This window comes from Aristolochia californica, unplaced genomic scaffold, assembly GCF_029961685.1.
Source record: "Aristolochia californica isolate CCGP_79_NKW_82.1479 unplaced genomic scaffold, dmAriCali1.0.hap1 SCAF_9, whole genome shotgun sequence".
Lineage (NCBI taxonomy): Eukaryota > Viridiplantae > Streptophyta > Magnoliopsida > Piperales > Aristolochiaceae > Aristolochia > Aristolochia californica.
In genome coordinates, this window is record NW_027182290.1 from 5,913,914 (window position 1) to 5,967,169 (window position 53,256).

The window sequence follows — 53,256 nt, forward strand, 5'->3', positions numbered from 1 at the left end:
ATATTTAATTAAAACTATTAAGTACAGGGCAAAGTCTTTTTTTCATAATATTTGTTGATTTTTCTCTATAATTTGTCTATCATAAAAAAACGTTTCCCTTTGATCTTCTCTATCAGATATTTTGTAATACCAAAGTAACAAATCTTACAATTGCGAATGAAATCTAGGAAATAATCGAATTGATTTTGCAAAGAAATCTTCTAATGTTGGAAGAACATTTCATTCATCCGGTTTTCAAATTGGGGTGCATGGAAGTTGTGTTTGGATGGGGTTTTTAGAAAAACCATACCAACCCTTTGGGGCAGACTTGAGACTCGTTCTTACGAAAATTTATCATGGGTTTGACAATCTAATCCCATCCCCGTTCCATGACATATCTTGGTGGAGATTGATTTTAGATCAAGTTTGGAAGGTAGGGATAGAAAATAATATAATGTAAAATACCATAGAACCTATATAAATATATTGCCATAATCCACGAATATCTATTAAATTTACCCCTAATTACCTAATAGTAAATATCTTTCAATTTATTAAATATACCATTTAAGTAGACCCAATAAGTGAAGTTCAAGGTAGGGATGTGGAAACTCGTCTCCATGCAATATTTGCACAAGTTTTTTTTTTTTTTGACCCCTCCCCACCAAAATCAGGTTGGGGTAGGACAAGTTCCCCATATAACCTAACTCATTCCCACCCCTTCATTCAAATACTCGAAAAACATCTTCATGAATCCGCACATGGAGAATAGCAAAGCTACAAAATTATTTCAAGTCAGTTGACCTCAGATCTTCAACATGTTTAAATAAGCATCTTTAATAACCTACAAGCAGACAAAGTACAAACATGGTTTTGGGCCCTCATCCAATCATTTTCAAGAAAGAAGTACCATAGATTCAACATGATTGGTCAAAACTACATAGATGAAACTTAGATGTCCAAGAAACTAAGTCACTAGAAGATGCTCCATCAAACACAAACAAAGAAGATCAATATCTTGCTTTGGTAGCTAGCGAGTGTAAGTTTGTTACCAAATCTGAAGAACCTTGCGATGCACATGCTTTCAGTAATGTGGAAAGATGAATCTTTCAAATTTTTACTCCAAGTTCCCTTTTACAAAATAAAGGGAAAGCTTGATCATGTGTATACTCATTCTCACAATACCATTGATCATGGAAGTCCACAAAAAAATTTAAACTTGTTTTAGGATATTTATCAAACAATTTATAAGATTCCATAGTATTACAACAAATCACATAGAATTTTGAATGTTGGGCAGCAAGTCCTAGTTTCTCTCATATCCTACTTCTACAATATGGTTATATGTTAAGACAATCCTTAGTAGCTCACAAACTATACTATGGAATAAGGCCAAATTAGAAAAGATACATTTTTTTGGGAAGATAGAGTACTTCAATTGCAAGGTGGCACATGTTGTGTATGAAAACATATTGTAGGCAATTGAAGGGAAGAACATCGAGCAAACATTATTAGGAATCAAGTTATTTTGAGGGGATTTTAGTTATTTAAAAAAGAATGGGTCATGTAGAGGGTAACTTTGTCTTTTTCTTCAACCTAGAAGAACTCTCTACTTCTATTTGTATTTACTAAATGTTAGGGTTTTAGTTCAAAATTATATATCAATTAGAGAGTCAAATCTAGAAATATGCCATCTAGATGGATGAATTTTATAATATGACATCTAAGAAGACCATATTTAGAAATTATCCTTTTATGAAAATTTATGAGCATTTATAATAACCTATTCTTTCAGTCTTCATCTAGTTTCTCTAGATTTTGTTACCAAACTGAGTATTGTCAAACTCGACCAAGCTAGAGCATAATTTGATGTTAACGTGAAACTCAATAGGACTATAGAGAAAATAATTAAAGTTAAGTGGATTACACTGGACATTTTTATTATCTTAAATATTTGTTTAACTTAGTTAAATCTTATATAATGTTTCCTTAACTTCAATTGCAAAAATTAGGTTTTTATCCACTTCTTCAACCGGGCCTGTGTTTAGTAAGCTCATTTATTATCATCAATCATCATTGCTTATATTTCAATGATTGTGATGAAATACCATGTGATCCAAGTAGGCTATGAAAAAAAGATATTTCAAATGATCAAACGAATAGTTTCATTCACTTTAGTTTCTTGCTCTAAATTAAGAAGTTTTTTGTCTTAAGGCGATATGATTAAATAATCATTTGTCTTTGCATTACAAGTATGATCGATCAATATATTTTCCTGTGATTGATCATGCTTTATGTCCCTTAATATCAAGTTTCTGTTTGATTGATCAATCATACGGGATGATTGATCATTCCTTGTGAAATTCACTTGCCTTGATAATAGTGATTGATCAATCCAAGTGGGATGATTAATCATGTGGTATACCATGAAATGGCCATGTTTTGGATGATCGATCATTCCAATGCCAATTCAAAAGAGTACACTTTTTAAAGCATGTGAATGTTTACCTCTAAGTTCTCTAGCTTGCTCTAAATGATGTTTAAAATGATTCAAAACTTTTCTAAGTGCAAATTATAACCTAAAGCTCTGATTTCATATATGTGCTAAACGAAAGTGAGTTTAGAATGCATTCTTAAAAAAGTGACTGACTATAGACATTTATATATTACACTTGAACTTTAGTCTTCTCGTTGTGTTCTTCCTTATGGGTGTTTCTTCAAGAGATGTTCTTCAATTGTGATTGAGGTCTTGAGTTTTGTCTTGAAGCTTTAGACCTTGAGAGGCATTTACTATTGAAGGTGAAGTATTTGAAATACTTATATTTTCAAGTTGTTGGATCAATTAAGTTTTGTTATGATCAAAAGAAATATGGGAGTCAACCTATGATGAACTCTAGATGTTGAAATTTTATAGTTGTTGCATGAGTTTCATTATATAGACGTAAATTATATATGATTTTTGACCCATTTCTTTCCTTCTTAGGGTAAAGGGTATTGATGTAATCATTTTTCTGCTCCTTATTATGAGTACAAAATGATGGGGAGGATTAGACACGTCAATTAACCTTAATTTTCCGTCCCTTCCTCTCTCCTTCTTCTTGTTCTTCTCTCGTTTATGTTCGTTCTTGTTCTCTCTTTGTCTTTCTCCTCGGTTTCCTCTTCTCTTGTGGTGCTCGTTTACTTTATTATCATGGAATCCTAAATCCAACATGCTGCAATAGTGGAATAGAGAACTGCATAAGTTAGCCAGGATAGTCAATTGAGTAGTGTAAGTCCTTACATGGCCAACATTGGAAGTTAACCTTTATGACAAATTAATGTCATTTGGTAGGCAAAAATATTTAATTAATTATGAGGTGCAAACATCTTAGGAGTGGATTAGCAACCTGAGTTTGGGTTGTGAACCACTAGAAATATTTAAGTGGTTCATTGAAAGATTTATTACTTTTGCTTGGACACTAAATGTAAAGTCCTAGGAGTGAAAATCCCTCTTATGCAACTTGGATATAACCATCAAAAAGGTATTGATCCTCTTGCTTGTTCCAAATTCAAAATCCATATGCCTAGCCTTTTAACCTACAAATTGCTGAAGAATCAATTTGTTGTAATGTTAATTTCTATAGATATATAAGTGCACTCCATTGAAAAAATCATGTATTATCTAGACAAGATAGTTTTTTTTTAAATAAATTAGTAAAGTACCCCTAGTTGTACCTTAAGTTTTAAAATCAAATGAATACAATAGATTAAGACACATGTTAAAGATACATTACCAAAAGACCCTTATTTGCACTTGAAGTTTAGTAATAAAATATAATGGATTGCAAAAACTATGTAAATGCTTGATTACAAATCTATTAATGTTTTGGAACAGTGAATCCCATGCGATTTGTATAAATCAATATTTGGTAGCCCATTTTGGCCCCCACATATGAAATATTTGCTTACATTATAAGTAGAATTTTGTTATGTCAACCATTTATATGAGCCATGTGTGCAAAATTTTGTAATATCAATAGGATATGAGATAAGAAACGAGCTTAGATGGATATATGCTATGCATAATTTTCTCTAGAATTTTACAGCAATTTGTGTACTCCCACAAAATACAATGGCAACAAGACCAACATGGGACAAGAGTTCTGAAAGCACCTACTCTTACAACTTCTCCTCCCATTCTATCTGGTTCTGGAATAATCAATATTTTTTCCATTCTCATGAAAGTTGAATGAGAATAGCTTATTAGAAAAAGGTTTAACCATTCAATTGGATCACTCCTAGTACTAAAGAATTTATATAAAAAACCTGAGATAGAATGAAAGGATAGAATTTGAATGCTGCAATAGAAATCATTACCTTGTTAATGGAGAGAGAGAAGTAACATCTAAGAAAACTGAGAATTTACATGCTATAGCCTTTCCAATTCCACCCATTCTAAAGAATCATATCCACAATAATCCAATCCACACATCATTGTCCATGATTTGTGAACCTACCATTGCATGCGTAAATATTTAGGAATGAAAACAATTTCTTGAACCATGGAAGTTCAAACAAAAGCACAACTTTAGTGTAGTATGGTTGATAGATATGAGCAATTCAAGAAGAAGTAGCATCGAAACAAACCTGAAGATGACTAGCGATGGTTTCTCCTGTAAACCCATGAACATTCATTACACCTGTATGGATAAAAAATACAACAAAAATGATATCGATCTTATCCCAGAGAGGGGGAAGATATAAATATACTAAAAATAAAACATCCAAAACTAGGAATATAAATAAAGTATATAAATCTTGTTGATCAATATTTGATTAAAGCAAATAATAAATGAAGTTTGACACACCTTTGATGATGGATGGAGTGAGAGCTCCAACTGTTGCTACCCAACTAAGAAATACGCTTCAAGAAGTACGATGAGTGGCCTGCTGGAACTTCCTGAGCTTCACTTCACACTGCCCTTGCTTTTAATCACTTCTAGGGTGAGCATCGGGGCAGGTTAAGCAAGGAAGGGGATAGTATTCCATGTACTTTCCACCTCATTCTTAACTTCAGCCGAAGGCGAGCATGGAGATACTGCAGGGAGTGTACACTTACCAACAGGCTACATAGAAATACTGGAGGGAGTGTACACATACCAACCAACCAGAAGTCAAGACAGATATTCATTTGAAACTTCTATTTCTTATCGTAAACAATGGATGAGGATTAATATTTAAACTCGCTTACTTGTAGGTTGGGAAATATTCAAGGAACCACTCGTCAACACTCTAAGAGGAATTGTGCTTGGCGCAGTGATCAACTTCTCTATAATAGGTTGAAGATATACTTCTTTAACACTTACAATAGGTTGAAAACTGGCTCTCAAGTAGAGACCAACATATGGACCTTAAATTTTTCTATAATAAGTTGAAGATCATCTTCTTTAACACTTACAATAGGTTGAAGATGCCTTCAGTTTGCAGTGTGCACAAAACATTGAATTCCTACATAGTAGAGTAAAAGAACTGTAACATGAGAACACATACACTAAGTTTGCCTCTTATTCCAAGACAAGAAAGAATAAAACTTCAATAAATTTATAATAATGGGGGCATTTTATTAAAAGGATTTTGATATCTCTTGTGACCTTTAGTTCTTAGTGGACTGGGCACTAAATTACCTACGAAACTATCAACTCAAATACCTGAAATATGGGACAAGAGTTCCATGCAATGAAGCTCCACATAAAAGAAGTTGATCCAATCACGCAATTACCTCTATTGTGGCTTAAGTAACACATAATTTTCTGCAACACTATTAACCCTAATTTAGTTGTCAAATGCAGCAACATATATTTGTCGCCAATGAATCAGATAGCTAGTGGAAGAAAGAGACTACATCTCCCACCTGCTTATGGGGAACCCCACCCCGATATCTTCTAATTTTTGTTTAAGTCATTGGGCATGACCCTCAAGCTCTCATTGTCAATAGCAGGAACAACAAGGGCATGCCACTGTCTGTGTTCAAATTAGTACATGAACAGTTAAACCACATACCTTACCAGATTTGTCATCTAGTAAGACAAAGTCCAGTTTGAGTTCTGTAGCACTCGGATTAAGATTTTTTCAAAGAGTAATACTTAAAAAAAACTACAAAGACAAGAAGAATGCTAATGAGTTTTAGAAAAAAACAATCACGCATGACCAATAAGTTCAGAAAATATTTTGGTAAGTTATACATATTTTAAAGAAATCGAGAACTTACCTATATAATTTAGCCTTTCCAATTCCACCCATTCCGTATGTTGGTTATCCGGTAATCCAATCCACACATCACCATCCATGATCTATAAATCTTACAAAAAGATGACTTAGAAAAGTATAAATGTTGATTGTTATATGTTTTGGGTAAATATTTGAAGCAATAAAACTAGAAGGGCAAGGCAATAACCAACAAAATCAAAATTGTACGAGCGTTAAAAAAACAATTAGAAGGAATCGCTAATGCATAAAAAAGGAATAGTTATAGAAAATTTCTTTTTGAAAGAATTAAAGTCAAATGAGAGGACTTTATGCTTCCAAAAGTAATTTTAGAGGAATGGTCCTCGTTCCAGTAAAGTAGACAAGAGTTATTTCACAAAAAAAAAAAAAAAATTTAAGTGAAAGATGGTAAAAAAGCCAAATATTCAATAAGCACGGTAAACAGATTCAATTGCAAGATTTACCTAAGTTTAAAAAAATGAATGAGAGAGGGAAAACCACAATACCTTTTTCCTAAAGTATCAAAGATGAAGAACTAACAAAATGATTATAAAACTTTGCGAAGAGAGCATAAAAGGTCAGGGAGAATATCCAAACAAAACTATGAAGAAGATGGATAGCAAGCAAATGCGATGCTCCTTCTCCAACTTTCAACTTTGAGAAGGCATGTGAAATGTATCAAATTATAGGAAGGAATATTTTTAATGGGTTGGTTTGAAAATTTATGACTGATTCGGGTCGCCATCAATGAGCATTCTTGAAAAGTTGTGAGCATTTGGGAAAGGAAAAGATATTTTCCAGATATGACCCTCTTAAGATATCATATTTTCTTCATTTGGAGTATTTCCATATATGACCAAATTTTAAATCTAATTCTAAAATATTTAATAAAAACTATTAAGTAGTGGGCAAAGTCTTTTTTCCACAATATTTTTTGATTTTTCTCTATAATTTGTCTATCATAAAAAAACGATTCCCTTTGATCTTCTCTATCAGATATTTTGTAATACCAAAGTAAAAAATCTTACAAAATCAAATGAAATCTAGGAAATAATCGAATTGATTTTGCAAAGAAATTTTCTAATGTTGGAAGAACATTTCGTTCTTCCAGTTTTCGATTTGGGGTGAGTGGAAGTTGTGTTTGGGTTGGGTTTTTAAAAAACCATACCAACCGTTTGAGGTAGACTTGAGACTCGTTCTTACGAAAATTTATCATGGGTTTGAAAATCTAATCCCATCCCCATTCCGTGACATATCTTGGTGGAGTTTGATTTTAGATCAAGTTTGGAAGGTGGGTTTAGAAAATAATATAATGTAAAATAACATAAAACCTATATAAATATATTGCCTATTCCACAAATATCTATTAAATGTACCCCTAATTACCTAAAAGTAAATATCTTTCAAATTATTAAACATTTAAATTTAAAATATACCATTTAAGTAGACCCAATAAGTGAAGTTCAAGGTAGGGATGTGGAAACTCGTCTCCCAGCAATATTTGCACAAGTTTTTTTTTTTTTCTGACCCCTCCCTTCCAAAATCAGGTTGGGGTTGGACAAGTTCCTCATATAACCAAACTCATTCCCACCTCTTCATTCAAATACTCGAAAAACACCTTCATGGATCCGCACATTGAGAATAGCAAAGCAACAAAATTATTTCGTGTTGACCTCAGATCTTCAACATGTTTAAATAAGCATCTTCAATAACCTACAAGCAGACAAAATACAAACAAGGTTTTGGGCCCTCATCCAATCATTTTCAAGAAAGAAGTACCATAGATTCAACATGATTGGTTAAAACTACACAGATGAAACTTAGATGTCCAAGAAACTAAGTCACTAGAAGATGCTCCATCAAACACAAACAAAGAAGATGAATATCTAGCTTTGGTAGCTAGCGAGTGTAAGTTTGTTACCAAATCTGAACAACCTTGCGACGCACATGCTTTCAGTAATGTGGAAAGATGAATCTATCAAATTTTACTCCTAGTTCCCTTTTACAAAATAAAGGGAAAGCTTGATCATGTGTATACTCATTCTCACTATTCCATTGATCATGGAAGTCCCCAAAAATATTTAAACTTGTTTTAGGATATTTATCAAACAATTTATAAGATTCCTTAGTATTACAACAAATCACATAGAATTTTGAATGTTGGGCAGCAAATCCTAGTTTCTCTCATATCCTACTCCTACAATATGGTTATATGTTAAGACAATCCTTAGTAGCTCACAAACTATACTATTGGATATGGCCAAATTCGAAAAGATACATTTTTGTGGGAAGATAGAGTACTCCAATTGCAAGGTGGCACATGTTGTGTATCGAAACATATTGTAGACATTTGAAGGGAAGTACATCGAGAAAACATTATTAGGAATCAAGTTATTTTGAGGGGATTTTAGTTATATAAAAAAGAATGGGTCAAGTAGAGGGTAACTCTGTCTTTTTCTTCAACCTAGAACAACTCTCTACTTCTATTTGTATTTACTAAATGTTAGGGTTTTAGTTCAAAATTGTATATCAATTAGAGGGTCAAATCTATAAATACGCCATCTAGATGGATGAATTTTATAATATGACATCTAAGAGGATGATATTTAGAAATTATCTTTTTATGAAAATTTATGAGCATTTATAATAACCTATTTTTTCAGCCTTCATCTAGTTTCTCTAGATTTTGTTACCAAGCTGAGTATTGTCAAACTCGACCAAGCTAGAGCATAATATGATGTTAACATGAAACTCAATAAGACTATAAAGAAAAGAATTAAAGTAAAGTGGATTACACTGGACATTTTTATTATCATAAATAATTGTTTAACTTGGTTAAATCTTATATAATGTTTCCTTAACTTCAATTGCAAAAATTAGATTTTTATCCACTTCTTCAGCCAGACCTGTGTTTAGTAAGCTCATTTATAATCATCAATCATCATTGCTTATATTTCAATGATTGTGATGAAATACCATGTGATCCAAGTAGGCTATGAAAAAATGATATTTCAAATGATCAAACGAATAGTTTCATTCACTTTAGTTTCTTGCTCTAAATTAAGAAGTTTGCTGTCTTAAGGCGATATGATTAAATAATCATTTGTCTTTGCATTACAAGTATGATCGATCAAATTATTTTCCTTTGATTGACCATGCTTTATGTCCCTTAATATCAAGTTTCTGTTTGATTGATCATTGCTAGTGAAATTCACTTGCCTGGATAATAATGAATGATCAATCCAAGTGGGATGATTAATCATGTGTTATAACATGAAATTCCCATGTTTTGGATGATCAATCAATCGACTATGGTTGATCGATCATTCCAATGCCAATTCAAAAGAGTAGACTTTTTAAAGCATGTGAACGTTTACCTCTAAGTTATCTAGCTTGTTCTAAATGATGTTTAAAATGATTCTAAACTTTTCTAAGTGCAAATTATAACCTAAAGCTCTAATTTCACTTATATGCTAAAGGAAAGTGAGTTTCGAATACATTCTTAAAAAAGTGATTGAGTTTAGACATTTATATATTACACTTGAACTTTAGTCTTCTCTTTGTGTTCTTCCTGGTGGGTGTTTCTTCAAGATATGTTCTTCAATTGTGATTGAGGTCTTGAATTTTGTCTTGAAGCTTTATACCTTGAGAGGCATTTACTCTTGAAGGTGAAGTATTTGAAATACTTATATTTTCAATTTTTTGTGTCAATTAAGTTTTATTATGATAAAAAGAAATATGGGAGTCAACCAACGATGAACACTAGATTTGAAAATTGATAAGTTTGTTGCATGAGTTTCATAATATAGAGGAGTTTTGTTATATAGACGTAAATTATCTTTGATTTTTGACCCATTTCTTCCCTTCTTAGGGTAAAGGGAATTGATGTAATCATTTTTCTTCTCATTATTATGAGTACACAATGATGGGGAGGATTAGACATGTCAATTAACCTTAATTCTCCGTCCCTCCCTCTCTTATTCTTCTTGTTCTTCTCTCCTTTACGTTAGTTCTTCTTCTCTCTTTGTCTTTCTTCTCGGTTTCCTCTTCTCTTGTGGTACTTGTTTACTTTATTATCATGGGATCCTAAATCCAACATGCTACAATAGTGAAATATAGAACTGCATAAGTTAGCCAGGATAGTCAATTGAGTAGTGTAAGTCCTTACATGGCCAACATTGGAAGTTAACCTTTACGACAAATTAATGTAAAGTCATTTGGTAGGCAGAAATATTTAATTAATTATGAGATGCAAACATCTTAGGAGTGGATTAGCAACCTGAGTTTGGGTTGTAAATCACTAGAAATATTTAAGTGGTTCATTGAATGATTTATTACTTTTGCTTGGATACTGAATGTAAAGTCCTAGGAGTGAAAATCCCTCTTATGCAACTTGGATATAACCATCAACAAGGTATTGATCCTCTTGCTTGTTCCAAATTCACAAACCATAAGCCTAGCCCTTTAACCTAGAAATTGCTGAAGAATCAATTTGTTGTAATGTTAATTTCTATAGATATATAATTGCACTCCATTGAAAAAGTCATGTATTATGTAGACAAGACATATTTTTTTTTAAAATAAATTAGTAAAGTACCCCTAGTTGTACCTTATGTTTTAAAATCAAATGAATATAATATTTTAAGACACATGTTAAAGATACATTACCAAAAGACCCTTATTTTCACCTTAAGTTTTGCAATAAAATATAATGGATTGCAAAACCTATGGAAGTGCTTGATTACAAATCCCTTATTGTTTTGGAACAGTGAATTCCGTGCGACTTGTGTAAATCAATATTAGGTAGCCCATTTTATGATTTGTTTGGAGGCCCCCACAGAATAAATATTAGCTTACATTATAAGTAGGATTTTGTTATGTCAACCATTTATAGGAGGCATGTGTATGAAATTTTGTAATATCAATAGGATAAGAGATTAGAAAAGAGCTTAGATGGATATATGCTATGCATAATTTTCTCTTGAATTTTACAGCCATTTGTATACTCCCGCAAAATACAATGGCAACGTGCCCAACATTGGACAAGAGTTTTGGAAGCACCTACTATTACAACTTCTTCTCCTCACATTCTATCTGGTTCTGCAATAATCAATATTTTTTCCATTCCCATGAAAGTTGAATGGGAATAGCTTATTAGCAAAAGGTTTAACCATTCAATTGGATCACTCCTAGTACTAAAGAATTTCTATAAAAAATTTGAGACAGAATGAAAGGATAGAATTTGAAGGCTGCAATAGAAATCATTACCTTGTTAATGGAGAGAGAGAAGTAACATCAGAGAACACTGAGAATTTACATGCTATAGCCTTTCCAATTCCACCCATTCTAAAGAATCGTTTCCACAATAATCCAATCCACACATCATTGTCCTGGATTTGTGAACCCACCATTGCATGCGTAAATATTTAGGAATGAAAACAATTTCTTGAACCATGGAAATTTAAGCAGAAACACAGCTTTAGAGTAGTATGGTTGATAGATTTGAGCAATTCAGGAAGAAGTAGCATCGAAACAAACTTGAAGATGACTAGCGATGGTTTCTCCAATAAACCCATGAACATTCATTACACCTGTATGGATAAAAAATACAACAAAAATGATATCGATCTTATTCCGAAGAGGGGGAATATTTAAATATACTAAAAATAAAACATTCAAAACTAGGAATATAAATAAAATATATAAATCTTGTTGATCAGTATTTGATTAAAGAAAATAATAAATGATGTTTGACACACTTTTGATGCTTGATGGAGTGAGAGCTCCAACTGCTGCTACCCAACTCAGAAATACGCTTCAAGAAGTACGATGAGTGGCTTACTGGAACTTCTTGAGCTTCACTTCACACTGCCCTTGCTTTTAATCACTTCCAGGGTGAGCATCTGGGCAGGTTAAGCAAGGAAGAGGATAGTATTCCATGACCTTTCACCTCCTTCTTGACTTCAGTCGAAGGCGAGCATGGAGATACTGCAAGGAGTGTATACTTACCAACCAGCAGCATAGAGATACTGGAGGGAGTGTACACATACCAACCAACCAGAAGTCAAGACAGATATTCATTTGAAACTTCTATTTCTTATCGTAAACAAAGGATGAGGATTAATATTTAAACTCGCTCACTTGTAGGCTGGGAAATATTCAAGGAACCACTTGTCAACACTCTAGGAGGGATTGTGATTGGAGCTGTGATCAACTTCTCAATAATAGGTTGAAGATATACTTCTTTAACACTTACAATAGGTAAAAAACTAGCAGTCAAGTAGAGACCAACATATGGACCTTAAATTTTTCTATAATAGGTTGAAGATCATCTTCTTTAACACTTACAATAGGTTGAAGATGCCTTCAGTTTGCATTGTGCACAAAACATTGAATTCCTACATAGTAGAGTAAATGAACTGTAACATGAGAACACATACACTAAGTTTGCCTCTAACTCCAAGACCAGAAAGAAAAAACACTTCATTGAATTTATAATAATGGGGGCATTTGATTAAAAGGATTATGATATGTCTTGTAATCTTTAGTTCTTAGTGGACTGGGCATTGAATTACCTAGAAAACTATCAACTCAAATACTTGAAATATGGGTCAAAAGTTCCATACAATGAAGTTGCACATAAAAGAAGTTGATCCTTTCATGCAATTACCTCTATTGTGGCTTAAGTTACACATAATTTTTCTGCAATACTGTTAACCCTAATTTAGTTGTCAAATGCAACAACATATATTTGTCGCCAATGAATCAGATAGCTAGTGGAAGAAGGAGACTTCATCTCCCACTTATGGGGAACCCCATCCAGATCTCTTCTAATTTTTGTTTAAGTCATTGGGAATGACCCTCATGCTCTCATTGTCAATAGCAGGAACAACAAGGGCATGCCACTGTCTGGGTTCAAATTAGTACAGGAAAAGTTAAACCACATCCCCTACCAGATTTGTGATCCGGTAACACAAAGTCCAATTTGAGTTATGTAGCACTCGGATTAAGATTGTTTTAAAGTGTAATACTTAAAAAAAAACTACAAAGACAAGAAAAATGCTAATGATTTTTAGAAAAAAAACAATCATGCTTGACCAATATTTTCAAAAAATATTTTGGTATGTTATACATATTTTAAGGAATCGAGAACTAACCTATATAATTTAGCCTTTCCAATTCCACCCATTCCGTATGATGGTTATCCGGTAATCCAATCCACACATCACCATCCATGATCTATAAATCTTATAAAAAGATGACTTAGAAAAGTATAAATGTTGATTGTTATATGTTTTGGGTAAATATTTGAAGCAATAAAACTAGAAGGACAAGGCATTAACCAACAAAATCAAAACTGTATGAGCGTTAAAAAAAACAATTAAAACGAATCGCTAATGCAAGAAAAAGGAATAGTAACAAAAAATTTCTGTTTGAAAGAATTACAGTAAAATGAGAGGACTTTATGCTTCCAGAAGTAATTTTAGAGGAATGGTCCTCGTTCCAGTAAAGTAGACAAGCTTTATTTCACTAAAAAAATTAAAATTTAAGTATTATGATAAAAAAAAAGCCAAAGATTTAATAAACACGGTAAATAGATTCAATTGCAAGATTTATCCGAGTTTAAAAAAATGAAAGAGAGAAGGAAAGCCACTATACCTTTTTCCAAGAGTATCTAAGATGAACAACCGACAAAATGATTATAAAACTTTGCTAAGAGAGCAAAAAAGGTTAGGGAGAATATTGAAAAAAAAACTAAGAAGAAGATGGATAGCAGGAGAATGCGATGCTCCTTCTCCAACTTTCAACTTTGAGAAGGCATGTGATACGTTGCAAATTATAGGAAGGAATATTTTTAATCGGTTGGTTTTAAAATTTATGACTGATTCGGGTCGCCATCAATGAGCATTCTTGAAAAGTTATGAGCATTTAGGAAAGGAAAAGATATTTTCCAGATATGACCCTCTTAAGATATCATATTTTCTTCATTTGGAGTATTTCCATATTTGAAAAAATTTTAAATCTAATTTTAAAATATTTAATAAAAAATATTAAGTAGAGGGCAAAGTCTTTTTTCTATAATATTTTTTGATTTTTCTCTATAATTTGTCTCTCATAAAAAAACGTTTCCCTTTGATCTTCTCTATCAAATATTTTGTACCAAAGTAAAAAATCTTACAATTGCGAATGAAATCTAGGAAATAATCGAATTGATTTTGCAAAGAAATATTCTAATGTTTGAAGAACATTTCATTCTTCCGGTTTTCAAATTGGGGTGCGTGGAAATTGTGTTTGGGTTGGGTTTTTAAAAAACCATACCAACCCTTTGAGCTAGACTTGAGACTCGTTTTTATGAAAATTTATCATGGGTTTGACAATCTAATCCCATCCCCATTCCGTGACATATGTTGGTGGAGATTGATTTTAGATCAAGTTCAAAAGGTAGGGATAAAAAATAATATAATTTAAAATAACATAGAACCTATATAAATATATTGCCTTAATCCACAAATATCTATTAAATTTACCCCTATTTACCTAACAGTAAATATCTTTCAATTTATTAAATATTTAAATTTAAAATATCTCATTTAAGTAGACCCAATAAGTGAAGTTCAAGGTAGGGATGTGGAAACTTGTCTCCTTGCAATATTTGCTAAAGTTTTTATTTTTCTGACGTCCCCACCAAAATCAGGTAGGGGTAGGACAAGTTTCCCGTATAACCTAACTCATTCCCACCCCTTCATTCAAATACTTGAAAAAAAATTTCATAGATCCGCACATAGAGAATAACAAAGCTAAAAAATTATTTGAAGTGACTTGACCTCAGATCTTCAACATGTTTAAATAAGCATCTTCGATAACCTACACGCAGACAAAGTACAAACAAGGTTTTGGGCCCTCATTCAATCATTTTCAAGAAAGAAGTACCATAGATTCAACATGATTGGTCAAAACTACACAGATGAAACTTAGATGTCCAAGAAACTAAGTCACTAGAAGATGCTCCATCAAACACAAACAAAGAAGATGAATATCTAGCTTTGGTAGCTAGCGAGTGTAAATTTGTTACCAAATTTGAAGAACCTTGCGATGCACATGCTTTCAGTAATGTGGACAGATGAATCTATCAAATTTTACTCCAAGTTCCCTTTTACAAAATAAAGGGAAAACTTGATCATGTGTATACTCATTCTCACTATACCATTGATCATGGAAGTCCACAAAAATATTTAAACTTGTTTTAGGATATTTATCAAACAATTTATAAGATTCCTTAGTATTACAACAAATCACATAGAATTTTGAATGTTGGGCAGCAAATCCTAGTTTCTCTCATATCCTACTTCTACAATATGGTTATATGTGAAGACAATCCGTAGTAGCTCACAAACTATACTATTGAATAAGGCCAAATTAGAAAAGATACATTTTTTTGGGAATATAGAGTACTCCAATTGCAAGGCGGCACATGTTGTGTATGGAAACATATTGTAGACATTTGAAGGGAAGAACATCGAGCAAACATTAATAGGAATCAAGTTATTTTGAGGGGATTTTAGTTATTTAAAAAATAATGGGTCAAGTAGAGGGTAACTTTGTGTTTTTCTTCAACCTAGATAAACTCTCTACGTCTATTTGTATTTACTAAATGTCAGGGTTAGTTCAAAATTGTATATCAATTAGAGGGTCAAATCTAGAAATACGCCATCCAGATGGATGGATTTTATAATATGACATCTAAGAGGATGATATTTCAAAATTATTCTTTTATGAAAATTTATGAGCATTTATAATAACCTTTTTTTTCAGCCTTCATCTAGTTTCTCTAGATTTCGTTACCAAACTGAGTATTGTCAAACTTGACCAAACTAGAGCATAATATGATGTCAACATGAAACTCAATAGGACTATAGGGAAGAGAATTAAAGTTAAGTGGATTACACTGGACTTTTTAAATATCTTAAATAATTTTTTAACTTAGTTAAATCTTATATAATGTTTCCATAACTTCAGTTTCAATAATTAGGTTTTTATCCACTTGTTCGACTAGGCCTGTGTTTGGTAAGCTCATTATAATCTTCAATCATCATTGATTATATTTAAAAGATTGTGATGAAATACCATGTGATCCTAGTAGGCTATTAAAAATGATATTTCAAATGATCAAACGAATAGTTTCATTCACTTTAGTTTCTTGCACTTAATTAAGAAGTTTGCTAGCTTAAGACGATATGATTAAATGATCCTCTGACTGTGCATTACAAGTATGATCGATCAATCTATTTTCCTATGATCGGTCATGCTTTTTGTCATTTAATATCAAGGTTTTATTTGGTTGATCAATCATGTGGGATGATTGATCATTCCTTGTGGAATTCACTTTCCTAGATAATAATGATCAATCAATCCAAGTGGGATGATTGATCATGTGTTATCGCATGAAATGGCCATGTCTTGGATGATCGATCAATCGACTATGGTTGATCAATCATGCTTTATATTTCAGCCTTGCACAGTTCTGGATGATTGATCATTACCAGTGGTTGATCAATCATTCCAATGCCAATTTAAATGAGTAGACTTTTTAAAACATGTGAATGTTTTCCTCTATGTGTTCTAGCATGTTCTAAATAATGTTGAAGATGATTTTAAACTTGTCTTAGTGCAAATTATAACCTAAAGCTCTGATTTCACATATGTGCTAATAGAAAGTGAGTTTAAAATGCTCTCTTAAAAAAGTGACTGAGTTTAGACATTTGTATATTACACTTGAACTTTAGTTTTCTCGTTGTCTTCTTCCTTTTGGGTGTTTCTTCAAGAGATGTTCTTAAATTTCAATTGAGGTCTTGAGTTTTTTCCTGAAGCTTTAGACCTTGAGAGGCATTTACTCTTGAAGGTGAAGTATTTGAAATACTTATATTTTCAAGTTGTTGGATCAATTAAGTTTTGTTATGATCAAAAGAAATATGGGAGCCAACCTATAATCAACACTAGATGTTGAAATTTGATTAGTTTGTTGCATGAGTTTCATTATATAAATGTAAATTATCTTTGATTTTTATCCCTTTTCTTCCCTTCTTAGTAAAAGGGTATTGATGTAATCATTTTTCTTCTCATTAATTTAAGTACACAATGATGGGGAGGATTAGGCACGTCACTTAAACTTAATCCTCCTTCCCTACCTCTCTCCTACTTCTTCTTCTCTCCTTTCCATGTGTTCTTCTTCTCTCCTTTCCATTTGTTCTTCTTCTCTCTTTCTCTTTCTCTTATCTTTTCCTCTTCTCATGTGCTGGTCGTTTACTTTATTTTCATGGGATCCTAAATCCAACCTGCTCCAATTGTGAAAGATATAACTACATAAGTTAGCTAGGATAGTCAATTGAGTAGTGTAAGTCCTTGGATGGCCAACATTTGAAGCTAACCCTTATGAAAGATTAATGTAAATGTCATTTGGTAGGCAAAAATATTGAATTAATTATGAGGTGAAAACATCTTAGGAGTGGATTAGCAACCTGAGTTTGGGTTGTGAACCACTAGAAATCTTTAAGTGGTTCATTGAATGATTTATTACATTTGCTTGGACACTAAATGTAAAGTAGAAATGTTTCTTGACTTTGCATATGGTTAATCACTTTTGCTTGGACACTGAATGTAAAGTCCTAGGAGTGAAAATCCCTATTATGCAATTTGGATATAACCATCAACAAGGTATTGATCCTCTTGCTTGTTCCAAATTCAAAAACCATAAGACTAGCCTTTTAACCTACAAATTGCTGAAGAATCAATTTGTTGTAATGGGAATTTCTACAGATACATAAGTACAGTCCATTGAAAAAATCATGTATAATGTAGATAGGACAGATTTTTTTTTTAAATAAATTAGTTAAGTACCCCTAGTTGTACCTTAAGTTTTATAATCAAAATATAATAGATTAAGACACATGTTAAAGATACATTACCAAAAATCCTTTATTTGTACCTTACGTTTAGTAATAAAATATAAAGGATTGCAAAACCTATGTAAATGCTTGATTACAAATCCATTAATGATTTGGAACTGTGAATCCCATGCGACTTGTATAAATCAATATTCGGTAACCCATTTTATAATTTGTTTGGTGGCACCCACATAAGAACTATTATATCACATTATAAGTAAGTTTTTTGATATGTCAACCATTTATATGAGGCATATGAAATTTTGTAATATCAATAGGATAAGAGATGAGAAAAGAGATTACATGGATATATACTATGCATAATTTTCTCTTGAATTTTACAGCGGTTTGTGTAATCCCACAAAATACACTAACAAGCCCAACATTGGACAAGAGTTCTGAAAGGACCTAATATTACAACTTCCTCTCCTCCCATTCTATCTGGTTCTGCAATAATCAATATTTTTTCCATTCCCATGAAAGTTGAATGGGAATAGCCTATTAGGAAAAGGTTTAACCATTCAATTGGATCACTCCTAGTACTAAAAATTTATATAAAAAAACTGAGACAGAATTAAAGGATAGAATTTGAATGTTGCAATAGAAATCTTTACCTTGTTAATGGAGAGAGGGAAGTAACATTTGCAAAAACTGAAAATTTACTTAGTATAGCCTTTCCAATTCCATCCATTCTAAAGAATCATTTCCACAATAATCCAATCCACACATCATTGTCCAGTATCTGTGAACCTATCATTGCATTCTTAAATATTTAGGAAATAAAACAATTTGAGCAATTCAGGAAGTTTTCTCTAGTAGATCCATGAACATTCATTACACCTCCATGGATAAAAAATACAAGAAAAATGATATCAAACTTATCTCTGGGAGGGGGAAGATATAAATATACTAAAAAGAAAACATCCAAAACTAGGAAGATAAATAAAATATAAATCTTGTTGATCAATATTTTCTTAAAGAAAATAATAAATGAAGTTTGACACACCTCTGATGATTGATGGAGTGAGAGCTCCGACTTCTGCTACCCAACTCAGAAATATGCTTCAAGAAGTGCGATGAGCTGCCTGTTGGAGCTTTTTGAGCTTCACATCACACTGCTCCTTGCTTTTAATCACTTCCAGGGTGAGCATCGGGGCGGGTTAAGCAAGGAATAGGATAGTATTCCATGGCTTTTCCACCTCTTTCTGAACTTCATTTGAAGGTGAGCATGGAGATACTGGAGAGAGTGTACACATACCAACTACCAGCATGGAGCTACTGGAGTAAGTGTACACATATCAACCAACCAGAAGTCAAGACAGATGTTCATTTGAAACTTTCATATCTTATCATAGAAAAAAGATGTAAGAACATCATGATTATACACGAGGATTAATATATAAACTCACTCACCTACAGGCTGGGAAATATCCGAGGAACCACTCGTCAACACTCTAAGAGGGATTGTGGTTGGAGCAGTGATCAACTTCTCTATAATAGGTTGAAGATATACTTCTTTAACACTTACAATAGCTGGAAAATTGGCAGTCAAGTTTTCATTTCCTTTAACTACTGACCTCAAAAAGACGCCTTCAGTTTGCATTGTGCACAAAACATTGAATTCCTTCATAGTAGAGCAAAAGAACTTGAACATGAGAACAAATATACTAAGTTTGCCTCTAATTCCAAGATCAGAGAGGAAAACATCAATAAATTTATATTATTGGTGGCATTTTCTTAAAAGGATTTTAATATCTCTTGTGACCTTTAGTTCTTAATGGATTGGGCACTAAATTTCTTAGAAAACTATCAACTCAAATACCTAAAACTGTGGATCCTTTCATGCAATTACCTCTATTGTGGTTTAAGTTGCACATAACTTTTCCACAACATTGCTAACCCTAATTTAGTTGGAAAATGTAGCAACATATATTTCTCGCCAATGAATTAGTTAGCTAGTCGAAGAACTTTTTATCTTTCTTTAGTTGCCAAATAGTAAATATTTTATTTTTTTATTAAATTTATAAATTTAAAATACACCATTTAAGTAAACCCAATAAGTGAAGTTCAAATACTCACTCCCACCCCTTCTTTCGAATACTCTAAAACATCTTCAATGATCCCCACACTGAGGGTAGCTAAGCGACAAACAAATTTCAAGTAAATTGACCTCAAATCTTCAACATGCTCAAAGTAACCATCTTCGATAACCCACAAGCAGACAAAGTGCAAACAAGGTTTTGGACCCATCCAATCAATTTCTAAAAAAATTACTATTGATTCAACATGCTTGTTCAAAACTGTACACAAATAAAATTTAGATGTCCAAGAAACTAAGTCATTAGAAGATGCTCCATCAAACACCAATAAAGAAGATGGATACCTAACTTTGGTAGCTAGCGAGTTTAAGTTTGTTACCAAATATGAAGAACCTTGCAATGCACATGCTTTCAGTAATGTGGAAAGATGAATCTATCGGATTTTACTCCAAGCTCAAACCTTTTACAAAATAAAGGGTGTTGGAAGAAGGACTCAACCCCACATGACAAAGGAAGGCCCACACGTCCAAGAGAGGTGGCATCATGGTAAATGAGAAGATTTCTCATAAAGCAGGAACATGTCTACTGAAGCTTGTAGCTCCAAGGGCATTATAGACATCATAACATCCTCTCAAAAACTATAAATAGAGGCCCTTGGCATGGGGTAGAGCATTCTATCTCTCTATCCTTTTCTTAATTCGTCCGAGCTCTCTCTTAGCCTAAAGTCTCTCTCTCTCCCTTTCTCTCCTCTCTTCTCTTATTCTTTTCTTCTCCCCTCCCTCTCTTACTTTGCTTAAGGTTCTAATCATGGGATCCTAAATTCAACAAAGGGAAATCTTAATAATGTGTATACTCATTCTCACTAAACCATTGATCATGGAAGTTTACAAAAATATTTAAACTCCTTTTAGGATATTTACCAAACAACTTATGAGATTCCTTAGTATTACAACAAATCACATAGAATTTTGAATGTTGGGTAGCAAATCCTAGTTTCTTTCATATCCTGCTTCTACAATATGGATATACGTGAAGATAATCCTTTGTAGCTCACATTTTTTTTGGAAAGATACAGTACTCCAATTGCAAGGTGCAAATGTTGCTTATCAAAATATATTGTAGACATTTGAAGGTAAAACAACCAGCAACCATTATTATGAATCAAGCTATTTTGAGAGAATTTTAGTTATTTAAAAAAGAATGGGTCAAGTGGAGGGTAACTTTGTCTTTTTCTTCACCCTAGAACAACTCTCTACTTCCATTTATGTTTACTAAATGTTGGGGTTTTAGTTCAAAATTTTATATCAATTAGAGGGTCAGATCTAGAAATAAGCCATCTAGATGGATGAATTTGATAATATGACATCTATGAAGATCATATTTCAAAATTATCCTTTTATGAAAGTTTATGAGCATTTATAATAACCTGTTTCTTTCAACCTTCATCTAGTTTCTCTAGATTTCGTTACCAAACTGAGTATTGTCAAACCGGACCAAGTTAGAGCATAATAAGATGTCAACATGAAACTCAATAAGATTGTAGAGAAAAGAATTAAAGTTAAGTCGATTACACTAAACATTTTTATTATCTTAAATAATTAACTTACTTAGTTAAATCTTATATAATGTATCCATAACTCTAGTTGCAAAAATTAGGTTTTTATTGACTTCTTCAATCAGGCCTTTGTTTAGTAAGCTCATTTATAGACCATAAATTAATTATCAATGCTTATATTTCAAAGATTGTGATGAAATACCATGTGATCCAAGTAGGCTATGAAAAAACAATGTTTCAAATGATCAAAACCAATAGTTTCTTTCACTTTAGTTTCTTGCACTAAATTAAGAAGTTTGCTACCTTAAGATGATAAGATTAATGACAATTATTGGGTTCCCATTCAAAGATTTCCCATCAGTCCCAACCTATTACTCTACCCAATCTCCTTGGCCTTTCCCCTTTTTTGGAAGAAGACTTTGGGCAGGATTCATTTTCCTACAACATCTATTGTTCATCTTCATTTTATTTTTGTTTCAAACTTCTCATCATTACTAGGAGAGAGGCATAGGGCTGCAAGTGGTTGGGTTAATGTGTAACCTAAACCACCCTTGATCTATAAAATTTTCTACAACATATATCGTTCATCTTAATTTTATTTTTGTTTCAAACTTCTCATCATTACTAGGAGAGAAGCATGGAGCGGCAAGGGGTTGGGTTAATGTGTGACCTAAACCACCCTTGATCTATAAAATTCGATACAATCTACAAATCAATAGATTAGATTAATAAATAAAAATTATTTGCATATAGTATGAATATGTTAAGTTCCTATTATCCTAGCCTTTGACTTCCCCCTGACTTGACTACAGATTCTCTCCATAGGCTTGTGCATCCTATGGAAGTTTGGCTAGATGAATAGAGGAAGTAGAAGAGAGGATTCCCCCGTACATGTGACCAAATAGATTTAGTGGAATCATTTATGAGTAGTTTTATTTCAGCATGTCTCTTTGATTAAGTTGTGTTTCAATCGTAGAAGAAGTGTACACACATAAGGTTTGAGGAAGAGAAAACTCTCTAGTAATGCCAAATGAAGTACAAATAGAGTAAAATAATCTAGAATGTCATATTTTTGTTAGAGTTTAAAAAAAGTTGGAAAATATCAGTCCCATGTAGGTAGAAGAAGAGTAGCGCTTATTACTTGTTAGAAGGTGGGGCCAAGCCCACCATGCCCACACGAGGTGGCATGATAAGTCACTATACGAGGTAGCATGATGAGTCATCACTCGAGGTGGAATCTTCATGAGGTGTCATCACATAAGGTGGAAGATTTGGTAATCTTCCTTGATTGATGTAATTAGAGATCTTAATTGATTAAGGAGTTTCCCTAAATATGTAAGGGAAAAATTATAAATAGGGGTCTTGGTTGAAGGGTTTCAATCAAGCTCTCATCTTCAAACACATCCATAGGAGTATCTACAGGTCGACTTTTCATTATCCCTGTGTCCTCTGATAGATCCAAGACATACTTTCTCTGAGATAATATAATCCCATGCTTTAACTGGAACACCTCAATTCCTTGCAAATATTTTAGAAGTCCAAGATCTTTTGTTTTAAATTATTGGCATATCTTTTTTTTGACTTATTTTATGTTGTCTGCATCACTACCAGTTAAGACGATATAATCCACATAATCTGCTAGTAATATTTTTCCCTTTAAGATATTCTTGATAAAGATAGAATGATCTACTGAGCACCGGTTGAATCCAAACCGTAACATTGGTTGGCTAAATTTATCAAACAAAATCCGAGGAGATTGTTTACATCCATATAAAGACTATCTCGATTTGCTTGGCTAAAAATGATATCGAGCTTAGCCTGGGGAGGGGGAAGGGTAAGATATAAATACATTAAAAAGAAAACATCCAAAATCACAATCTCCTAAGCAAGAAATTGTAGCCTTGTATAAGGAGTTAGGAGTTGTCTCTGCATATTGTAGCCAACCAGTTGATCTTCTATTTTTTTTGTGAGTGTGAAAGGGGCCTGCCCATCCGCCAGTCAAGCCTAACACCTTATTTACTTTATTATGCAAATGAGACAACTCTTAACACCTTCCTTATACACACCATCTAAAACTAAAAACAAGATAAATAAAATAAAAATCAAGTTGATCAATATTTGCTTAAAGCAAATAATAAATGAAGCTTGACACACCTCTATTAATTGACTAAGTGAGAGGTTCGACTGCAACTTCCCAATTCAGAAATACGCTTCAAGAAGTACGATGAGTGGCCTGCTGGAACTTCCGTGGCTTTTCCACCACCTTCTAAACCTCACATACCAAAATGCAGCATGGAGATACTGGAGGGAGTGTACACAAAAGTCAAGACAAATATTCATTTGAAATTTCTATATTTGATCATAAATAAAATATGTAAAAACATCATGATTTTACACTAGGATTAATATTTAGATTTGATCACTTGCAAGCTGGGAAATATCCAAGGAAATTTCCTGTACAAGATTTGTGATCCAATAGGGAGGACAAGTCCAGTTTGATACTTAAAACAAACAAAGGCAAGAAAATGTGAATGATTTTGAGAAAAAAAAAACCATCATGCATGATCAATTATTTTAGAGAGTATTTTGGTAAGTTATACATATTTTAAAGAAATCGAGAACTTACTTATATAATATAGCCTTTCAAATTCCACCCATTCCGTATGATGATTACCACGGTAATCCAATCCACACATCACCATCTATGATCTATAAAAATTCGAAAAAGATGACTTAGAAAAGTATAAATGTTGATTGTTATATATTTTGGGTAAAGAATTGAAGGAATAAAACAAGAAGGATGAGGCAATAACTAACTAAATCAAAATTGTTTGAGCATAAAAAACAATGAAAAGTAATCACGAATGCAAGAAAAAGGAATATTTAAAGAAAATTTCTTTTTTTTAAAGAATTAAAGTCAAATGAGAGGACTTTTGCTTCAAAAAGTAATTTAAGAGGCATGGTCCTCGTTCCTATAAATTAGACATGCGTTGTTCCTAAAAAATAATAAAATATTTTAAATTTTAATTGAAAAAGTGTAACAAAACCAAAGATTCAATAAGCACTATAAACCCTAAACCCTAAACAGATTCCGCTGCAAGATTTATTCAAGTAAAAAAAATGAATGAGAGAAGGAAAACCTCTATAACTTTTTCCAAGAATATGTAAGATGAAGAACCAACAAAATGATTATAAAACTTCATGAAGAGAGCAAAAAAGGTTGGGGAAAATATTGAAACAAAACTATGAAGAAGATGGATAACAGGCGAATGCGATGCTCCTTCTCCAACTTTCAACTTTGAGAAGACATGAGAAACGGGCAAAGTTATAGGAAGGAATATTGTTAATGGGTTTGTTTTAAAATTTCTGGCTGATTCAGGTTGCCGTCAATGAGCATTCTTGAAAACTTATGAGCATTTAGGAAAGGAAAAGATACTTTCCAGATATGACCCTCTAAGATATCATATTTTCTTCATTTAGAATATTTCCTTATTTGACCAAATTCTAAATCTAATTCTAAAATATTTAATAAAAACTATCAAGAGGAGGGTAAAGTCTTTTTTTCTACAATATTTGACGATTTTTCTATCAAAAAAAATAAAAATCCCTTTAATCTTCTCTATCAGATATTTTTTATTACTAAAATAAAAAATCTTACAATTGTGAAGGAAAATCTAGGAAATAACCAAATTGGTTTCTCAAAGAAACCTTCTATCATTGAAGTTGGAAAAACGTTTCATTCCATTTTTCAAATTGGGGTGGGTAGAAGTTGGGTTTGGGTTGGGTATTTAAAAACCCATCACAATCTTTTGAGGCAGACTTGAGACTCCTTCTGAAAATTTATCATGGGTTTGACAATCTAATCCCATCACCATTCTATGAAATGTTATGGGGGAGATTTGTTTTAGATCAAATTCATAAGGTGGGGATATAAAATAATATAATGTAAAATTACATAGAACATATATCAATATATTGTCATAATTCACAAATATCAATTAAATTTACCCCTAAGTGCTAAATAGTAAATATCTTTCTTTTTATTAAATATATAAATTTAAAATACAGTATTTAAGTAGACCCAATAAGTGAAGTTCAAGGCAGGGATGGGAAAACTTGTCTCCATGCGATATTTGCACAATTTTTTTCTGACTCTATCGCCTCCAAAATCAGGATGAGGTGGGACAAGTTCTCCATATAACCTAACTCATTACCGCTCCTTTAAAATACTCAAAAATATCTTCAAAGATCCCCACATTAAGAATAGCCAAGTTACAAACAAACTTGAAGTATGTTGACCTCAGATCTTCAACATGTTCAAAGTAAGCATCTTCGATAAGCCACAAGCAGACAAAGAGGAAACAAGGCTTTGGACCATCATCCAATCACTTTCTAGAAAGAAGTATCATTGATTCAACATGATTGTTCAAAATAGTACACAGATGAATCTTAGATGTCCACTAGAAGATGCTCTATCAAACATCAATAAAGAAGAAGAATATCTAGCCTTGGTAGCTAGCGAGTGTAGGTTTGTTACCAAATCCACATGCTTTCAATAAAGTGGAAAGATGAATCTATCAGATTTTACTCCAAGCTCAAGCCATTTAAAAAATAAAGGGAAAGGTTGATCATGTGTATACTCATTCTCACTATACTATTGATCATGGAACTCCACAAAAATATTTAAACTTATTTTAGGATATTTATCAAACAACTTATGAGATTTCTTAGTATTACAATAAATCACATAGAATTTTTGAGTGTTGGGCAGCAAATCCTAGTTTCTCTCATATCCTGCTTCTACAATATGGTTATATGTGAGGATAATCCTTTGTAGCTCGCAAACTATACTATTGAATAAGGCCAAATTAGAAAGGATACATTTTTTTGGGAAGAGAGAGTACTCCAATTGCAAGGTGGGAAATGTTGTATATAGAAACATATTGTTGACATTTGAAGGGAAGAACAACGAGCAAACATTATTAGGAATCAAATTATTTTTTGGGAACTTTAGTTATTTAAAAAAGAATGGGTCAAGTGAAGGGTAACTTTTGGCTTTTTTTTTTCAGCATAGAACAACTCTGTACTTCCATTTAAATTTACTAAATGTTAGGGTTTTAGTTCAAAATTGTATATCAATTAGAGGGTCAAATCTAGAAATACGCCATCTAGAAGGATGAATTTGATAGCATGACTTCAAAGAGGATCATATTTCAAAATTTTCATTTTATGAAAATTTATGAGAATTTGTAATAACCTATTTGTTTCACCCTTCATCTAGTTTCTCTAGATTTAGTTACCAAAGTGAGTATTGTCAAACTGGACCAAGTTAGGGCATAATAAGATGTCAACATGAAACTCAATACAATTGTAGAGAAAAGAATTAAAGTTAAGTGGATTACACTGAATATTTTTATTATCTTGAATGGCTTAGTTAAATCTTTTACAATGTATCCATAACTTTAGTTACAAAAATTAGGTTTTTATCCACTTCTTCAACCAAGTGTGTGTTTAGTAAGCTGATTTGTACACCATCAATTAATCATCATTGCTTATATTTCAAAGATTGTGATGAAATACCATGTGATCCAAATAGGCTATTAAAAAATGATATTTCAAATGATCAAAACCAATAGTTTCATTCACTTTTGTTTCTTGCACTAACCTAAGATTGCTACCTTAAGATGATATGATTAATGATATTAATTGCCCCCCCTCTCCCCCCCCCCCCCCCCCCCCCCCCCCATTGCTACCTTAAGATGATATGATTAATGATATTAATTGCCCCCCCCCCCCCCCCCCCCCCCCCCCCCCCCCCCCCCCCCTTTTTTTGGAAGAAGACTTTTGGCAGGATTCAACTTTCTACAACATCTATTATTCATCTTCATTTTCTTTTTGTTTCAAACTTCTCATCATTTCTAGGAGTGAGGCATAGGGCTGCAAGTGGTTGGCTTAATGTGTAACCCAAACCACATTTTATTTATAAATTTTGATACAATCTACTAATCAATAGATTAGAATAATAAACAAAATTATCTATTGATAGTATGAATATGTTAAGATCCTATTTTCCTAGCCCTTGACTCGACTAAAAAATTCTCTCAAAAGGCTTGTGCATCCTATGGAAGTTTGGCTAGACGAGTAGAGGAAATAGAAGAGAGGATTCCCCCTACATGTGACGTGGTAGATTTAGTAGAATTATTTATGAGTAGTTTTGTTTCAGCATGTCTCTTTGATTAAGCAATGTTTCAATTGTAGAAGAAGAGTACATACATAAGGTTTTAGGAAGAGAAAACTGTCTAGTAAAGCCAGATGAGCTATAAATGGAGTAAAATAATTTAAAGATACCTTATTTTGTGTTCAAGTTAAAAAAAAAGTTGGAAAATATCAGTCCCACATAGGTAGAAGAAGAGTAGTGCTTGCTACTCAAGCGCTATAAATAGCTATGCTCTCTTATAAATCGCACTTGCATTGTGTGCATCCTTCCTTTTGAAATATGAGAGTTGCTATATTTTTATTCACACCCTTAGTTCCTCAAAGTACTTTCTTCAATTTATTTTTCTTAAAATCGCTTCAGAACAATACCTATAAACCCACCACCTAAAAAGTATACGAGTGTGCCCAACATCCAACTTGAGTCAAGTATTTTTATTCTTCACCCAAGAGGTTTTTTTTGTTTAAGTTACCCTTATAAAGTGAGTAGTCTGTTTATTGTGTCCTAAAGTTGGCATACTTTTTTACCTTTGAAATAGAGCGGAGTGTGTTTCAGACTAAGACCATTTTAACGGGTATATGGAGTTTTGTCGTATGGCTAGGGGTGATTTTTCTTCTCTCACCATTATGTTGTGCAAGTTGGGTCTGTTGATAAGTAGAAGAAAAAGTACGAGATAGACGTAACCAACAATAAAGAATTCCACATGTTGTGGTAATCAACGTTTATGTGGCTAGAATATCCAAGTAAGGGGGAGACAAGATGAAGATTACAAGCAAGATGTGAAAAAGAAGAAGATGAGTCAAATCAAGGCAATCAAAATTTCTTTTTCAAGCACACAAGTTTTTTAACCAAGATTATTTGATAGTGAAGATACAAATACTAGCTTGAGGGGGAGTGTTAAGAGACACTCATTTGTGTAGGGATGTCATGGTTAGTAAATAAGAAGAACTTTTATAGAGATTGAATAGAATTGTAATTATGAAAGATGGTGTATGTCCTCTTATGTCTTTTTCCTTTTGAAGCATGTAGTCCTAAGGGCATTGTAGTCATTGTAAGCACCTTCCTACAACTATAAATACAAACTCAAGGCATGAGGTAGAGCATTCAAGCCTCTTCTTCTTGGCTCAAATTTATCCATACACCTGTCTCTCTTTTTCTCTTCTTTCTCTCCCTTGGTTTCTTCTCTCTTTTCTCTCCCAAGAGCTAGAATTCATCTCTTCTCTCCTTCCCTTGAGATCTCTTGTGTTTATGTCTTTTCCTTAGAAATCAACAATTTGTAGTGGTTTACAATACTATCTCGGATTGATAATCCATTCCAAAGGTATTTTCACCTTAGACTTATTTTTTTTTATATTTGGATTGTCAAGTGACATTTATAGTAAATTACGTCTAAGGCCGATTAAAATGTGTCTCATGTAGGGATTTACACCACTAAATTAACCACAATAGTTATTTAAAAAAGATCACTCTCACATAGATTTACAAAACAAACTAAGCACACAGGTTATGGATTTTATATCAACTAACTAGGTTGTACAAGCTTAGACCCATATAGGAATTTGAAGCTCACTAAGCACCCATGGCTTAGACCCACAAGGGGATTTTCAACACCGCCTGCTTACACAAAGACTTATGGTCCACACGGATACAAACAAGGGTTTACAACCTTTAATCCTCATCCACAAAGTCTTTTCTCAATCAAATTGATATGAATATGGTCTTGCCTACATAAAGCGAGATCAATGCTTGTAAAAGTTACTTGTTTTATACTCTAGGTCTTTACAAATACTGTTGACCCAGGTGGCTTCTCAAGAAGGGGGTGAATTGAGGATTACAAATTAAAGTTTAACTTAAGACATGGAAATATAAAATATGCAATCATACAATTCAAAAGTAACACATTCACATACCATATGGATAATACAAATTTTTTTATCATAGATGTTCTCCTATTGGTATTCACTACCCAAGAACTTGTGCTTGGAAAATTCTACTATTTTTGCACTTATAGCTAAAATTCACATAAAAGAGATCTCAAGTCTCTTTAAGTTGCGTATAACTCAAATACATGCTTTTAAAATCAATTTTCCCAAGAGATTAGCCAGATTCTAGCTCTCGCTAGGCCCTTTCTATCAAGATTACAATAGGTTCTAAATGAACATTTCGCAAAAGAAAAATACAAAAAAGGATAAAATCAACTTGCGCCCTTTAACTTGGAGAGTATTCTTCTCCTTAAGAGATCCAAGTTTCCAGCTTTGTAGCACAATGTAAGGATAGGAGCTTGTCTAAAGCAAATGAAAAGGAGAGGAACGAAGAAAAGATTGTGGGAATGTCAAAGAATATGCTCACTCTGTCTTTCAAAAGCACTTTGAGAAGTTTTTAAGTATTTGAGAATAGAGGCTTATGAATATGCCGATAAACACTCATTAACTTCTCAATGGGAGGTTTGGCGGGGTATTTATATGTTGCCCAAGCCAAACCAACCACTTTTGCCCCTTCAATGGAGTAATTGTAAAGTGATTGATTGATCAATTGAGTATAACGACTATTTTCCTATTAGAATGTGTCTTACAGATTGATGATATGATCGATCAATATTTTCTCATTGACTTTTTAAGTTTATCAATCAAACATAATTCCCACCAGCAATGCATAATAAGAATGATCGATTAATGACCTTACTATGATCGATCATGCTTTATGTCCCTAATTGGGAAAATTTTGTATGATCAATCAGTCATGTAGGTTGATCAATCAATCAACGTAAAATTTACCTGCTTGGACAATATTAATCGATCAATTCAAGTGAGATGATCTATCATACTTTATAGCATAAATTGGTCATGTTTTGGATGATTGATTAATCGACTTAGGTTGATCGATCATGCTTTTTAATCTTGGTTTGTGCACTTCTGGATGATTCACCAATGGTAGATGTTGATCGATCATTCCAATGCTAGTTCAACTAATTTAACTTTGAAAGCATGAGAATGAATGATCTGAAGTGCTTCTAACATGTTTAAAATTTGTATATGATAGTTGTAAAACATGTATAAATGCAAAGTATATCCTAAAGCTCTAAGTTTGCATTGTAACTCAAATCGAAGGAGTTGGACAACTCCCTTTTACATGGACTGAATTTTGGCATATCCTATTAAATCCTAAACTCTATTTTTCACTTTGTCTTCATCTTCCAAGGGTGTTTCTTCAAGATTTGACTTTCCATGATGTTTGAGGTGTATGAGAAGTTTGATTCTCTTTGATGCTTTAGACCTTGAAATGCATGTCTCTTGAAGGAAAAATATATGAAATACTTCATTGTTAATTTTTCTGCTCTATTGAGTTTTGTTATCATCAAACTCAAGAAGGGAGTGAACATACGGTCAATAGATACCTCTCAAATAGGCAGATTTAACCATCCAAGCACAAATAAATAGGTACACCAATACTAAGTACCTAGGCTCAATGGATCCTAATTCTTCCAAATTTTAAAAAATAAGCTTGATAAAGTAGGATTGGTTTTTCCAATGGGGGGCAATACACAAAGTAACTCAAATAGTGAATGATTTCAAAGAGCAATACTACTAATTCATTGTACTCAACCAAGTTCAATAAGAAGAATTCAAGGTTTAAGATGCTAGAATTTGTAAGATAATTTCAGAGTATGAATGCAAATTCTAGCATAAAAGATGCTAAGTAAATAACAATTTCAGTGTAAAAGGCCTTGAAATACTTTACTTTTTAGGGAATGGTGTTTTTCAATCCCAATTCAATTTCCAAATTGTATTTTAAAGTGTATGTGTGCTTCGGAGTGATCGTGGAAGCCTTAATAGTTGTGAGACATGTTGTGTTGGATGAAAACAACTTAAATAAACAAGTTATCAATGTTCAAACATTGAGTCATTGAGCCTTGAAAGTGATTTTTTGTCCTTGTAAAATGACTGAAATCTCAACTAAAAATCTTGAGAAAATACATAACAAGTTTTTTTTCTAAGCTATTAATCTCAAAGATAGGTCACTCACAGATTTTGGATACCTATATTGGCCGAATTGAAACCCTCAATCATGTTCCACAACTCTATTGGAACATGTTGTTAAAACCACGATAGACTATTGGCTGCTCTTCATTACACATTATTGTATCCCTTTTTTCTTTTATCTTCATTTGGAGTGTATTTTCTCTTTCATCTTCGTTTGACTAGTCTTAGTTTGGTCACATGGCTTTTAATAACCAACTTCTCTTCTTTTCTTTAGTGCGGTCAGTCAAGTAGCCGAACGAGTAGCTACAATTTCTTTTCTCTCTGATACCCACTTGGATGGGGGCTATCCAGTAGGAATATTTTCATTAATTTTCTTCTTTTCTCCTAGGTTGTTCATTTGGACATCTAGGTGAATGGTCTCTAGTTTTGCTCTCTTGTCGATTAGACAGTTGTCTTCACTCTGTTCAGCTAGATGAGTTGCCCTACTTACTGTGTTGAGTGTTTGTCAAGGTTGATCAGATGGTACCTAGTATAATAGCTTCTAGAGATGTTTTTCTCTTGTTTGGTTAGACAATCTTTTTGGCATGAGCTACTTATTCTCTTTTTTTTTCTACTTACTGTGTTGAGTGTTTGTCAAGGTTGATCAGATGGTACCTAGTATAATAGCTTCTAGAGATGTTTTTCTCTTGTTTGGTCAGACAATCTTTTTGGCATGAGCTACTTATTCTCTTTTTTTTTCTATGGTCCTTTTGGATAGTCTCTGACCAATTGAATATATATAGTGTTTTTCCCTTTTGGGCCTTTTTAAGCTATAAACATTCTTAATATACATCACCAATAGTTAGAGTCTTTGTTATCACTTAGAGAACCTCAATTTGGGATATTAGGGGGGGTTAGTCAACAATGTTGAAATGAATTTCAGGCGTATTACGTAGTTCATTCAATTAGGCCGTAAGTGGTACACCAATGCCAGTGTCATCTGAAAAAAGTAGGTAATTGTCTCAGGCTAAAATCGTGGAAACATAATTCAGCCAAAAAATTTGAATCATTCACTTGAAGCAAATTTTAGGGACGTGTCTTTCCTCCCCCAATGAATTTTTTTTTCTCTCTCACTCTCTGCTCCCTCTCGGCCTTCCTCCCATGAATTGTTTTTCTCCCACTCTCTTCTTCCTCTCTTCTTTGCACTCCCTTTGGCTTCTTCTCCCTCTCCGCCTTCCTCCCCAAATTTTTTTTCTCCCTCTCAGCCTCTATTGCAGAGCCGCCATCGTTGAGCCTCCGTCGCAGAGCTTCTCGGCATCCCTCTCTTCTCCCTCTCGGTGTACCGTCGTCTTTGGTGTACCGTCAAAGCACCGCCTCCATTGTCGTTGCCTACTAGCCTGTCGTTGTCTCCATGCCATTATCGGCGCCGTGAGGAAGACGACGCGGTTGATTTAATTTTTCCTATAAGTTAGGAAAAATTAAACCAACGTTATTTTAATACTATAGTGTTTCATTAATTAATATAATATAGTATTTCATTAATTAGTATATTATTTTATAATAAACTGTAATAATTAATTAATATAATATAGTATTTCATTAATTAGTATATTAATATACTTTAATACTACATTAAATCACTTATTAGTGTAGTAACCATATTAATTTTAGTTAATTATCTGTTTAGGTATATGTTCTATTTAAGTATATTATAAAAAAATACTCATTCTCTTGTTTACATCATATTTTTCATTTTGGGACACTAACATTGGAATATGTTTTCTAGTGCACTTGAACTATGTTTTCATTTTGGGGGTATTAATACCCAACTTGAGGTTGAAGTTGAATTAAATCATTGCCTTGAATTTGAAGCCCCTTAAAACCAATCCTAACGATGTCATCGTAAAAAACTAAAGAAAACAAGAAGAAGAAAACTTTAGATGAGGGGGTGAAACACCACCATTCCTCCCCATCTCATATGCCACCCAAGGATGAACCCCTACTCACCAATTTGACTACTTGCAAATAATGGAGGGGAGGGCAAGGGCAAGGCTCCTCCACTTCTTTCTTAGTGTCGAATTTTGGTGTCGACAGATGAAGTATAAATGGTATATAAACAAAAAAAAATGATCTATTGGGTATCCTATTTTGATTTAACATAACTTATCCGTATACCATTTTACCCAATTATTTATACTTTATTATATGTGTCATCTATTTACTTGTTCATTTACCAAATGGTACAATGGGTAATCAATTAAATAAATAGATTAATAGTAATAATTATTTTAAAATCTATAAAAATCATAAATATTATAAAATACATAATCATATATAAAAAAAGCCCAACTAACATCAATTGTAATGTATAAAAAAATTATTAAAAATACTCCAACAACATTAAAAATATTAGAATCATATAATATCTCAAACATACATATACTTAGTCCAATAAATTATAGAATTTCCCTTACGATAATTAGGTAACTTATTAGTCGAGAGTAGGGGTGGCATCAAGTCAAGCCGAGCCCGAACCTGCCTATGTTCGAGCCGAGCTTGATTTAAATATTTCGAATTTGAGCTCGAGCCGAGCATAGCCTTGAGCCTAAAATTGTTATCGAGCTCGAGCCCAATAATTTTAACCGAGCTCAAGCTTCTACCTATATTTAAAACTTTGCATAAAATACATGTCAAACAAATTATATATAAAATTATTTATACACTGCATAAAATTATTCATAAAAACTACATAATTATACATAAACTTTATTTTAAAAAATAATTCAACTGTAAAAATGGAGCAGTTTTGCATTTCCTCTCTCTCTACAGTAAAAAAATAATTGCCACAGTGGGAAGGTCACATGTGGCTACAAATAAAATGAGGTTATTTAGATCTACTGTTTAAACTAAGAAACTTTGAAACCACCACCTAACATATCTTATGGATCTCATAGTTTCAGCCCTCGAGGCTTCCACAATATATTTCACCCATACATGCTTCCGCTTTTCTCAGTAAGAATTTAATGGCTTAGAAGGACAAACTTACTTCTCTCCTTCGTGTCTGCCTCAAACTCACTATGATCTTAATAATTCAGGTCAGTTTTTACCCCACTTCAACTACTTTCTTCACCCCCACAAACACTGTATACAATCTCTTTATATTATTAAAAGCATGAACTGTTCATAGACATGATAAAATAGGGTTAGGGATCAATGTAATATCAATAAAAACCGAGCCATAGGGTTTAGGGTTTAGGGTTTACGAAAAAACAAGTACAAAACATCAATATGAAAATTGGTGCTCATAGTGCCAATTGTCACGAAGATGCTCCCCACTGTTTCAGTCTTGTAGAAGTACAAGTGATTGCAAAAAACTTATTTCCACTTAGGGTTACTTCACAAAACAATTGTCCTTCACTGCATAATCCATCTCATCGTTACCCCCATGGCAGAAGGTAAGTCAATCTATTTAACTCAACAAAGGTGGTTCTCCTCCCATAAAACTGTCTCCACAACACAGGAGCCTTTTGAAGGGAAAGTTTTGTTCACCAACAAAAAATAAGAGCATCAAGGTTTGAATACTAAGATATACCAACGCCTTTGAAGGGAGAGAGTCTCATTTTTCATTGTTCCCATAATAAATTGGCAGCACAATAAAGTTTGCATAATGCAGTTTTGGAAAAATAAGAAAAATGGCAGACTTGTACTTCCAAAAAACAATGAAACAGTATTAACATCCATTAAAGCCATAGCAAAAAGAAGTTAATAAATTATATGGAAAACAGTCGTAGATTCGGTATCACCCTAATGTTAGATGTATGCGTATAATCGCATTAACACTGTTTAAAAAAATTATTCAAAAAAAGAAATTATCATTCTACGCCACCAGATATTACAAATTCACCTGAATAATTGAAGCTGAGAGAGAAAGATACTCACAACCTACCGTCCAGTCCAAGTCGGTAGGCCGTATTTCTATAAGAACATGTTTTCCACGAAAAGGAAAGGCACACCGTCAAAGATTGCAGTTTCTTAATTTCCCACGTGTACCCGCAAAGTTGCAGGTCTCGAGGACAACGGTCATAGAAAACGCGCATGCGCGGTCTATTACACATTTTTTTATGAGTGCATCAAATCATATGATCCTTCTTGGGTAAATCGTAATTTTTTATGCAAATATGCCTTCTAGCTTGCGTCTGGTTCCTGTTGCGTGGACCCGATATGAGAGGTCGGTGGTTTCGGCGACCACCCTTGTTGAGTGGACCGCCTTGACTCTTCGTTGCTTTTTGACGTCACCAACTCCAGAATTAAAATTATTTATTATTGACAATCCTTATAAGTGCAAGACAGGTAAGTCTTCGTCCACGTCAACACCCTCCGCTCTGAACCTCAACACAGATACTCCTTTGGTGATCGCCGCCCCCGAGTACCCAAACCCATGGCTTCGACTTCTGCTCTCAGATCTTCCTCCCTTTCCCTGAAGCTCTCTGCCTCCAAAACCCTCGTCCCTCACCCTAAGAACCTCTCCTTCAGTCTCTCTAACCCCCTTTTGGCGAAAAATCGGAGATCAGCGGCCTTGAACCAACGTGCTCTTTCATTCCAAAAGCCCAGAAGTCTGACCACAGCTGTCTCTCCGAAGGCCTCCGCTTCTTCGAGATCCTCTGAAGTTCAGAAGCTTCACGTTTATGAGATCAACGAGCGAGATCGAGGTAGCCCTGCCTTCCTCCGCCTTAGCCAGAAGTCTGTCAACTCACTTGGCGATCTTGTCCCATTCACCAACAAGGCAAGTTTCTTCTTTTTTTACTCGTTTCGAAAGTAGATCTACTTTCAGGTTTAATTCGATTCTTAGCTAACATTTTCTGCTTAGCTAATCTTGTGTTTGCTTCACCCTGCAAAATTTGCCCGTTTCTCAACTTTTCATAAATGTCCAGCTGGACTGTTGCAAAAAGCGAAAAATTGCCGGTTAAAGTTGAAACTTCTGTTCCTAGTGAGTGATTCTAGGTCGAAGATGTCGGTACTTTCTGAGAAAATATTGATTGTGAACCGCAATTTATTGCTGCTGCTTCTGATCTCTGAATGTGTAGGTAGAGGGAATTTTCCGCTTTGTGGTTCTAAGCAGCAAAATGTCGTTCTTACTTTAGTTGTTGTACAGATCTACCATGGGAATCTCCAGAAACGTCTGGGAATCACCTCAGGCCTCTGCATCTTGATCCAACATGAACCTGAAAAGAAAGGCGATCGGTACGAGGCGATATTCAGCTTCTACTTCGGAGATTACGGCCACATTGCGGTGCAGGGCCCATATCTTACATACGAGGATTCGTATCTGGCGGTGACTGGGGGTTCGGGCGTGTTCGAAGGAGTTTACGGGCAAGTGAAGCTTCAGCAGCTGATCTTCCCCTTCAAGCTCTTCTATACTTTCTACTTGAAAGGGATCGACAAGTTGCCGGAGGAGCTGCTCGGCGAACCCGAGCCGCCGAGTCCCGCGGTGGAGCCTGCTCCGGCGGCGAAAGCCACTGAGCCTCACGCCTCCATTAAGAACTTCACAAACTGAAACTAGTGTGGAATGTCGGTATAGAATAAAAGGCTGGATGGATGGAATGGTTTTGCCACTTTCTATTTTGTAATTTTGTAGCTATTGTGAGTCGCATAGGTAGTGTAAGATTGTTAAATCATAATGCGAGGCGCCCGAGACTCCTCTTGCTTGTAGCCTTGTAGGTGTATTAGTGACAGGATCAGGTTGTTTCAATGACTTGAAAAATGTCAGTTTTTAAATACTAGGCTATATGTCTTAAAAAATGGATGCAGACCACATCCCAAAATGACTAAGGAATGTTTTTTTCAAAAACAATCCAAAGTATAAAATGTGTGTATATAAACCAATATGATATAAATGAATTTATAAATAAATTAATTTTTATAGTATAAAATAATGGAAAATAAAATAATGCCTAATCAATTTATTGACTATGGGATATTTAAATTCGAACTTATAAATTATAAATAAAAATTAATTTATGATTAAAACTAAAACAAGTAATTTCGAAAGGTAAATCTCATAGTAATTTCAATAAAACTTTAAATGAGAATTGAATACTATGTTGGTTCAGGTGGCTTCACAAGAGGGGTGAGTTCAAAATTTCAAATTAAAAAACTATGTAAGGCGAGTAAGCAAATAATCATACAATATAACAATTTTAATAAAAAGTAAACATTAAAACACCATAAGAGATAAGGATTTTTTTTTTATCGATGTTCCCCAATTAGTATTCACCGCCGAAGAACCCTTTTTTGGAAAATTTTATAGTTTCAAAGCTCTAATAACTCAATGCACACTTTTTACAAATATAATATCCCCATGAGATTGGCAAGATTCTAACTCTAGTTAACCTTTTCTATCTAGATTAAATAGGTTCTAGATGAGCATTACACAAATTAAAAATAAAAGAAGGCAAAACTTACACTTGAAACTCTGAGATCTTCCACTTCTTTTGCGGCACAATATAGAGTAAGGGAGCTTGCCTAATATGAAATGCAAGGAAAGGAAGAGGAAAGAGTAGAGGATTTTGGAAAGTTGAGGCTCTCTTTTAGTCACTAAAACTTTTGATAAGTTTTGCAAAATTAAGAATAAATGCTCAAAGGATTTGCCAATAAATGTTCATTAACTTATCTATGTGTGGTTTGGTAGGCTATTTATAACTTCCCCAAGAAAAACTAAATATTTTTTGCTCGCTCAATAATCAGTACGTTGATTGATCGATAATTGTAAAGTGATTGATCGATCATAACGACACTTTTTGGGTGAGGATGTGACTTATTGATCGATGGACGGATCTGTCAATCTGTTACAATTGGTCTTGAAAAGTTAAGTTGATCGATCATTACTAGTTGTGTAATGCAAGTATGATCGATCAGTGAACTTGCTATAATCAATCGTGCTTTATGTCCCCGACTGACAAAATTATGTCTAATTGATCAATTGTGTAGGAAGATCGATCATTCCATTTAATTTTTTCTTGCGTAGACAATATTGATCGACCAATCCAGATGGGATAATTGATCATGCATTATAGCATGTTATGGCCATGTTCTAGATGATTGATTAATCAACTAAGGTTAATCAATCATGTTTTATAGTCTTGGCCTACACACTCCTGGATGATTAATCATTGGCAGAGGTCGATATTCTTTAAGAGATGTCATTCAATGTTGCTTGAGGTTTTGAATATGATGGATCATTTTAAAGCTTTAGACTTTGAGATACATTGACTCTTGAAGGTAAAGTATCTAAAATAATTTAGTTTTTAAATTGTTAGTTCTATTAAGTTTTTTTTTTCATCAAAATCAATCGGGAGTCAACCCAAAGTTAAAAATTCCCTCCCCCCTCCCTTTTTTATGATGACAAAACTTAACTTAGAAAAATAAAAATCATACACAATCCCTAAGGTTCAGAGCTAAGTTAATTATTCAATTTCAACATATGCTCCCCCTTAATCTTTGCATAGTTCGTTTAAATCCTTTTAAGTGTCAAATTGCAATTTTTTTGTGTGCCTAAGGATTCTAAGTCCAACTTTTCATCTTTTTCCCCTCCTTTTTTGTTGTACTCAAAAAGATATGTAAAAGGTACACAAGTGAGTAATAAAAAAACTTTGGCTCAAATGCCATTTCATATATATATGCAATTCTTTACAAGAGATGTACTTAAATACAATGCTTCAAATAAAAAACATACAAGCACATAAGCATCCATAAGTATAGAACGGAGTCAAAAAGGTCCTATGCACTAGAGAGAGGTAGTTGGCTGGAGGTGGTAATTAGCTGAGGATAGTCTCAAGAAGAGTCTCAATCCTCTCTTGGATCTACTGAAGCTTGATTTGTCCAAACTTCAATTGTTCTTGCTTAGTAAGAACATCAACTTGAGTTGCCTAAATGTCATCCAATGTTTCTTCAAGTGTTCAGAGACAATCAGTGGATGATGACGTGCCTTCTTTAGTGCTTCTCCTCTTCAAAAATTCAAATTATTCTGCTTGAGGCTCTGGACTCAACTCATCTCTGGATGCAACTAGCTGTGGAACAACTTCTCTCTGAATGGTGTCTTTGTTAGCCCATTGACCCCACCATTTGTCAAAGCCGAACTTTCCAACTTTGGTCTCTCCAATGGACATATTTTTGGTAAGTCCACCAACTCCTCATCCGATAGCTTTGTCGGAGGATGGCAGTGATGGCTTGAGTGAAGGGAAGTACATCCGCCCTAGAGTTCACAACAATGTTGGTCATCCAATTGGCCACGAAATAACCGAAGTTGAGCTGCACTTTCTAAGTGATCGCCCACATCCAAAAAAATGTCAGTTGTAGTGAGTCGCGATTACCTCCCTTTCCTCAGATTGAAGACGCGTGTGAAGATCTCCATGCCAACTCTCTAAGCCATGCTGAGGTCATTGATCTTGATCACGTAGGAATTCCTTGCGGTGTGCCCAAACACCAATTGAATGGTGTCTTGAATGTTTTGTAGAAGGTCGGGATGAAGATTAATTGGCCAATTTTCCCTGCTATGTCACGGGTCATACCCATAAAGGAGATGCCTAGGAGATCATTCAAGTCAGTGACTGAATGGAAATGGCAAGTTTCTTCACATACAAGAAGATCTTAAAATTGAGTGGCCCGAGCTCCTCTACCTCAATATTTGAGTAGAATAGCTTCACTAAGAATGGCTATACTGGCTCCTCTCTTTCCAATAGACCTCCATAGGGTCTAAATAATTTCTCAAATGCTTCTATCTCTATTTCACAAAATGTCACATCCACTTTGCTAGGCTGCACTATGCTTTTTGAGATCAAACTTAAAAATACTTTACCCCTTTGTTGCTGGGTGCAAAGGTGCTCGCGCCAATTTGTCATTTCTTCACATACATCACTTTTTTCTCACTGGGGTTTTCTTCTTTGGTATCACTTTTGTGTTTACTAGGTGGCTTCTCAAGAAGGGGATGAATTGAGATATTCAAATTAAAACCAAGTTATGTGTGTGAATAAAAATTCATGCCCAAAAATAATTCAAAGTAACGTATAACATGTACACACCATAGGGACACCATTTTTTTTTTGTTATAGATGATTCCCTAGTGGTAGTCACCATCCAAGAACCCTTGCTTGGGAAAATTTCACTATTTGCTCTAATAGCTGAAAAAATGCAACAGAGATTTCGACTTTTTTTGGTCACGTGTAGCTAAATACACGATTTATACAAAATCCAATCTCTCTAAGAGATCGTTGATAGATTCTAGCTCTAGCTAGGCCTATGAATATAAGGATGATTAAAAGAGGATAGGGAATTCAAAGTGTGTGGCTCTCTCTTTTTTTCTCTAAAGTATTTGATGGAAAATTGCAAGATAAAGAGTATGACTTGAAGATATGCTAATTAATGCTCATTTACTTCTTCACTCACGGTTTGGTGGGGGTATTTATAGCTTCCCAAACTCAAACTAGCGGTTATTTGTATGTTTTCAAAAATCAGTACTTTGATTGATTGATCAATGTAAAGTGATTTATCAATCAATCGTTTATAACAACTACTTATCTATCAGACCATTATTTATTGATCGATGGACTGATTAATCATTATGTTACCATTGGTAAAAAAAATTAAGTTGATCGATCATTGTCAGTGGTTGATCTATCAATAGAGATTCCCTTTAGTTGTGCAAAACAAGTATGATCGATCAAGCTTGAAGTCCCTTAATGGCAAGATTATGACTGATTAATAAATCAGGTGGGATGATCGATCATGTATTATATAACATGAAATGGCCATGTCCTGGATAATCGATCAATCGACTATGGTTGATCGATCATGCTTTTTTATTTTTGGCCTGCACAGTTCTGGATGATCGATCAATACCAATGGTTGATCAATCATTCCAATGCTAGTTCATAAGAGTAAACATTTAAGTTTGAGTAACTTACCTCTTCAGAAGTGGTAAACTCATCATCATTATCTTCAATTGCCATGAGTCCAACATCGTTTTCTTCTTCTTCCAAGTGGTTGGACTCTTCTTCCATTGCATCCCAAGCTGATATCATGACCTTCTTCTTTTTATTCTTGGGATCTTTGCTTGTAGATGGGGTTCGTCCTTCATAGCTAGGGCATTTGTTCCTTCTATGCCCTGGTTTCCTACACTAAAAAAAATATCAATTTTCTTAAATGATTTGTCTTTTTTGATTTCTATGTTGGCCTTTTCTGAAAATTTTCTTTTTCCTGTAGAATCTTTGAAGATGTCTAGTGATAAAACTCACCTCATCAGAGCTTTCTTCACAAGAGATACTTTCAGCACTCATTTTGGCCATAAGAGCAATGATTTTCTTTTTGGGTTGGTCTTCCTCATTCTCTTGAGATTCTATCTCATATGTGAGAAGGATTCCTAGTAGTGCTTCTGAGCTCAAAGTCCTAAAGTTAGCCTTCCCACGAATGGCGGGCTTCCTCATGTCCCACGACTTTTGGAAGTGCATTGAGAAGCTTATCGTTTTGTCTATTTAAGGAAATATCGTCTCCTAAGAAATCCAACTCATTTATAATATGAGTGAACCTAGAGTTCATCTCAGGTATTGATTCACCCAATCACATTTTGAATTCATCATATTGGGCTGTCAGCAAGCTAATTCTAGAGTCTTTAACTTTAGTGGTTCCCTCATGTCTGACCTCTAGTTTTTCCCAAATTTCCTTAGCAGACTTACATGTGGAGACCCTATTGAAGTCATTGGGTCCTAAGGCACATAACAAGAGATGTATTGCCTTAAGAGTTTGTTGTAAACTGCTTTTTATCTTCCCTAGTTATCTCACTAATTTTTTTTGTAACAGGAATGCTATTCTCATGCTTTTGAGGCTCAAATGGGTTATTCTTTGGCACATGCCATATGTCCCAATCTATGGATTGAAGGAAAAATTTCATTATTACCTTCCAATATCCATAGTTTGTTCCATTGAAGAAAGGAGGATGTTTGGTAGATTGTCCTTCAAGAAGGAGCAATTTATCTTGAGATGCCATTTTATCATGTAAAAATCAAGGGGATTTCGAATTCAATTAAGTGTTTGGCTGGCTTTGTTACCAACTGTTGGCCCAGGTAGATTCTCAAGAGGGGGGTGAATTGAGAATTTCAAATTTAAAAACAAAGTAAGGCAAATAAACAAAGAATCATGCAAAATCGTAATTTCAATAAAAAAATAAACATTAATGCACCATAGGAGAATAAAGACTTAAAGGATTTGCCAATAAATGCTCATTAACTTGTCTACGTGTGGTTTGCTGGGGTATTTATAACTTACCCAAGCCAAACTAGACATTTTTTACCTGTTTTCCAAAATCAATACGTTGATTGATCAATCACTGTTAACTAATTGATTGATCAATCGATCATGACAGCTCTTTTTGTGTCAGGATGTGACTTATTGATCAATATGTTGCCATTGGTCCTGAAAAATTAAGTCGATTGATCATTACCAGGGGATAATCACTCAATCAGAATTCCCTCTGCCTATACAATGCAAGTACGATCGGTTAGCAAACCTCCTATGATAGATTGTGCTTTATGTCCCTAACTAGCAAGATTCTATTTGATTGATCAATCGTGTGGGATGATCGATTATTACATGTAAATTTTGCTAGGCTGGACATTATTGATTGATCAATCCAAATGGGATAATTAATCAAGCGTTATAACATGATATGGCCATGTTCTGGATGATCAATCAAACGACTAAGGTTGATCGATCATGCTTTATAGTCTTGGTTTGCACACGTCTGGATGATTGATCATTGGCAGAGGTTGATTGATCATTCCAGTGCCAGTTTAACTAAATTGACTTTTAAAGCATGAGAATAATTTAGTCCAAGTGCTCTAACATGTTCTAAATTATGCATATGATGTTCCTAAACATGTTTATATGCAGCATATGCTATAACGCTCCATGTTCACCATTATACTGTAGAGAAGGGAGTTAGGAAAACTCTCTTACATTTGGGACTATTTTGACATATGACATTGACACTTAAACTCTATTCTTCTTGTTGTCTTCTTCTGCATGGGTAAAAATATGTCCTTCAATGTTGTTTGAGATCTTGAATAGGCTTGATCATTTTGAAGATTTAGACATTGAGAAGCATTGACTCTTGAAGGTAAAGTATTTGAAATACTTTAGTTTACGAATTGTTAGTTCTATTAAATTTTGTTACCATCAAAATCAATAAGGGAGTCAATAAAAGGTTAGCAAACTATACTTGCAAGGATAATTAATTTTAATAGGGAATTTTTTTAGTTCAAACATATTTAAAATAAAAAAAATTATAATTTCAAAATTAAAAAAGGAAAAACTTTCTAAAATCTAAGAAAATATAAAATAAATTTGGTTGAAGAAAAAAATATGTCTCATAATTATAAATGAAATAATAATATCTAATACGAATGAAATAGAAAATTATAAATATGTGTATGAAGTAATATTTTATAAATTAAATGATAAATAGGAAAAAAATAGTTTCTAAAATTTAAAATAATTTAAGAAAAATGACTAAGTCTATTACTAAAACAAAAGAAATTGTAAAATTATTTAAATAAAAAATGTTGGCATGTCTTATTGCAAAATCTAATCTAATAAGGAAAGATTAAAGTTTTAATAAACATCTAAATAACATGCATATACACCAAATAAATATGGAAATGAACAAAATATATGATATAATAATAAAATTTAATAAAAATTATATTTAAAAAATAAACTAATAAAATAATATTGTATAATAAACAAAATATTACATATAAATCAAGCAACAAAAAATTATAAAATATGTGTATATAATCAAATATGATATAAATTGAATTATAAATAGAAAACATAAAAATGATTATAAAAAATAAAAATAAATTAATAAAAAGGGGTAAGTAAAAATTTTCTTTAAACATAGAAACTAAAGAAACTTATTGCTAAATGTAAGCTAATAAAAGAATAAATAATAGTTGCAATAAATGTGTAAATACAAGTGATATAAAGTGCATATAATGTTTATCTTTGAATAATGGTAGAAATGCCAACATGACTCAATGGAGGCACACTAGCTCGTCCTCCCCAATTTGAAAATCGTAGGATGGGGAACATAGACAGGAGATGAAAACGAAACGAAGCACAAATAGAAGACAAAAGAGCCCATTTTGAAAATCGCACGAAGGGGAAGACGAAAAATACAGGTGGATCTTAGATATGTAAAACAAATTGGAACAAAAAAAAAGATATAAGAGAAACAAACCAATGGGACAAACAACGGAGAGTGCAAAGACGATGATCAGCCAATGACTACATAACAGAATTCAAAGCAGAATATTAAATAATATGAATAATTCAGTAAATAAAAATGAAAAGTACGTGAGCAAGGAAGGCTAACCTATGTTGAAGATCAGATATGAGAGATTTTTACATGACTCTCACAATAAGAAGTCTTACAGTGCCAAAATTGTTATCGAATGAGGTCTCACAAAGGAGTTTGAGTTAAAAGGTGTTTTATCTATGTTAGTCTTCTATTTATGTTCAATTGGTTAATTATGTTAGGACTTATCTTTACTTATTAGACTCTGGGTATAATCGGGACATGGGTAGTTTACTTGAAATTGGACTCAACTAATTTTCTCTATTATAAATAGGGGCTCATGTACTGAGATTACAACATGTTAGTGAAGTATTTCTCTTTTATAGAAATTCAACATGGTATCAGAGCAGGTTCTGTGAGTTAACTCGATTAACCCACATAGATAATGTGACCCTTTTTTTTTATCTATCATCTCAAGTAGTTTAGGTTTGTATTCTATCTTTTTTCTTTCTATCATGCCCCAGTATTCGTTGTTTTCTTTCCATTTTCACCTCTATATTGAGATTTTCATTTTTAAAATTATATATTGATGAAAAGATCTTCGAATATACTTTCCAACATGAAAAGAATTTGGCAATCGGAGTTTCCAAGAAAGAGAAATAGATATTTGAAACAACAAATGTCAGACTGCAAGAGAGGTTCAAGCAATAGTAGAAAGCTTCAACCTTTGAGTCATTTTATACCATCAAAAATGATATTTTATATAGAAAATTATATATCAAAAGAAATATCTATAATTATATTTTCTTACCTATTCAACCAATTCTCAATCTGAGTTTTCTAGGGGGAGTTATAGATCTTGGAAGAGTCAATGGTCATGTTAGCCAAAGCAAAAAGCATACTCAGTTCGACCAGATTATAGAGTCCAAAATATATTAAATTATTTATCTCAAAATAAGTATATTTATGAAGATAATTTATAATTAGATGAAAATATTAAATTATAGTTTCATAAGGAGAAAATTTCATTTCAATCTGATCTATGCTTAAGGATATATTCACATTGGAGTCAGCAAAGGTCAAACTACTAAATAAAGAGAATCAAGAGGTCATAAAATATTCAAGAATTTATTTTTTTGTCAAATTATGTATCTAATTAAATCTCTTCAAGCATAGTTTCTTGAGCAACAAACCATTTGTAATTCTGAGCAATATTTTTGGAGATATTGATATCAGAAGCACTAAAGGTCAGTTTTACCTAAAATATCTCTTTCTTTTGTATTTTCTCTCCTATTATCTCTCTATGCATTAATATGAATTGAATTTCCTTTTCTCCTAAAATCCCAGTTTTTTAGTCAAATTTGTCTTCTAATCATAGAGTATTGATCTGACTTCAACACTATTTTCTTTTTTGAAGCCTGTTTGATCCCATAAATCTCTTATCTTTGGAAAGACTAATTTAGGAAAGTGTTGCTAATTCAGCAAAGTCTATCTTTGAAATTTTCAATTTTGATTTTGCAAAATCTAAAAAATATTTCAGATAGGAATTCGTTAATTATTTGATTAAATTTTTTCCTCATATGGACTAATGAATTTGGAAACCGAAACTTGTAAGTCTTATTATGCAAATTATTAAAGTTTTCATAGTCAATGTTGTTTTCAAGTTTTGTGTTTTTGTTACTATGTTGTATATCTTCTGCATCGTCCATTCCAAAATTTTTGGCTCACCCTCATGAAATTATCTTGAGGTCATACATGGTCAAATTTGTTAAGTTATTTTTCTATCGTTGTAGTCTACTTCTTATTATCGATGTGGTTATTTTTCCTTTGTTACATTCCCCACATACCCTTTTTAATCGGTTACCTTTTCTCATACCATTACCCTTTGGGCCAACCTCTTGTGTGTTGTTTTTTTTTTATTTCTCTTTTCATATACATATGGGTGTTTTAAGTCCATTGAGACTTTTTTATGAGTACCCTTATGTTTTTATTGTCGTCCTTTGAGTAACATGCGTTATCGCTACTTTTGTTTGAAATCCTATGAGGTTGGTTTCTACCTTTTTTATACATATCGCCCATCTTATTTTTTGAGAGTCTATGTCCGATTAAGTTATTATCCTTGGGACACCTTGATGGAGGAGATAATAAATACAGTTATGTTTTTGTTTCAAGCTAGGATTACACCAATACCTTCTATCATGAGGGGGAGAAGTACAAGAAAGAGGTATTTTATTCCACATGTTGTGATAATTTTTATGTGACCAAACTATTCAAGAAAGGGGGAGCACAAAATATGAAGTTTTTGCATCTATGAAGAATTATCTTTAGCAAAAGAAATTTGAAGACCAAATTTTTTTTTTCATTGCAAGCTGAAGTTATAAACTTCAGTTTGAGGAGGAGTGTTGAAGAGCATAAACAGAAGAGTTTTACATGACTCTCACAAAAAGAAGTCTTACAGAGCCATAATTATTATAGAAGGAGATCTCATAAAAGAGTTTCAGTTGAAAGGTATTTTAATTATGTTAGTTTTATATTTATGTTTAATTATTTAATTATACTACGACTTATATTTAAGTGTTAGACTTTGTGTGTAATTGGGACAAAGATAGTTTAATTATAATTGGATTTTACTACTTTCCTCTATTATAAATAGAGGTTCATGTACTTAAATTAAAATTTTGTAAAAAAATTCTCTTTTTTTATAAATTCAACACAGCTCTAGTGGACAATTCCCACTAGAGGTAAATACTTTTTTTTAATAATGAAGCATTAACTTTCTCCCACAACCACGAATAGGCAAATAGTTTTTGTTCTCAATGTTATATTTATGCCAATCTCTCCTAAAAAGATTCTTATACAATTAGATTCCAACTCTAGTGTGCAATTCCCTTCTAGAATTAAAGGTTTTAGAAGACCCCTCAAACAAAGTGAAAAATACAAAAGAAATATAAAAACTTACACCTTTTTGGAGAGATAGCCTTCTCATAGTAAGATCCAACCTTCCGATATTTAAACACATGGAATGGTATATGTGAACTTATAAAGGAACTAGAAATGCCGAAAAATGCAAAAGGATTTGAAACTTTTTGGTAGAAATGAGGTTTTTCTCTTGCAAATCGGTAATATCAGAAATTTTTACTTTGAAATATTTCTTGAAAACTAAAATTTACCAACAAATGCTCACTCAATGCTAAGAGATAAGTTTGAGTTCCTACTTATAGGTTTCTTTAAGAAATTTGTCATTTTTGACTATTGTAAAGAAAGGGGTTGATCAAACCTTTATATTGATCGACCAATCAATCAACCCTAAATGATTATATTTTGGAACTTTCGTGACCTTATAATTGATCAAAGAATTTATCAATGTTTTTTAAACTTTTTATAAGATTGATTGATCATGCTATTATGGGCTAATCAATCATGTTTTAAACATTGGCCTGAAAAAAATTTGGTTGATCCATCATGCACTGTAGATTCAGCCAACATATTTTATAATTTTTGCTTGTGTGATCAATTATGTGTTGTGGATGATCGATTTATGTGTTGTCGATGATCGATCAAGTTTTATAGTTTCATATAATTATTTATGCACATAGAGGTTGATCAAACATATTTTTTTGCAATGTAATTTATTAAGTTCTAAACATGATGTAGGCATTAAATAAATGAAAGATTTGAAATATTTAAATAAACATGAAAAGTATGGTTTTGAAAAACATTGCATGTCCTATGCTACAAAATATATCTATTGCCGAAGATTTGGAATATTGATGGCTACCCTCTTTAAAAAGCAAGAGTACTTGAGATTTTCTTTTTGACATTTAAGCTCTTTGTCTTTAATTTTTATTTTTCCTTCAAGGTGTTTCTTCAATGTAACATTGAGTTTTCATTTTGGCTTGAAGACTTGTATCAGATTTGTGTTTCTTCCTCATAGCCCTTTTAATCAAGTCAATTGAAGAAAAATCATCTGAATTGCTATGAATTACAAATTATTAGCGCAATCTTCATGTGAGTTGCTCTTCACAACAATATTTCTTCGATGACTTTTTGCTTCGGGGTCTTAACTTGGCCAATTGATCGGTCACCATCTTATCTTAAGCTTTTACCATAGACCACATAAAAGTGTGTTAGAAATCATGTGTTAATATATACTTATAACACGGTTAGTAGGACAGTTTCAAATTACTCATTTTTTTTATCATCAAAATAATGGAAACCAAATATAATTTTAGTAAATGGTCTAACACTTTCAATAGGAAAATGATTTTTTCATTATTTTGTTTTCTTATCGCGGCACCAACAATCAAAGTGCAATCACATTTATAGAGAAGTAAATCAAAGTAAAGATAAGCTATCAACTTAGAGCATTTTGTGGGGATTTCAATGGAAGATTATTGGAAAGTGTATGAGAACTAGTTAATTATCCTAAAGTTGTAGTAGGTTGTATTTGTTTTGGTTTGGACTCTGGTTTTGTTCTAATTAATGAAATTTCATTCTCCAAAAAACCAGTAATTGAATCATCCTGCTATTTCTTAAAGAAGAGGCAAGAAGTTCTTATTTTTCTATATACTTAAAACCTAACAAAAAAGATACAGAGGTCGCATGAGACTGTCTCTTCTACTGATTTTTTAGGAAGGACAGACGCTGACCTTTCCTCTCCATTGAGACAGAGGTAGGTTTTCTTCCTGGCTCTAACTAATTGATTTGCCTCATCCAACGATTCTTTTATTTAAGAGCTGAATATAGGACCACAGGTAGGATCAAATGGGTCTATCAAACCAAATTTCTGGAGATGAACACGATGTGCAAAGGGTCAGTGATTTGATGGGCTCGAGAACCTACACAGAAACGACGTTGATTCAGGAATCTGAAACATCAAAATCGGGAGTCATCGAGGGTCGTCCAAGGTCGGAGGTGAAAGTTTAACGCCTGCCGCACAGTCCCCATGAAAGGCACTCTAGATTAGATTCAGAGGTCTAATTGCGGCACATTGTTTCGTGCTGTGCAGCAGTGGACAGATGCAGAGCAGAAAGCAGGCCCAACCGTCCAGACTCGACCCTTCGATGTAAATGTAATTTTCCAGATATTCTGTTTCTACTGGTAGCGCACAGAGGAGCTTCTGCCGCTGAGTCATTTCCTCACCCCTCCTCTTAACGTCTGTAGCTGGATCAGGAAAACAAACAGAAAGCAAGCGTCAACAACGATAATCGTGTTGTAAAGACCAGAAAGACCGAGAGGCCTTTCGAGATTCTGACAAAGCTGGCCTAAAAGCAGGAAGCAACAGTAACCATTCAATGCGGATACGAAGGGAAGGCACGTGAAACTGTGAACCAGACAGAGAGAACCCGAGTTTACCAGCGAGAGTTGCGCGTTCATGAGACTTTTTAAGCCTCAAAGGGTCGCTGCGATTATCTGTTTGTTACTGTCTGAGAGGGAGGGAGTGGGATGTACGATTTCAGAGAAGACAAGGCAGGGGTGGAGGGAAGCAATTGAAGGGTTTGAGTTGGAAAAAGAAATGGTACAGTTGCCCCTCCCAACTCCCGAGGGGCCCCAAAAAGAAACAAACAGAGGGAGAAAATAGCGAGAGAGACGATTTAATCAAATTTGACCCTTTTTCACGAATACGTATCTTTTCTCTCCCTCCATAACTCTCATCGGTTATCCCTGTATGTAGACTGTAGATATCCTGCTTTCGAGTTAGAGAGGAACTGAAACGAGACGAGATGAAGCTTGGTAGGTAAAAGCATGAAATGGGAAGTGGAGAGATCCCGAAGAGAGAGAAAGAGGGAACTATCCGATCCGAAAAAGGCGTTGATGGGTCCTCTGTAGAGTCAGTACTGGGTTTCCTTTTTAAATTTTTTCTTCTTAACAGTCCGACACTTTCCCCTCTCTCCCTCTCGTCCCGTCTTTTCGCCACCTCTGACGACGCCCCCCCCCTCTTCCTGCTCTCTCTGCCACTGCCCTCCCCGTCTGCCCAACTCATCCTTGTCTCCTTTCTTTGACCTATCAATATCAATATTATAGCATTTAGAGCACCACAGAATTTCATGAGAGACAATCTTCTCAGTCGCTTCTCAAGAGTACATCCTCTTATTGAAATTTGGCTGACCATTGTTCGGAATTTCGGAATCGGTGATGCCATTTTTAATGCTTCAGGCCGAGAGGTATCGTTTCTGTCTTCAGAGCCTTGGTGAGAGGCGGGTTTCTTACCTCTTTCATCTACCCTGATACTCTTTTGAGTCTGTGACATCCTTTCCCAGGGTGGGTAAAATTAGTAGTCGTTGAAGAAGTATAAAAACCCTTTTTCCCAGCAACAAGTTGTGTTTTTGTTCATCCCAGTTTCAGGCCAGAACAAAATGGGCAGGGCCTCGGATTTGCATCGCTCCATCTCCTCTTTCCCGATGATTCCCGTGGGCTGGAACTAGAAAAATGCCGGCCGCCTTAGATGGCCTGCTTCGGAGATGAAGGAGAGACAAAGGTGGCAGCCAGAAGAAGACGCCCTCTTACGCGCCTACGTGAAGCAGTATGGAGCCAAAGAATGGAACCTAGTTTCTCAGCGAATGGGCAGAGCCCTCGATCGAGACGCTAAATCCTGCCTCGAGCGCTGGAAAAACTACCTCAAGCCCGGTATCAAAAAGGGCTCACTGACCGAAGAGGAGCAAGCCCTTGTCATCTCCCTCCAAGCCAAGTACGGTAATAAGTGGAAGAAGATCGCCTCTGAAGTCCCCGGCCGCACAGCCAAGCGCCTCGGCAAGTGGTGGGAGGTCTTCAAGGAAAAGCAACTCAAGGAGAAGCGCAAGGTCTTGAACATACAGGACCAGCCTGCCAGCTCCGCCGAGGAGAGTGTCCAGAGTAAGTACGACCACATTCTTGAAACTTTTGCGGAAAAATACGTTCAGCCCAAGCTCAAGGAACAACAGCATCACCATCCTTTCTCCTCTATCATTATGCCCAACATCTCCCTCGACGCGCCACCCATTCTTTCGCTGGGAACCACAACAACCGACATCGCCGCCGTTGGAGCAGTCCCCACAACTTCCCTCCATCCCTGGCTGTCCTCAACTTCCTCCTCCACCTCTTCTTCTGCGTCTTCCACTGTCTCTCCCTCGGTGAGCTTGTCCTTATCGCCGTCGGAGCCCCCGGCTTCACCGGAGATCGTTTACAACCGTTTTTTACCGGTTCACCAGGTCTCCACCCTGGTGCAATACATCAAGGAGCTGGAGGAGGGAAGGCTGAACTGGCTGCAACATAAGAAGGAGGCGACTTGGCGGTTGAGCCGCTTGGAGCAGCAGTTGGAGTCCGAAAAGGCTCGGAAAAGAAGGGAGAAGATGGAGGAGGTGGAAGCGAAGATTAAAAGTTTAAGGGAGGAGGAGATGGCGTTCCTCGATCGAATTGAGAGCGAGAGCAAGGACCAGCTGAATGCGATTCAGAGGGATGCGGATGCCAAAGAGGCAAAGATAATGGAGATGTGGGTCGGGAAGCACACGAAGCTCGCCAAATTCGTGGAACAGATGGGGATCCATCGCCACTAGAATGTAGCTCCCAAGGATCTACGCTGATTCCATCTATCGGCTCAATCTACCGATCTCTTTACCTGTTTGTAATCGCTCCGTTTTTACTTTCTGAGTTTTGGCAACGATGCTGGAGAATTAGAATAACACCATTAATGTTTTAGAAGACTTCTCCCCAGTATCTCCCAGTATCCCTTTCATCGGTCATCACTAATTTAGTTAATTACTGCTGCGGCTGCTTCTCCAGTGGTGGAATGGAATCACCCTTCGAAATTCGGTTGTCGCTTCACATTTGTTTTTGGGTCGCAACATATATTTTCTTTTGTGCCGTCTAGAATCTCAGCACTCCATCCGTGGAACAACAAAAAGGAAAAAAAAAAAACTGCTAATAGTGACTAATATCCCCTTGCTTCACGAAGACGGAATAGAGACTGAGGAGGAGAGAGATGAAAAGGAAGGATCTCCC

At 34.1% G+C, this 53,256-nt stretch overlaps 2 protein-coding genes across 2 annotated transcripts; both read left to right on the plus strand.

Annotated features, from left to right (window-relative positions):
- The first annotated feature begins 36,288 nt into the window (after positions 1 to 36,288).
- Positions 36,289 to 37,640, plus strand: LOC137941849 (allene oxide cyclase, chloroplastic-like). Its single transcript, XM_068787448.1, has 2 exons — positions 36,289 to 36,714; positions 37,084 to 37,640. The coding sequence occupies exons 1-2, from the start codon at positions 36,370 to 36,372 to the stop codon at positions 37,483 to 37,485; spliced, it is 747 nt and encodes a 248-aa protein (XP_068643549.1). The 5' UTR covers positions 36,289 to 36,369; the 3' UTR covers positions 37,486 to 37,640.
- Positions 37,641 to 51,212: 13,572 nt separating this feature from the next.
- On the plus strand, positions 51,213 to 52,956 carry LOC137941168 (transcription factor AS1-like). The gene has a single exon (XM_068786461.1). It carries the CDS (start codon positions 51,741 to 51,743, stop codon positions 52,809 to 52,811), a length of 1,071 nt encoding a protein of 356 aa, XP_068642562.1. The 5' UTR covers positions 51,213 to 51,740; the 3' UTR covers positions 52,812 to 52,956.
- Positions 52,957 to 53,256: the final 300 nt, after the last annotated feature.

Coding starts and splice junctions, on each gene's coding strand:
- LOC137941849 (XM_068787448.1), top strand. CDS start 36,370: ATGGCTTCGACTTCTGCTCTCAGATCTTCCTCCCTTTCCCTGAAGCTC. Junction 36,715..37,083: donor TTGTCCCATTCACCAACAAG/GCAAGTTTCTTC, acceptor GTTGTTGTACAG/ATCTACCATGGGAATCTCCA.
- LOC137941168 (XM_068786461.1), top strand. CDS start 51,741: ATGAAGGAGAGACAAAGGTGGCAGCCAGAAGAAGACGCCCTCTTACGC.